The sequence below is a fragment of the Phaethon aethereus genome (genome assembly GCF_964289735.1).
Source record: "Phaethon aethereus genome assembly, chromosome: 2".
Lineage (NCBI taxonomy): Eukaryota > Metazoa > Chordata > Aves > Phaethontiformes > Phaethontidae > Phaethon > Phaethon aethereus.
In genome coordinates this window covers 3,492,636-3,564,724 of record NC_138582.1, presented here as the reverse complement: position 1 = coordinate 3,564,724, position 72,089 = coordinate 3,492,636, and positions in this window count along the sequence as shown.

Below are 72,089 nucleotides of genomic sequence, written 5' to 3'. Positions count from 1 at the left end.
GCAGAATAATTATTTTTTGCCTAGAAAATTTTCAGGCTTTTCCAAGAAGACATTGAAAACTTACAAAAAACAAATTAACATATGTCAGTGGAAATCTGTATTTTATTGAAATTTTAATTTTCTGTCAAAATTCAGATATAAGATACTTAACTAGCTCTCTTGAGGACATAGGTCAGTCTTGGCATTGGTGTGGGTTGTGCACAGTTTTGCTGAGCAGCAATGAGATCTTGTGTTGTAGTTACACTGCAGAGGCCAGAGATGACTTCTTCACACTTGTAACACTGTGCTTTTAAATGCAGAATCAAACTTCCACATGTTGAAGCAAAGAAAATCTGAGAAAAATTAATTCCTACTTCTCTCCTCCAGCTCAGAGAACCAGGGGAGAATTTTCCTCATCTTCAGCATCCATTTAGGTATTAAAAGTAAATAAGAAATAAATAAGATGGCCTAGAGGCTAACTTGAACAAAGGTGGGGTTTTTTTACAATGGTTATTATTAACCAAACAAGTCTGCAATTGGAGGAGATACTATCTATGAATAATTAAAGGTCTCCTTTTGTATTGACTTTCTAGATGCCTTGTGATTAAATGGAGGTTGTTCATGAAATAATAATAAAAAAATGCTGACACTGTAAATCAGCCAGAACCAATCTTCTCCTTTCCCAGGCATTACCGTAAGAAAATTAATTCTCTGCGCCCGGGAACAAGCCCTCTATCTCAAAGTAAATTGATAAACTGTGTTTCAGCTCCTGTGTAATTAGGAATAATGGTTCCCAGTCTTTTGAGTGAACGTCAGAAGTAGGACTGATGAGTTACCATTGTCTGTTGGTGAGAGATGTGCCTTGTATTATCACTGGCTTGTACTTCTTTGCCATATGAACTCTCATAAAGTAAAACAGCATCTTTTTGTCTGGCCTTTTTTGAGATAACTTGATCTTCATCAACCTCCGCAATTCTCTTGGCTGTGACACAAGGGAGAGTGCTGTGCTGGTTACATCACAGAAGAGGCCTTCTGTCTTGGATGTCAAGACGTGGTTAGAAGGCTTGACCCCAGAGGAATAGCAAGGTGTTGCCACCTCCTTCCCACTGTATGCCATGCAGTCCCCATGCGAAGATGTGTTGGATGGGCAAATTGAAGTATCTGCTGACCTGTAACCTTGCCCTTACATTCATGAGGCAGGAGAAGGAATATTGCATGATGCTGCCAATGCATAAATCCCAGCTGACCTTAAATGGAAAAGTGTGTGCTGTGTTCAGTGTTCGTGGTCTCAGAAATTTATGCTGATTTCTGGGACTTATATGCATGAATATTGAGGCAGACGCTGAGGGATCAAGTTTACCTGTATCTCCTCTTCAGCATTATCCCCACCACAATGTTTGCAGCCCATATGATGTGGGATGCTGACCAAAGGAACTTGGTTGATTCTTCAGGTGAAGTTTCACGTGGCACATGCTTGCTTCATCCGTTTCATCTGAAAATTTAGGAAAAAAATCAAATTTTGCCCAACATAATTCTTTTTTTACAAACCCAGGCAGCTTTCCCTCTCTACGTCTGTTCTTCAGAAGTCTATTAAAAAGAGGACTTCCATTAGTCTAGAAATGAAAGCTTAACATCTGAGGAACATACGGTAACAAAATCTATGGGAAATCCATGAATTCTAAATAAGATTGAGATTGTAAATCTTCTCTAAACCACTCAGCTAGTAAATTCCAACATGAGCACAGGGAGTTTGGACTGGGTCTTTATGTTTCAGTTTCTTTGTAATATGGTAAAGTACATTTCTGGGACTTCTTAAAACCACAAAGGCCTTGTATGTATTAATGGAGTTGCTGTAAAACTTCAGGGCATATTTCCTACTACCTTTTGCCATTGTTTTTCAAATCAATTTTGGTTTGCAGATTCCTGAATATTTTCCGCTGGAGTTCATATCCCTTCAAGTATGTCTTAAATATAGATTGTCGCATGGTAAAATAGAAACTGGAACTAAAAATAACCTGTGCTTTTTTAATGTTATGCCCAGTAGTCATCTTTACACATAGACTCCTAGATACAGACTCTCAGAAGCCATCAGCCAAAGTCTGCAAAAAATTCTTGCAAGCCACTACTAATTAACTGAGCAATTTTTCATTGAAAACAACTGGATATTCATTATTTTATTCTTGTTTTTATATATGACTCAAAAAATCATATTATTACAAACCTACTAAAGACTGTTTATTCTTCTAGTAGCATCCAAAAAAAGTTAAAAAAATGACCTTTCAAATCAATTTGTATGTGGACCAAGACAATACGAGATCCCTGTATTTTATGAGACTCACCAAGCTACAGACTATGCTGCAGACGTGATTGCCCCCACTACACTCAGCATTGGTGCAACCTCATCTCAGTTACTGGGTGTAGTTTTGGGCTCCACAATATAAGAAGGATAGGCAACAAAGATGGTAAAAGGACTAGATGGCATGACTTAGGAGGACTGGCTGAGGATACTAGGTTTCTTCATCATAGAGAAGACTGAGAGATGAACTCATTGCTGTCTACAACTTTCTCATGAGGGGCAGCAGAGAGGGAGATGCTGATTTCTTCAGTGATTGGAGGTGAGGGAATGGCTAAAAGCTGCGTCAGGGGAAGTTCAGAGTGGATATTGGGAAAAAGGTCTTCACTGAGAGCTTGGTGAAGCACTGGAACAAGCTTCACAGAAAGTGGTCATGACCTCAAGCCTTCAGTGTTCAAGAAGCATTTGGGCAATGCTCTTGGATGTAGGTTTAACTTTTAGGTTGCCCTGTGTGGTGTCAGGAGTTGGATTGAATGATCCTCATGGGTCCCTTCCAATTCAGGATGTTCTATGAAAACCTGTGTGAGATCTTCATTCTAAGTGGCTATATATGATTCTGTTGTGAAACTGCAATTCTAATGTGTTCTTTGAAACCTTTGGCATTTTGTTGCTCAAGTTATCAGCTGGAATGAGCTCTCCTGCAAATCAGGATACTAGTAGGCCTGCACAACAGTATCTTACCAAAGCCATCTATTCACTCATGAAAATGCTATAGGATTACAGCTTTAATTCTGCCCAATATTGGCATCAAAATAAATAAAGCCAGAAGCAGATCGGAGCTGAGTGATAACTGAGAACAGGTTTTTAAATACATCTGTGCTGTAATTTGTCTCACTTTCCATTTAAAGTTGAATCAACCCTGTCTCTGACTTTACCATCTCCATCTGGGGATTTACATGATAGACATGATGAGATGGTTGCATAGACCCAGGGCTCTAACAGCTTGAACAAAGAATGTGACAGGAATTAGACCTGGATTTTATACACAACATACCTCAAAAACAACAGCTGAGGCCAATAATCTAACAAGACTATAAGGTATCTGGGAGCCAAACACTTCCAAAAAAGGGCACTAAAATTTAGGATGTGACTTTCACTTACACTCCAAGCAGCAAAGATACTCAGTTGTGGGATGAAACAGAATTCCTGAGATTTATTGTTTCGAGTTTAAGAGGTTTGCCATGGGAATACCGTAGGCTGTGATAAACACAAGCCCATTAGGTTTCTCCTGGTGTCTAGGAGAGGTTGACTGATATTGTACAGCATAATGGAAAGCTGGCTAATCAATACTGTGCTATTTTTCAATTTAACTATATTAATCGTACACACTGTTTTCATTTGTGTCTGAAAGATAAATAAACAGGTGTGAATGATTCCTGTTAAATAACAACATTATGAAAGAACATTATTTAGGTACGTCTCACTTCCTTGCTATTGTTCTAGAAAGTCAGTATTATGTAGAGGCCTCTTCTGCTCATTATCCATGAAAATGAAGACTTGCTAGCCATGATGTCCATTATGCTCTGATAACATGGTAATATTTCTATGTATCTATGATGACTGAGTGATTGGGACAGGTAGCAGGGTGAAAAACTAGGCCATACCTCAGTGGGGAGACATCAGATCTTGGCTGTAGGCACAGAGGAGCAACGCAGCCCTTCCAACCCATGGAAAATGATCCCAGCAACTTAAAAGTGACCATCTCCTTGCCTCCAGAAGGTAGCATGATAGAGTGGTTAGAGCACCACCTGATGATAGACTCCTTCCAACCCTTTCTTAGTGCTTGTTTAGAAGTGTGCAGCAAGTCATTATTTGCTAACACTTCCCTCTTACTGCCCTCAATCCATCATATACACCATCCTGGCCTGTATATGTGTGGCCAGCAGGAGTAGGGAAGTGATCGTGCCCCTGTACTCGGCACTGGTGAGGCTGCACCTCGAATCCTGTGTTCAGTTTTGGGCCCCTCACTACAAGAAGGACATTGAGATGCTGGAGCGTGTCCAGAGAAGGGCAACGAAGCTGGTGAGGGGTCTGGAGCACAGGTCTTACGAGGAGCTGCTGAGGGAACTGGGGTTGCTCAGCCTGGAGAAGAGGAGGCTGAGGGGAGACCTTATCGCTCTCTACAACTACCTGAAAGGGGGCTGTGGCGAGGTAGGTGTTGGTCTCCTGTCCCAAGTAACCAGTGATAGGATGAGAGGAAACGGCCACAAGTTGCACCAGGGGAGGTTTAGATTGGATATTAGGAAAAATTTCTTTATGGAGAGGGTGGTCAAGCATTGGAAGAGGCTGCCCTGGGAGGTGGTGGAGTCACCATCTCTGGAAGTGTTCAATGTGTGGATGTGGCACTTCAGGACATGGTTTAGGGAACATGGTGGCGCTGGATTAATGGTTGGACTTCATGATCTTGAAGGTCCTTTCCAACCTTAGTGATTCTGTGATTCTGTGATACACAAGTCAGAGACAAAAAAAAGTTCTGCAAATCATACTCATGCCTCACGTTATGGTCAGAGAAAATTCCTAAAAATAAGTTTTTGACCTGTGAGATTTGACTGGTCAAATCTCATGTTTTCAGTGAGGGATATGTGCACCTGAACCCCACATCAACCACCAATATAACATGAGCTTTTGCACCACTGTAATCTCTCTGACAATTGCTCCATCACAAGACAGCTCCAGTTTACTAGCACCTCCTGATGCACCAGCTGGGTTCCAGTCATTATCCTCCGTGTGGCACTGCCTCACTATCAAAAATATACAACAGATTCATTATACTATGGCCTTTAGGATGTGAACTTATGAGGTGTCTTGAAAGTGTCATCCTAAGCTGCTTCATATTTCCATTTTGCTGCCTTGGGGGTATAATGTGAGTCTCCAAAGACATTTATGCAAGGAGGACTCATAATGTCTGAGGAAATAAGACTGATAATAAATAATTGTAATAATAGTAAATTACAAACTAATAACAAAGAGCCATAATAATAAATAATGCCTAGTAAGGTAGGTGTTTATCTAATGTGCCTTGCCATTATTCTGTTGACTTCAGTGGAGGTGCACCACTTTACACTGCTAGAAATGTCACGCACAGGTTCTATAAAAGGCAGTAGAAGTGCAAGGTAACATTATAATTGGACAATAGCAAAGGCAAAAATGCAAGATAGGGAGCACTTTTTGCAAAGGGAACTCTACTGCCTTTAAAAGCAGTGGTGAGAATCCCTGACCTAGCATTACATTAAAGGCTCCCTGCTTCACACACTTACTCACCCATATGTTTTCTTGCACTAGAAAAATTAAAACCAAGTCAGTTTGTGGATCCATTGACTTCATGTAAATACACGGAGGGAAGAGGAAATGTAGTAGAAAATGTCGTGCTGGACAGAAATAAGAAATGGTCATGGTCTCAACATACCAATGACCGGAATAGAGAAGGCAAATGAAAAACAGAAGAAAAGTCATACCAGTACATGAGGAGACCTGAGGCATAGGGTAAATAAATTGCCTTGCTTCCAACAGGTAGAGCATGATGTTGAACTGCAGTTCAGTGTTTTATGTACAAGATTGCCTGTGGGACTTTGCAGCCTTCTGCCCAAGCCTTGGCCATAGCTATGTAATTGTAGCAGGGGACAGAGAAAACTACAGACTGCACTGGAGGCATCAACGATCCCAACCAACTCTCTGGGAGTAGGTCTTCCGAGAGGCTTTTCAGAAAGAGCTTTCAGCCTTCCTCCAGGCACTGAACAACTTTTATGGAAAGGAAAAGCCTGAAAGTTTTACATACATTAGCATAATTCACATTTATTTGGCCAACTATCCCTTCTCTGACATTAACACAAAGAGTCACACCATAAGCAGCTCTCCACCTTTGATAAAGTTATAATCTATGCAACACCTTGCTGTAGGACCAAACATTGCTGTAGCACCCCAGGATGTTTTGGGTGGGTTGGGAAGGTTCAATATATTGCTATCCCTTCCAGGTACTCTAAGTCCTATTACGTAAAATCTCTTGTGACTGACAGAATTCAGACTGGCAAAAGGACTAATTAGTCTGAGGTAGCTTGGGAGCTTTTCTGCTGAATTCAGAAAGCCTTGGGATCAATCATCTGGGTTTTGTGCTGCCAGGAAGAAGAGACATTTGCCCTGGGCTGCTGTGACAGACTATTTCAGTGTTGTGTCTGAATCACAGCATTAAATTTCCTCTCCTGATCAATGACATACAGGTTCATTAGACAGTCATTTCTTATTGTTCTTTGCTGTTCTTCAAATATTTTGGCAGGCTCTTCTGAGGAGACGGGCATCCAAAATACATATTTTAAAACCAAGCTCCGTGAAATCCTCAAATATTAATGGTTTGCTCCCACCTAAAAAATTAAGCTCTCATTTCCTGAGGCCTCTTGAACTATATAGCCAAAACTGTCACTCCTCCCACTCCTTCTCAGATGGCAGTTTCAAGCCACATTAATTAATTGATTTCCTGAGCATCCCAGGATAGAAACAGGCCATAGATGATTATTATCCCTAAATTAAAAATGCATAAACTAAAGAATATCAACATCAAGTGAACTGCTTAGCAAGATCAAGATTAAGCAAATGTTAGACCACCATGTCTTCACATGAAAGAGGTAAAATCAATGGTTGCAAGCAAATCTGACCAAATAACTGAACACTTCAGACCCTATGTAGGATGAGATGCGACCCACATCACCTATATCATGGTTAGCATTTATGTGAAGAAGATATGACAAATAATTTGGAAAACCTTTTTGATTGTGTGCTGGTTTTGGCTAGGATAGAGTTAATTTTCTTCATAGTAGCTAGTATGGGGCTGTGTTTTGGATTTTTGCTGAAAACTGTTGATAATACAGGGATGTTTTCACTATTGCTGAGCAGTGCTTACACAACATCAAGGCCTTTTCTGCTTCTCACACCACCCCACCAGCGAGTAGGCTGGGGGTGCACAAGAAGTTAGGAGGGGACACAGCCAGGACAGCTGAACCTATCTGAGCAAATGTATATTCCATACATATGACGTCATGCTCAGCAATAAAACTGGGGGAAGAAGAAGGAAGTGGGGGGAACACATTCAGAGTTGTGGTATTTTGTCTTCCCAAGAAACCATTATGCGTGATGGAGCCCGGCTTCCCTGGAGATGGCTGAACCCCTGCCTGCCCACGGGGAGTGGGGAATGGATTCCTTGTTTTGCTTTGCTTGTGCGTGTGGTTTTTGCTTTCCCTGTTAAACTGCCTTTATTTCGACCCACGAGTTTTCTCACTTTTACGCTTCTGATTGTCTCCCATAAACTACCAAGGGGGAGTGAGCGAGTGGCTGTGTGGTGTTTAGTTGCTGGCTGGGGTTAAACCACGACAAATTGTTTATTCTTAGAAGGAGAATATGAGGACCCAATTGTCCTGGCACTGTACAAAATCAATCTCTAAAGAAACTGTGATCAAAACTGAGAAGCTGAGATCATTTTATCTCAAGATGAAAATGTGTAAAGCCAGGAGCAGATCCCAGGAATCTTTAATCTTCCCCTGAGCTCAAAGGAATGCCTGTAACACACAACCTCTCATTTTAAAATTAAGATCTTAGTAATCTATAGCAGTAATTAAATTGTTATTTCTGCACTGATGTCATCTTCAGGAGCAGCACTACCTTGGGAGTTCCAGAGTCAAGGATAAGAGCAATTTTCTGAAAGTGATGTTTGCCTTAAACACAATGGCTGAATCTAAATGCTGTAACCTGTGATTTTATATTATGGCACGTCCAGAGGGCCTTTTCTCCAGATCATCCATGTCAAGACATAGGTCAGCTCACCTCTTATCCATGTATGGGGATTTCTAGACCACCTAAATGAAGGTCTAGGTGACATGGGACTTGGTGTGCCTGTTTCTCAACCACACAGAATTGGGCTGCAGCCAAAACACAGACGCAGGAGCTTGGAAGCACTACTAAGCCAGTTCTGATGTTTAGTAGGGAGCTGGGCATTGCTTTTGAGCAGTTATATTTAGAGGCTGAAGTGCTCTGAGATACTGAACCAGCTTCTTACTAGTCAGTCTTTTCTTCCTCCTTTCCTTTTTCCTTTTTCCTTTTTCTGAAAGGTACAGGCAAGTGAGAGGAATTCTTTTTACAGACAGCCATCAATGAGTCAAAGACCAACAGAGCATGAACATGTAGAAAGCAAGACATCAAAATACAGTAAGATCAAAGAATTGAAAAGTGTCAGGCATGTAACCTTTATTGTGAGCGTTAATCCAGCAAACCCTCCTTTTCCAACAATGCTATTGTGTCCTTAAGATGTGTAGGCTTAGCAGTTACATTGCTGTATTTGCTAGTCTTGTCACAAAGTCCATTTTAATGGTTGACTGAGAAAAAGGAAAGAGATTTTCCCAGTTTTGGCCTCCAGACACATTTGGAAATTCCATAAAGTGAGGTGTTTCATAGAGTCACCTTGCAGAGCTGTTGTTGCAGCTCCTCTTAATCTAATGCCATGGTACCCATTGCTGAGGTGTCTGATCCCTCATAATCAAGGATTATTTTATCTTTATAAGTCATATGACATCATATAATTTACATTTTATAGAAAAGGAGTAATTGGCCAGAGATAAATCATAGCTAAATCACTGAGACACAAATGGAAATCCGGAATGCTTTATTACACACTTTGCAAAGGCAACCTCCATTTCCCCTAAAAGACAAGTTGAAACAAAAAAGTTACTTAAAGTTACTCCACGGGTGTATTGCTCAATACCTAAGTAATTACATCATCTCTGCTACTGCAATGGTAAAAGTAAGTATCCCAGGCTGGCGAAAACTGATGACACTCTGGGAAAATGAGGGCCTGAGCAACTAACAGTCATTGCTGGATTCGAGAAAGACAATGCAATTACAGTTTGGTTGCATAAGTATAAAGTTTAGGTGCTTTAGTGATGGATCAGCTTAACACATTCCAAAGAGAAGAAAAAGGGTTTTCTCCCCAAAGCATCCAGTTTTCAAAACGAGACAAGATACAAAGCATGTGTATGTAGCACTGGACTTATCCAGAATCTGGACTGCAGGAAAAGGGGAAGATGGGAAGACTACAGCTGCAGAAGTCCGTCAGATGTGTTAAGAGCTCATGTCCTTTTGCAGCTCTTCTATTCGTCTCTCATCAGAAAAGTTTGCCTCTGGGTGGTTGTTAAAATCCAAAGGAACTGGCAGATAGTGTTTTGCATGAAGGTGACAGGTTTTAAGTCATCAAATGACTAACTCTCACTTAACTTTTGTGATAAGATCATAACAAATGAGAATTTGTGGTAATTTTGGAAAGGAAGAGTAAGCTATGTTTCTGGCTATTTAGCAGAAAATCCTCCAAATGCAAAAGTTAGCACAGAGAAAAAGTATAGTCTGGTTTCAAAAGTTAGGCGTCAAACGTAGGAGGTGCCGTTACCATCATAACTAAGAAAAGCTTTAAGGTACAACAATAAATAGTAACTGCATTGTAAATAGGCACTATATCAGCAGATGAGTAGGTATAGTATAGGTATATGTAATATCTGTTTTCCGGATGATACTATTGCATCTCTGCTAAATCTGTCAAGCTCGAGGTGAAATCCAACCATGGTTTATGAATATTGTATATCTCCTGGTCACTGTCTGAAGGCCAAGCCAGCAGATAAAGGTTTGTGAGTATTCCTGAGAAGTTGTCTTTGGTCATTATCAGTACAAGCAAGATTGATATGGATGCAGTTTCACAAAGTAAATCTAACTACTAGCTGATGACCATTCACCATCTTTGAGGTGAACATAAGCTGTTTTAAAGGTAGACATGTGCTCCAGTACAAAGTCATTGTCTAGACTGTATCCTCTACAATCAAAAGGAATAAGCATCTGCTAAAGACTTTACACCATGGTGCTTATCTTGGACAACTATCTTAGGATCGATGAATCACCCTTTCCCCTTTGACGTACAGGATTTGGTGCTTGGTTTCAGACTTGGCTCTCTGCTTTTGGATGTCTAGCATTAACTGAATTAAATCAATTATATATATGAGTGGGTGTTCAGTTCTAGCCTTTGTCACATATTCTGTGACAATTCCCAATAATCCCGCGTATGTTTCCAGGCCCTTTGCTTTAGGACAGGGATATTTTGTCTTTTCTATTTAGCTTCCAAGCTCTCTGAAACAATGTCTATTTCTCTTTTGGTCATTTAAGAAGAGCTTTTCTTGATAACGTCAGTGTGCTTCCCCTTGGAAATCTGTGTCTTATCACGGACAGTAGGCAGGTGCATTAACCTTCAATGATTAGTAAGTGTCCTTAAAACACTGCAAACAGATGGAAGACAGTTTTCTCTCCAGCCTCCCACTTCCAGGTATGACCCTAAAAACATTCTTGGCATCTTTTCCCTTTGTTGTTGCCAGGGCCATGGAAAAATCTGAAGTGGAGGAAAAATACAGTATTCATAGGCTAAAATAAATTAATGCGAAAAGTGTTTGCTTCAGGTTTCTTAATGTTTGTTCTCCCAGTGTAAAGATTTATGATTTAAATAAAATAAATGTTAAAAAAAGCAAAAACCCTGAAGTTGCACTTTTATAGATTTACATATTGTTTTTTGGGGGGAAGATTCACATCAGGCAACAAAGACTGAATAAATCATCAGGGACAGACAGAAGAATGCTTTAAAAGAAATGATTTGCAACAGATATACTGTAAAACATTACCCACGGCAAATGTTGGATCAGCATTATATATAGACCTGCCACTTACGAATTTTATGGGCTTCTTGGGAGGTTGCTTACGAATAGTAGTATGGTCTCTCCAGCACAGGACTACGAATCAGGAGATGTGGATTCTATTTTCAGCTAAGTCAATGCCCTTACAATGTCAGTTAAATAAATTACTTGATTTCTCTGTTTGCCCTTGCAAAAATAAAGGTGAGCTATTCATGCACATGAATTTTGAATCTTATTTAGAATATACTTTGCAATCTTCAGGTGGAAGTTGCTACACAAACGCAAAATACAGTTTGCATTAAGGGTATTGGATTAATTCTAAGGCAGAGGAATTTGTAAATACTTTACGATTGTGTATATTATATGGCAACATTCAGCCCATTTTTGCTAGGCACAAAGTTGCAGCTATTTGTGGTGGAACAGTCTATCAGAACTGTATAAACCATCCCATGGACTGGTTTGTAAGCAGATTATATAGGTAACATATATTGCTTAGTTTTACCTTCAGTTCTTAAGGAAACCAGTAGCAAGAAACTTACTCCAGACCGACATTTTTCTTCTCCTTGCTATTTGTTTTTATTTTGAATGGACACTTTAAGGAAAAAAAAATCTGAGGGCCTTGCAGCCCTTGACTGCCCATAATTTCTAATCCACCTAGACTGGAGTGATGGAGGAACCTATAACATACATATACTGAAGCTCTTGGGGAGTTCCCTCAGGAAGCCTAAGTAAATTGGGCATTGGTTTTATGAGGTTGGTTTTATTTTGGTAGCAGACATCTCTGAGAGGTCTGTAGTAGCACTAAAAGAGATTGGAATCTCTTTTCACCTTGCGAACACACTATTTTTTGAAACCTTTCACCACTTAGGTATGTGAGTTAGGTCAGATATTTCTCTTAGCTTGAAAATTGAGTTTAGCCCAGAAATTTGCTTCCGCCTCTGGTCAAGAACAATTATTGGATGATTTTCTTAATGGCAGGGGTTTTAAACAGGTAATTTTTTTTACAAATGTGAGGCTGTTTTGCTCTTTAATTAACCTTTAACTTTATTGTCTATAATTCCTAATCAAAATTATAGAATGAAAGAATGTCCTAGCCAATGTTTATCTGTTTTGTGCATTTAATAGTTTATACATTTTACATGTTATGTTTTCCTAAATCTAGTGAATCATGGGTGTAAAATAGAAACATAACTGTCTTCTGCTGCTCACAGATGAGCAACTTTCTCCCAGGAACGTCTGTTAGCTCTGTCTCACTACCCTGTAAACACTGACATATATTGAGATACCACGGAAACTTACCTTTCAGTGCTGAAAGCTGCTATGTCTGTTTATCTTGAAGAAGGTAGATCACACACTTCGGGGACAATTGGTGACTGCCTCCATCAGTAGTCTGAGGCTGTGTGGCCATAGTGACAAATAAATGGGTAGAAATGGGTGGTCCAAATGCACCATCTCACAATTTGAGATGACCAAAATCAACTCTCCCACCAATCTTAAGCAATCTGCAGAACTGGGTAGATGGTCATTAGCAGGGTGGGGGACAAGCTAATGTCCCCATTGTTGTCAAATGATTTGGAGGTCAAGGACAAGCTCAGTACTTCTGGGCTTTTCTTAATCCGAAATGCCTCAGTATTTCTTTAAACCTAAATGACAAAGTACAAATGAGATATACAGGCCTTGAGATGGTTCCAACACAACAATATTGTCAGGAGAGGCTTCTGTAGGAGAAGTCTGAGCATCTCCTTATTGTCAACTGTATATCTGAGTGCTGTCATCATAATGAACAAGTCTCCTGTAATTCCATATGTCCAAGTACTAAAGCATGGCCTTGCCCTTGTGTCCTTATGTAGGTCAAAGCTTTGCTGTCATTGACAAGATCTCTTTAAATCAAAGATGAATGGTCTCTTTGAGATCAGTGTTATTACAATGAATTTCAGGAGAAATTATAATAATGGAACACTTAAAAGCAAAGAGCTAGCACTTGAGCTAGCTAGCTAGCTGTTAATTATAAATGCCAATCTCTATCAGGAATTCTTTTTTATGTAAAGCTGATCTATTCTGAGTACTGTTTTAGTGTTAATTAGAGAGAAGCAAAGATGAAGTGTTATCCAATGATAAGCATTCATTACAAGGTCTGCTGACTCCTTGTGCTTATTCCCGGAGGTACGCTAGTAGAGCCCCTGGTATTAGCAAATGCATTTCAGATATGGACATTTTGAGTTTGTCCCAAGTAGCTGTAAGGATGACACTTGTAGAAGCTACTTGTTCCAACAGGAGTGTCTGTAAGGGTTTAGCTGCAGGACAAAAAAAATATATTTCTGAAATAATAAGATCCATATTTTAAGAAAATATAGAAAAAAATAGACATTTATTGAAAAGCCTGAGAAGGGAAACAACTAAAGACACTGCCCAAGGTTTTAATACATTTTGACAGTGAGCCAGGAAGCAGGCAGATAATTTGAATATATTCAAATGAACCCTACTTGAACAGTCTCTATTGACAGAGAAGTTGGCATTGAAGGTCGCAGATGTCAGCAGCCATTCTGCTGCCGGGTTTCCAGTTTGTGAAGTCCTTGATGGCTCTTCCTCCATACGCTCATCAAGACAACCCAACCAACGCTATAGAGGCTACGGGACAACCTACAGCAGATACCCACAGTTCTTCCTAGACCACTCCTGGGATGATTGTTTTACTGTCCTGCAGGCCTGAAGGAAGGGTGATGTGCTACATAGCTTCTTACTGATGCCTTTACAACCTGGTGGAAGATTGCATTGTTTTGATCAACTCCTGTACTCATTCCAAACATAGGTCAGATAGATTGATTCAGATGGAATAAGGCGGCCAAATTTTCAAAACCATTTTCCTCTTCTGAACAGACACAAAGCAGTCTGTAACCTTTATTTTGCTGCAAATAGACATTAATAAAAAGCATCAGAACCATCAGGATGAATCATAATGATCACTTATTTGGAGCAGGACCCTTTTTCGAACCATGGCCATTTTCACATAGTTTATATTAAGGTGTAAAAAGATATCTAAAAGTGGCCTAATTATATCTTGTCTACAATAAAGCCTTTTTAAGTTCCTATGACTTGTAAACGTAACCATTTCCAGAAACGTTTTTCTCTTCCATACAAATGTAACTACAAGAAAGTGAGCATTTATTTTAAAAGTGTTGTCTACATCCAGAGTCTTGATGATTGGGTTATAACCGTTCCTTGTTCCTGAATTTTCCTAAATATCCCTTTAATTTTCTCATGCATGAGAATGAGCCTCATTTCTTTGCTCACTGCTGCCCTTATGCCTCCTTTTCTGCCAGTAGTGAACTAAATGTTTGGAGAATGTAATTGTAAAAATCATTCTTTAATGTAAAAGGCTCTAGAGACAAATGTCAGATTTTATTTCCTCTACAGCCAATAATGGTACTTGATAGAACCATTTATAATTTCTTAAGAGGGAGAAATAATTCTCTTTAACTGATTTATTCATATAAAGCCATTTACTCTTTCACTGTATGTAGTGGTTCAAACTGAGTTATGTTTCCTAATTGGCTATTGATATGTGGGGGGCAATTCTAACGATGCCCACCAACATCCTCTTTTATAACCAGTGATCATCAGAATGGGCCTAAGACCTTGCATAAACCAGCTGGAGACCTGCTATCTACTCTCATCCCCCAACATCTTAAAATAAAGTCATTCTGTACGAAAGAGCTATAAAATATACAGGGGAGTTAAAGGCAGTACTCCCTCCTATCCTACTGGGATATGTTCTGCTTTGGAGGACTGAGGGCTTTCAAACCCCACTGGGTGTTGACCTCTTGACTGCTGGTTCGCCCTTACTAATGAAACCACTGCCTTGAGTGTCCTGACTGAGAAGACCTTTGCTAGGTAAAATAACCTATAATAGCTACATGTCTGAAAGGAGTGAAGAAGTACACTTTGACTTCTTTGCTTTATAAATAGGCACAAAGCATGTCAGCGGGGCTTTAAAAATAGCTTTCCTCTAAGAGAAGGGAAGATGAATGCTGAAGATGAAATCTCGACCCTGCTAAACTCAGTGGAAGTTTTCCTACTGATTTCAGTTGGGCCAAGGCTTCATCCAAAGCACTGATCTGTTTTGATGAGCTTACAATAGTTGCACAAAGATGGAGAGGGCCTTTGAAATTATATTCAGTGCTCCAAGGGGGCTGGGGAAGCACTACGTCTAGAGATCAGGGAAAATGTCACAACAGTGTCAATTGTTTCAGAATTTCAGTGTCAACTGCAGAACTGTTAAGGGAAGAACTCAAAACACATATGGTAATTCCTGCTTTAGCTTGTTTATTCTAAATAGTATTGTTTATTCTAAATAATAACAAACACTTTGTGCAGGATGGTATATATGTGACCCACCTAGTGGATGAGGGAAAGGCTGTGGATGTTGTCTACCTGGACTTTAGTAAAGCCTTTGACAGCGTCTCCCACAGCATTCTCCTGGAGAAACTGGCGGCTCGTGGCTTAGACAGGTTTACTCTTCTCTGGGTGAGGAACTGGCTGGATGGCCGAGCCCAGAGAGTTGCGGTGAATGGCGTTAAATCCGGCTGGTGGCCGGTCACAAGCGGTGTTCCCCAGGGCTCGGTTCTGGGACCAGTCTGGTTCAATATCTTTATAGATGATCTGGATGAGGGAATTGAGTGCTCCCTCAGTTTGCAGATGGCACCAAGCTGGGTGGGAGTGTTGATCTGCTGGAGGGTAGGAGGGCTCTGCAGAGGGATCTGGACAGGCTGGATGGATGGGCTGAGGTCAACTGTATGAGGTTTAATAAGGCCAAGTGCCGGGTCCTGCACTTGGGTCACACCAACCCCATGCAACGCTACAGGCTTGGGGAGGAGTGGCTGGAAAGCTGTGCAGCGGAAAGGGACCTGGGGGTGCTGGTTGACAACTGGCTGAACATGAGCCAGCAGTGTGCCCAGGTGGCCAAGAAGGCCAACAGCGTCCTGGCCTGTATCAGCAATGGTGTGGCCAGCAGGAGTAGGGAAGTGATTGTGTTCCTGTACTCGGCACTGGTGAGGCTGTGTACTCGGCACTGGTGAGGCTGAACCTCAAATCCTGTGTTCAGTTTTGGCCCCCTCACTACAAGAAGGACATTGAGGTGCTGGAGCGTGTCCAGAGAAGGGCAATGAAGCTGGTGAGGGGTCTGGAGCACACGTCTTATGAGGAGCGGCTGAGGGAACTGGGGTTGTTCAGTCTGGAGAAGAGGAGGCTGAGGGGAGACCTCATCGCTCTCTACAACTACCTGAAAGGGAGTTGTGGCGACGAGGGTGTTGGTCTCTTCTCCCAGGTAACCAGTGATAGGACGAGAGGAAATGGCCTCAAGTTACACCAGAGGAGGTTTAGATTGGATATTATGAAAAATTTCTTCACCGAGAGGGTGGTCAGGCATTGGAACAGGCTGCCCAGGGAGGTGGTGGAGTCACCATCTTTGGAAGTGTTCAAAAAATGCGTGGATGTGGCGCTTCAGGACATGGTTTAGGGGACACGGTGGCATTGGGTTAATGGTTGGACTTGGTGATCTTGAAGGTCCTTTCCAACCTTAATGATTCTGTGTGATTCTGTGTGATTCTGTGTGATATGTTTACACCCCAATAATTTTCTGCTGCTCTTGTTTTTTGGGTGCAGTCAGAGTTTTTCTGGTGTGTTTTACCAAGAAGTAGATCGATAAAGCTAGTAGAGATTTTTCTTCATCCCAAACTGGTTATAAAACACACCACCATCCACAAAATTTGTAAATATTGTGGACTTCTCAGAATAGTGCACTCCATGGTAAGAGAGTGTCATTGCCTCCTGAAAAGGATGATCAGAGTAAATGTCAAAACATTTTTGTTAAAGTAAGGCAGATACTCCTGCCGATGGTTAGCAGTTTAACTTGAATGGGTGTATGCTGATTTACCCTGGCTGATGACATTGCTATTGTAATATATCCTTGTTTTTACAAATGTTAAAATGCTTTTATTGCTTGCTTTACTGCTTTGCTTCATGTGTATAACTGCCACGAATGTAATACACAATTCTTCTCACCTGAGAAGTTATTCCCATACATCCCTGTACTTTATACATACTCATTTCTTCAAATGGCTCTTTTCCCTGTGTGGGAAAATATTGCCCTTCTCTGACTTTCTGTATAGCCCACTGATTCTTTCTCCTTAAAATAAGTGATCCTCAGCCAGGGTTTGCACCACTTCAATAGTTAACTTTAATGGAAATTCTGCAACAAATTCCCAGAAGGATCTTTGAAAATTCATCCTTTGGCATTATAATTGCTTTCTACTCTTCATTCTCCCCCTAGTTCTTTTGTTTAAAGTTCTTCATGGAGTCCACCACTGTGTGTGCTCCTAGCAAATGCACACAGCTCCTCACTTGCACTTTGTTTCGTCAGATACTATTCTTACATTTCCTCCAAAAAGCTGTAAATCTGGAAAGGAAATACTTTTTCCATTGGTTGTCACCATTTTTGATGCTTTGAAATAAGATGAAATTTTTTTGAAAAAGCAGGAATCAAGTGAGAGGAAAGGAAAAAGGAAATTGAATTGGCAGAGAGAATTTAATTAAAAATTAAAGTTTTATTAATATAAGAATATCCCTGTGCACACAAATCTATATTCCTATACTTATGTTCTCTGCCAAACCTTCTTGATTTAATAACCCACGGTTCACATTACAACTCTTATGTGCTCTGCCTACATTCTTGAGGAAAGGATTATGCATCTTATTAATGATGCTGTCTCAGACAGTGCTGGATACTGGCACATTTTACATGCTTGGCTTCCACTTGCAAGGTTGCAATTATTTTTAGCAGCTAATTACATATCCTGTACTCATTGCAGTGGAGGCTTACAGCTGTAGTTCCCACAATATCACCGAACCTTTGATAAGCAAATTTCATCCTGGTCATTAGTACACTTCTGAGCAAGTTTTCAGGCTGTGGTTTGACTGCAGAGGTTCTTCCCCCTGAAATCCAACTAGCCCCCAAATGTATGATGGGCACCACAAAATTATATCATTATTTCTTCCTTTACTGTATCCTAACTACAGTCATTTTTACCTGTAGAAATAGTAGAAGTGAAGATGGGGAAACTGTACCAGACACATTCTCTCAGGAATACTAGAGATTAAGGCCATCCCTGTGACCCTGGCAACATGTTTCCTGTATACGACTTCAGCCAATTCACTTGATCCAGTTTGTGCCTTGCCTCTCTTTTACAGATAAGGAATTTGCATTTCCCTGGTGCAGAGAATTGTTAGGAAGTTTGGGGGTTTTTTTTAGCATCAATAAGAATTCCGATACTACAGGCTCCAGTATGAGGAAAGGCTGAGAGAGTTGGGGTTGTCCATCCTCGGGAAGAGAAGGCTCTGGGGAGATGTTCTAGCAGCCTTCCAGTACTTAAAGGGGGCCTATAGGAAAGATGGTGAGAGATTCTTTATCAGGGAGCATAATGATAGGACAAGGGGTAATGGTTTTTAACTGAAAGAGGGTATATTTAGATTAGACATTAGGAAGAAATTCTTTACGGTAAGCATGGTGGAACAGGTTGCCCAGAGGCATTGCGGATGCCCCCTTCTTGGAAGTGTTCGAGGCCAGGTTGGATGAGGCTTTCAGCAACCTGATCTGATGAAAGGTTTCCCTACCCATGGCAGGGGGGTTGGAACTAGTTGGTCTTTAATGTCCCTTCCCACACAAACCATTCTATGATTCTATGATCTGTGATCTATGATGTCTCAGCACTCAAGTGGAAGAGTGCTTCAATGTTTCAGCTTTTATTTTCACGTTGCTTATCTGGGCAGTAGTAGGAATGCTGTAAGGGTTAAAGAGAGCCTATACAGGAAAAGATCCAGACCCACACTGTCTTTCCAGTTACCTGGAAAACATGACTAGACTGAATCTACCTTTTCGGGGTTGAACTTAGGAACTGCTTGCAAATATCTGTAGACTGCAAACATGGAGGGTAGCAGTAGGACAATGCAGAATGTGATAATATGAGATTAATCTTATTGTAAATGGGAGGTAGATATCAGGAAAAGATGTATATGTAACACACTGAAGTCTGTAAATGTTCTTTTTACCTATGGTGATGGAAGTTCTATAATTTACCTTGAGAAGGAAAGTGCTATAAATACTTTTTTAATAACCCCACAGAAATCACCTATTTAGTGTTGCTTTTCAAGACTATTTCCTATTAGCAACTGGAAGTTGAGTGAAACTCGAAGTGAGCTCTGTGGCTCAGAGGAATCCCTATCTGTTTACAAAAAAGATAAAATGATAAGTAATATACCTACAGACATTGAAACACTTGAGTTAGTTCTGATAACTTCCCCAGATAAAAAATTGTATTATGTAAAGGTTTAGATAGTTCAAAAAAGAGAATTATTTCATAAGTAGTTTCTAGAGAATAGGGAAATATTAAAGAAATACTTAAGACTGCTAAACTCTGCACAGCCAACCATTTCTTAGATTAACTCAGAAGAAACTTTTCTGAGTTCCTGGTAAGAACATAAATATCAGCAAAGAAATAAGCACAATACTCTGAAATTCATGAATAGGCTATATCTTCTCATTGTGAAATACGTGGTCAAGTCAAGTTTCGAAAAGGGCATTTTTTTTTAGTTCTGAAGGTAAACAGAATTGGAAAGCAATTACACCGTGCCTTTTGTTTGAAGAAAACATCCCAACACCAAAGATATCTTTGCAAATTAAATTTGAGAGTAAGCAATGGAAAAAACCAGAAGTTATCATAGTAAGCAAACATAGTTTTCAAATCTTTTGGGTCTCATGAATTTCATGACAGGGTACTCAGGCTGAAGGCTGAAGAAACTGCAAATTTCTTAGTGGATATTTTTGAGAACTTATGAAATGCAAATGAGTTCCTAGGTAACTGGCAGAAGAAAATCTGAATACTTCTCTTTAAAAGTCAGAGAGAGTAAAAGAGAAATCCCAAGGAACTCTAGACCAGTCAGCTTAACTTCAGTTCCTGGAACAATACAGGAACAAATAATCAATCAAACTATCTGTAAGCACTTAGAAGACAACAAAAGGACGAGCTGCAGCCAAAATAGCTTGTCAAGAAAAAATTTTGCCAAGCCCTCTAAAATTGTACTATGATAGTGTAAAAGCCTTGCAGATATAGAAAAGCAATAAGCATCATCTGTATTAGATTTAGAAAGGCATTTGACACTCTTTCTCATGGTAACCTTTTGGGGGAATATGATCTAAACAGAACTACCGTGATGTAGGTGCATAACTGGTTGAAATACCAGGTTTGTAGTGTAATTATCAATAAATCGCTCTCATAGCAATCCCCCAGTGAGGTGTCAGGGACTTACCAGTCTTCCGAGTATAGTGAGTTAGAATATAAAGTAGAAGATATGCATACCTGTTTTGTAGATGTCACTATGCTGGGTGGGGCTACCAGGAGGACGTAGTGAAAGGCATGATTAGCACAACTTGACAAAATTATCTTGATAAACTGGAACAACAGTCTCAAACAAAATTAAATTGCAATTCAGTAAGGGCAAATGCATATTTTTATCCCTAAGTGTCATAACCATTTTTTAGGCATAAAAAATGATATAAAAATATAAAAATTTTTATTATTATATATTATATATAATATATATAATATATATAATTATATATTTTCTTATTTATATCATTTTATAAAAAATGCCAGATGAGAAATGGTACACTAGACAGTCATTCTGTAGCAGAGGATCTAGATTATTATCGCTTCACAAACTGAATACAAGTTTCAAGTCACACAGTTGAAAAAAAAAAGACAAACTATGCAGAAATATTTCAAGAAGCATGATGTGGTTTGTTAGACACGTGAAACAATCCTTCAGTTTTGGCCTCAACTGGCAGAAAGAAGTAGGTTTCTTGTAGGGGAGACATTGTCTGATACTAAGCCATTTAGATGCTATGCATAGACATCTCCATGTTCACTTAGTTTCTGTTTCTATTCTATTCAAAAGACAGCTAGACCACGCAGCTGAGTGAGCATGGAGAGCATGTCATGTCAGCCTGAAGTAGGTCCTTACTCTCTGATCAGCTGAAGAACGGTCTGGGTTCCCTCAGCCATCTAAGTCACATCTACAATGACTGTAATAGAAGCCATGGGTATTGTACATCTGCCAGTAGTGCTTCCAGTCTTCAGAATGGCCAAGAGCTGCATCCATATTAGCTGTGGATAGGACAAGGTGGCTCAAACAGTGGCAAGAGAGGTTTAGATTAGACATTGGAGTTACAGTTCAGTGACACTTTTAAGGCATTTGTCACCCCTTATACCATTTGAGATTTCTTACAGTGTTTTGCCTGACCTCCCCACCTTTTACAGCATGGTGTGAGTGAGTCTTCTGTGGCTTCTGTGTCATATCTGTCAGCCTATGTGGATATCTTGGATACCTCAGGGTATCTGAAATGGTGGTAGATACCTGTACTTCAGTAACTGAGTTGACATCCCCAGACAGTTAAGTTTTAGCAAGCCCTTAGGGAAAATTAGTGTCTCATGGGTAAGGTGAAGACGCATAGAGAAGATCTCACAGAGGTCATATAGGGATTTCATGGCTGGATGTTCCTATAGTACTGGTTACGTACACATTTGGTCATTAAAAGATGCAGCGGGACTTACGCTGCCTTGTGGCAGAAAGAAGGGGTAGTTGACACTTGAGGTTTCTTCCAGCCTTGTTCTCTGTGTTGTTGTGTACAGTACTGAAGATATATGTTGCTTGCTCTGTTGTTTTGGAAATCAGCTACAGAGCGTCTGATTGCTCACTTACCAGCTCAGATGTAGTGTAAGCTGCCTGACTGCAAAATCTGTGCATTGCCATTCATACTTGTTCTTTTTTATTTTCTCCTCAGTAGTGTCTCAATGTGCTAGAGTCTATTTGGGTTGTCTGAGTATGTGTGAACTCTTTAAAAAAAGGCAATGAATTGTTAAGAGAAAGTACGTACACTTTGCCTGTCATCTGCATACTTGCCTGCCTATCTGCCCATTACTTGCCAACTCTGTGGCTCCCATTCTGACTGTCTATATGCCTGTATATAGCGCGCTCATCTTCTCGGTCCACCTAACTTAATCTACTTATCATTCCTTACAGTGATCACCCTTTGTTCCTCCCATCTATCAAAGTTGTTTATAAAATCTTCACCATTGTGGCATCCCCCTTTCAGAAAAGATACATTTTCAATGCCCAAGGCTAAGCAAGATGTGGACACTTGCTCTGTTTCCCTGTTACGGTATCTTTTTCACCCCTCTGCTGCCTTCTACACTCTTTTGACATACTTTGATCATGAGGGATGCTATGAAAACCCAAAGTATCTTCTATATTTGTTTATAGTCTCATCTTTCGCAACGGCTGACATGATCTATAATTGACTCCAGTCACATGGAAACATGACAGCTACTCCTATAAACAATGAGAAACCTTTGGTTTGTACAATAGTTGCAACTAATAGATGCCTAATGAGGCAGTTTCTTTGCTGTGATTGAAGAGTTCTGTAGATTTCTGGGTTCAAAAAAATGTTATAACAACTTTTTGCTAGAGCTCTAATTATAAATCAGGTTGAAAACATGCCAAAAATACAATCTTTTAAAACCTTCTTTCTCATTTAAATTCGTATCTGACATTTTTAAGACACTGGTACTGCATTAAAAAAGGAAACCTAAACAAATAAAAAACCAAACTATAAAATGAGATAAATACTTTACAGATAAAGTACCAGTGCTGTAATTAGATTAGTCAAATGACTACTGACTCATCAAAAGTTTTTCTGATGCTCATATCAAAGAAATGTATGTGACATACTAGAAAGCATTCATTTTATTTTATCTTAATTTAATTTAATTTAATTTAGTGTTACACACATTTTGTAGCCCTGAAACATTTTATAAATGCACAGGGTTTCTGCCATTTAATTTTTAAATTGAATTTGAGACACGCTGAAAGATTTGAAATTATTCATTTTCAGAAAAAAATCTTACACCAAAGTGAAGTGATTCGGTTGGAAAACCCCCTTTTCATACAGCAAAGAAAAAAATCAATAAATGTAATTTTTTTTTTAAGTTAAAAGTTTAAAGTTAATTTCAGACTAGAAATGTTTTTCCCTCAGATTTTGAAATTTACTGGAAAATAAATTTTAAAAAATTGTATACAGTTCAAAGCTATGTGGTAGTAATTTTCTCATTATCACTTCATATAGGAAGCAACTACAGAAATATTATCTTCCCATTTTTATTGAAAGAACAAACCAAAGCATGATTTCACCTTGTAATGTTTCCTGTGATTGCAGTATCTTCTTTTTCTGTATCTACGCCTGTGAGTACTGAAGAAGTAAACCCATAATCCCTCTATATTAAGACCTTATGCCAATAATAATAAAGACCACAACCTACTCTCATGGGTGATCTTATTTTACCATTCAGTTCAATATGCAATGTGGAGCAAAAGAAGTCACTTCTAATGCTGGTTTTGGAGCTTTTTGTTTTGTTTTGTTTTGTTTTTCTCCAATGAACTACTCCCCCTTCCTTTTTTTCTTTTTTGCTGAAGCTTTGTAGCAGTGGTGGCCATCAGTTACATTATTCTCATCTGTCCTGGTTTCAGGCAGAGTTAATTTTCTTCACAGAAGCCAGTGTGAGGCTGTGGTTTGGATCTGGGATGAGAAACTGTTGATAATGTGCTGATGTTTTGAGTTGTTGCTGAGCAGTCAAGGACAGTCCAGCTTCTCGTGCTGGGCTGCCAGCGAGCAGGCTGGGGGTGCACGGGGAGCTGGGAGGGGACACAGCCAGGACAGCTGACCCAGGCTGGCCAAAGGGGTATTCCATACCATGCGACATCATGCTCATATATAAAGCTGGGACAAAGAAGAAGGAAGTAGGGGGACATTCGGAGTGATGGCGTCTGTCTTCCCAAGAAACCATTACACGTGATGGAGCCCGGCTTCCCTGGAGATGGCTGAACCCCTGCCTGCCCATGGGGAGTGGGGAATGGATTCCTTGTTTTACTCTGCTTGTGTGTGCGGCTTTTACTTTACCTGTTAAACTGTCTTTATCTCAACCCATGAATTTCCTCACTTTTACTCTTCCAATTCTCTCCCCCATCCCACTGTGGGGGAGTGAGTGAGCAGCTGCGTGGGGCTTAGTTGCTGGCTGGGGCTAAACCACAACATTGTCTCAGAAGAGTAAAGTGATGGCTGGATGCTAGATCCATGACTGCCATATCTCATATCTGTTTCAATGCAGTGACTGTTGATGTTGATTTACACCAGCCATGTTGGAGTTACAATAATTCAATATCTTCTCTTCCAGTTGTCATTTTCATTGATTTTCCTCCTTACACTGAGCTCCTGGACATAAGCAGCTGGACTGAGCTACAGCTCTTTATTCATCAGTGTGATGTGGAGTACAAATGGATCATAGTTGTGTGTATGAGAAGCCGTACACACAACTGCAGGAACAGAGTTGGGGATGAAGGGGTTTATCTATTAGATCTTTCCTGAGATGCAACAAGCTCCTTCACTATCAGGCTCAACTACCAAGTATCTTCATCAGATGTCCTGAATACTAACCCATTTATTAAAATTCCTCCTCATACGACCACTGCATTCAGCAGCTCCATCCACAGACACCAGGGCTCCTCCTAAGATGTGTGGATAGGTTGGTGGAGGTTTTGATGCTGCAATCTGCTTGATGTTTCTGCACCCAAGCAATGTTCATCCCTTTCCTCTAAGGTATGCCACATGAGCTGGTTCATATATCTGATCATACTTGTACATACAGCAAAAGGTTCAGGGCAGGTCTCTGAGCAAAATTTGACTTAGTGGGTGAGCAGTGACAAACAGGTATAGGAGCTAAATTTGGAAGGAAAAGGTCCTGGTAGTTATAGATTAATCATTGTCAGTTTTTCTGCTGTCATCTGCCTCTTGACTGTACCCCAGATGATCATAGAATCATAGAAGAGTTTGGATCGGAAGGTGTATCAGATAAGAATGAAATACATAAATGAAACCTTGGCTGAATCTTCAGGTAATTGCATCAGACAAGGTGAGGGCTGTTAGAGGCATGTTACAATAAAGTCCCTGGATTCCTGATTTCATAGGTCAAAACATCAGTGCTTTAAAAAGTTTTGTCTGCTTTTCCACAGGGTGGACTAAGGCAGTGCTGTTGGTGCATTGGCTAATAACATGGAAGATGTAAAAGTTCATTTCTCAACAATTAGTCTTTTCTTAATACTCTAAATGTAAAAAAATATTTTAAAAAAAATTACCTGAGCTATGAGTAGGGAGGGGTGTATCTCTCTAGAGTTGAGGTGCTGTGCTATTGGCTAAGTCTAGTTCTCTTGTTACACCACCATATTTCACCAGTCAGGTAGAACAGACAATTTTAGCTCAAAAAGCCCTCTCTGGTGTCTTTGCTTCCCTTGCATTAAATGCATTGCCCGTGAAAGATTCATGCATATTGAAATCCAAGCAGTTTCTTTTTTTTTTTAAGTAGATACAGAGATGGTAGCAGAGTAAGTGTTGTCCTTCCTTCCCCACAGTGTCCTCCAGTCTGCCAACCCAAGCCACTTTTTTCACTAGGGAGAGAAGTCATGACCACAGTTATAATAACCCTACCAGAAAACAAGCCAAGATCCACGTCACACAAGTAGTAATAGCTACACAAAGAAAGAGCAGATCAAACCTGCCCCTTTAAAGATCCAATAGATTTGGTCTGACCTCCTCTGTCCCCTTAATGTGGCAATCCAGATCACCTGGAAGCAGATCAGGTCCCGCTGAAACTGCAAGTCTAATGTGCCTGAATGAATGGGCAAAAGAGAAATCCAGAAAATATTAATCAACTGTGCGAAAATTCTGCATCTCCTGTGCCTCCTTCACCACTTGGCCCTAGAAGTTTAACTGCTGGAGACATAAAATTAATTACTGCTTAGGAATTTCAGTGTAATACTCCAATCTTAATGTTTGAACAAAAAGCCTTTAGTGTTTTGAATGCATATTTAAAACAGCAAAGCATAAATTTTTAAAGTAATAACCACAGCAGATGACAAATGTGCCTTGTTGTTGTAATAACTTTAGATCTCTAAATTAAGGATTGTGGTTTGAAGTAATAATAATATTTCACATATAGAGGGGCCTTTCATTTACTTGGAAATAAAGTCCTCTTTCATGGCACAGACATATACACATAGGTGTAATTGCAACTACAGAGTTTGATTCAGTGGTCATTCAAGTAAATTGAGGTTATTGGTGCTTCTGCAATACTGACAATTTAGTGTCCCCAGCCAGCAAGTTGTGCTAGGAGCTGCATGAATGAATGAATACAAGAAATAATCTGCAAGCAAGCTGGAGAAGGAAAGGGAAGGAAGAAAACTGTCCTCTAACATACAGATAAGCAGAGGCATCGAGGTGTTTGATGATAATCTGGAGTCACAGAAGTAAATAGGAATCATTCCTCACATTTCATGTCTACTTACTGATAAGACGTGGAAAAATTGATATTAATTTTCAAACCAGAATATATGAGAGGTATGTCCAAAGTGTTCTTGCTTTTCATGCTGGAATACCTGGCAGAGTAAAAATTATCAGAGTCCTGCCTGATATCTTCTTTCCTGTGCAGTCAATGTCAGACTAAGCTATGTTTTGGGGCTTCATCAGTTTTTGCTGTCTCATTCAGCAGTTTTACACAGAGTCACCTGGACCTTAGAGTAAAGGAATTAACTTTCCCTCATTGTCACAGTCCTTTACTATATAATTTATATGGGAGTTTTTCCATGTCAATAATTGCCCAATGGTTGGCCATTCCAAACTAAATATTCAGCTGTTGATAAAAATAAACTTCCTCTTTACACAGCTTATTTTAGAGTAACTTTAAGAAAAATTAAATGTCAAGCAGACTCTGTAGGTTATTCTTCTTTAATACAACTTATACTTAACTTTTAGTCATCTATAAACTCACTTATCTTCCCTGTTCTTCTGTAGTATCAAGCCAGCATTGGTGGGGAGATATTGGATCCTCATGTAAAAAAATACCATGAACTGTGGAAATCTTATTGAATGAGCATGATGCAAGATGTCCAGCATATTAAAGCTATATAAAGCCTTTCTTTGTATTCCATTGATTTACCGATGCATGACTTAGATAATTTAAAAAGGAACATTTACATGGTGGATTTTCACCAGGAACACTTTACACACTAGGCCATGGTATGACAAGCTAAGCAGCGATAAAGTTGTAAAGCAATTTTGCATCATTTTCAGAGGGACACTGCTGCTGAAGGTCTGGTTGTAATACACTGCAGGTAAAAGTATTTTGATGTAGAGAACACAAATGCCCAAGCAGATCCTACAGCCTGACAGTTGCTCAAGTAATCATGCTAAAGACATGCCAAAACCACAACTGGCTGAGTGCAACTGCATAAACAAATTTTGCCCTCCTAGTTCCATATAGGCTACCGTAGAGTCTGAGGCGAAGAAGGACACAGAAGTCTTCAAACAGAAGCAGTATGCCCTGGATGGGCTGAATAAAAAAGTAATAAAAGATGAAATGCCACAGTTCACATGTTGAACAACTCTTATTTTCTGTAATAGAAGGTAGTTATTTTTCTTAAGACTCTTCAGTTACCTGTGCACGCCCAAATTTGAGCCAAACATGCAAGCAATAGTGTCAGGTTTGTATCCTCAAAAGAAAGTCTTACAGCCATGATGAATTCAACTCACCTAACTCCAGATATCTACAGTGGGGTGCCTGCATCAGAGCCTGTTCTCCAGGCTCTTGTTATAGTCAATGAAGAGCTGGCCAACAGAATTTATATTGAACCAAATGTAAGTACCTATTTAAGGAGATGAATCACATCCTGACGTCATTGACTACACAAACAAGATTTCTGTTATCTGTGACAGGGAACCAGGCTGATTTTCTTGGATGTGCATTGTAGATATTACCTACTGAAAATCTTAGTTTAGTATATTTTACAGTCATACTGATTTCTTATTAAAGCTCACTCTTCCACTCTACACACTTACAAGACCCATCCAGGTTTCAGATACTAGCTTGCAGCTACTCCATGCACAAGACATTAATGGGTAATTATCATTCAGTAGACACAGTAAAGTTTGGTCTGTAAAATATATGTCAGAGAATTTAGAGTAGTTGCATCCATTTGTGCCTGTAGCAAGCAAAATATCTATGTCCAACATTATTACTCAACATATGTATGTTGTGGCCAGTGCAGACATCAGTCCTACAAGATTGCCTTGTAAAGCAGCTGTGTTAAAAAGACCCTGTTTCTGATCACTCGTTAAGTCAGTTTTGCCTCCCCTTCAGTCAACAGAATCACAAGAGTGTAAAATGTATAGGGGGACAGAAGTTGCAAGAATATACTTTTTTCATGTTTTGTAAGTTGAAGGTCCCTTTTGCTCTTGTGGAAAAATGAGTATAAATAGACTGATGAGTAAGGGAGTGAATAAAAGGGAACTGATTTTATTTTGTCCTGAAATTTATCAAGTCCAGTTAAAACTAAATGTAATTGTAATTACATTAAATACTTCGGGGGTATTGCATAACTTCAGCACAAGTGGCAAATCAACTCCCCCTGCACTTGCTCCATAATGCAAATTTAAACCATTTACAATAGTACTTTTGCCAGGCAACACCTCATGGTGATTTAGGTATTACTTATAAACACGAAATCTATTTTTGTCATCTTCACCTCCATTTGAAATTAACTTACATATTAATTTGCCAACTGAATGCCCACAACCATTAACATGTAGCTTGTACATATGATATTATAACGTGCTTCTGAGGAATGTAACATATTAAACAGGAGTAGTAGAGGCTACTTGTTCCATTTCAGCCCATGAACCCTTCTCCAAAAGTTGTCCCTCCCAGCTTGCCTCTTCTCCAAAAAAGGAAATATTAAAACGCTTTTTTATGTTCACTTGGCCCATTTTTATTCAGTGGTTTTCTGACGAACACATTGAACCCCCCCATTGGCTTTTCTTTGAACTAAAGAAGTAGATATATTCTTCTTTTTCTCTCATAGTAATTGATGATAAGCACATATAACTTCACTCGCTCTAGTAAAATGAATGTGAGGATTTACTGGGTGTAAGAATTGTATTGCGCAATGAGGTATGAGTGAGTACAGTACCTTCATTACAGAGCAGGTGGGATAGTAAGTCCTGGGAAAGACAGTGCTGTAGTTGAAAAGAAGAAAAAAAGAGAAAAAAAAAAATTGAAAGAACATTAAATGGCATCTAAGCTAGAAATGATAGTTGGATCACATCCCAGCATCTCTATGAATGTTTTTGCATGAGTTTTCAAAGTCTACAGTAGGCTTCAGTTGTTAGGAGCCATGAAAAACAGGAAAAAATTGAAAAAATACCCAGTGAATGAAGCATTATTCTGCCTGAAGCAATGAATTTGCTCTCTATAATTACCTGAAAGGGTGAGATGAGTGTTGGTCTCTTCTCCCAAGTAACCAGCAATCAAATGAGAGGAAATGGCTTCAAGTTGTGCCAGGGGAGGTTTAGACTGGATATTAGGAAACTTTTCTTTACTGAGAGAGTGGTCAAACATTGGAACAGGCTGCCCAGGGAGGTTGGTGGAGTCACCATCACTGGAAGTGTTCAAAAAACGTGTAGATGTGGCACTTCAGGACGTGTTTTAGTGGGCATGGTGGTGTTGGATTGATGGTTGGACTTGATGGTCTTACAGGTCTTTTCCAACCTTAATGATTCTGTGATCCTGCAAATTGGGGAAGGAAAGTGATGGGTTGCTGTGGATAGTGAGAAAACAATTGAAGTTGTGATGAAAGCATGAAATACAAAAGATTCAAGCCTCACCATTGGTCATCGACTAAGTAAACAATGTCTGCGTATCAGGACAACATTACATAAGGATGTAAGAAAAGACAGAGTTGGTCAGAACAAGCATCCACCTTTCCTGGTGTCCTGTCTTCAACAATACCAGCTTCCTAGAGAAAGAAGTTAAAACAAGGTATTTACCAAATGAACTTTCTGTGTACCATTTCACTGGAGCATCTTGAGCAATTTAGCTCACTCAGTGCAGGATTCAATTCAAAATTTAGATGCTGAAGTGTAAGTACCCTATGTGAGCAGGTCCTCCATATCAGGAAAGATATGCTCACTACAATAAACAAAGACTAGAAAGAATGCAGCTGGAACAGCCAGTCACTGTCCAGTTTGGGATGAGCTGTTTCGCTTCCTAGGCTCCTGTGAATACATGCACCAGCTCTCTTCTGACTATCGCAGGAGCTTTGACACTTCATGCACACGTAGACACCTATAAGCAAAGGTCTAAATTCAGGTGTCTTCACCTACAACTCACCCCCACCATTAGCAGCTAATGCCTGTGGACCCTGTCTAGCTATATGCCTATTAATGATAAATAGGGTTCGTGTCCTTCTGGTGAGAAAGTTTAACTTTGGTGATGCTCATGCCTCTCTGAATCACCACTGTTTACTTGAGTTCAGAGGTCTAGCTTCACCAGCAGAACAATAGCTGTAGTCTGAAAATAACCTTCTGTACACGTTTTTGGTGACGTGGAAGTAAGCAGAAAGCAGTTTCTTATTACTTTTTAAGAAGGACCTGGTACTGGGGGGAACAGTCCATAGGATTGGGCATCTTTTTAGGGGTGTTGGATCATCGTTTGTTATCAGACATCACCCTTTTTGCATACTTCTCCCAGAAAACTTCCAGACCCCCCAGCCAGGAGGGTAAGTTACTGCTTGAAAGCAAGACGCCTTTCAGTCTGTGATGCACAAGTAATGCCAACGACTCCGGGCCGTGTGAATGTTTGCTGTCTAGTCTAAACTAATTGCTGAGTTCTCTCGCTACACAGCGGAAAGGGAGAAGTGCCTGCAGCATGAGATTAATCTCTGCGTTAGAGACCTATTTTAGGATGGGATATAGGAAACAGGAGCTCACATGTACTTTGCTTTTAACAACTCAGCCTGTCTGTTTATCCTAGGACTGTCATTACGGTCTCTGCTTTATTACATTAACTCAGCAAAAGCAGCACACACATGTGTTGAGTGCTTCAGTGAATAGACTTAAGCACATGATTAACTTTAAGAGTGTGCTTAAGCACTTCGCTAAATCAGGGCTTCTATGTTTTCCCCTCTCAATACATCTGGTCGATTTGCATATATTTTCCATATAAAGAAGTTTATATTCAGAGAAAAATTAAACTATTTCCATGCTTGCACATTCAGTGGTACTGCTGCTGAAGCTAGCTTAAGCAATTCCCTTTCAGTCCCTTTCACCTGTCCCACAAATTTTCAGGTGGTTGTTCCAACAACTGCAAGCATTGTGCTGGAACAGCTCTATGGGCAGCCATTTGGTGAACTGAATTAAGGCAATGTTTAAACTGAAGAATAAGTATAGTTTTGGTGAGTTGTTTTATTCTGGATTAGTTTCTGATATGTTATGTGACCTGGCTGTACAAACTGTCGATAAAACAGATCTAGGAACAGGTGATCAGATCGGGAAGGTGCTTCAACTGGCATCAGCCAAAGAAATGCACATTAAACTCTTGCTTTGCGACGTTTTGTGCTTGGGGAAGTGATCGTGTCTCTGGTACTTGGCACTGGTGAGGCCGCACCTCGAATCCTGTGTTCAGTGTTGGGCCCCTCACTACAAGAAAGATGCTGAGGTGCTGGAGTGTGTCCAGAGAAGGGCAACGAAGCTGGTGAGGGGTCTGGAGAACAAGTCTGATGAGGAGCGGCTGAGGGAACTGGGGTTGTTCAGTCTGGAGAAGAGGAGGCTGAGGGGAGCCCTCATCGCTCTCTACAACTACCTGAAAGGGGGTTGTGGTGAGGTGGGTGTTGGTCTCTTCTCCCAAGTAACCAGCGACAGAACGAGAGAAAGTGCCCTCAAGTTGCACCAGGGGAGGTTTAGATTGGATATTAGGAAAAACTTCTTCACTGAGAGAGTGGTCAGGCATTGGCACAGGCTGCCCAGGGAGGTGGTGGAGTCACCATCTCTGGAAGTGTTCAAAAAACGTGTGGATGTGGCGCTTCAGGACATGGTTTAGTGGGCATGGTGGTGTTGGATTGATGGTTGGACACGATGATCTTGAAGGTCTTTTCCAACTTTAGTGATTCTGTGATTCTGTGATATGATGGATTCAGAAGACATTGTACTACATGTTCCTTGAAGGACAGGATTTTTTGTATTAAAAAAATATTGTATTTAGATGTTTCAAAGGAAATGGCAAAAATCAGTATGTTCATTTTCAGCCATGCCTTTAAACTAAAACGCAAGCAAAGTATAATGCAGAACATCTTGTATTTATTTTAATTGTTTGAAATTACATATAATGAGAATAGAGTCCCGTTTAAAACCAAATTAAATCTAATTCTAAAAAGGTGAATTTATTTCTCCTGGTTTAGGTGAACCAGTTTTCCCATAATGACAATTTTGTTGTGTCATCAAAGACAGAAGAGCAAAAAGCAAGCATTCTCGAAAGTTAATTTCTATATCAGGTCATATGTGACATAGCTGAGAAAATTAATGACTGCAGAAAAAAAAGGAGCGTTTGGTAGCGGTACAACTCGTCCTCTGCAGTAACCTAGGTCAGCTGGATCAACAAAATATTATTGGATTGGGACAGTTCATGAGACCTTGGTAGGTCTAAAGACCTGACACTCTCTGATGTCTCTGTAGGAGTAAAAGGACAATATGCAGCTCTGACTAGTCTCAGTTCCTTGAACCATAGTATTACCCACCCATAGACTGCCTTTAAAAGAGAATCTAGCCAAAAAAAGCCTCTTTTTATAAAAACATTTATCCTTGTGGAATTTCTTTGCTGTCAAAAAGAGAATTGATAAGATTAGATAAGATTAGATGAGAAGCTGATGAGAAAAATATTGTTTAGTTCTATTGTTCAGTTCTAGCAATTATTTTATGGTCTAATTGCCTGTTATTGATTAATGTTTTACTTTTCTACCAGTTAAAAGCCATGAACCTTCATCAGTGACACATGAGCTTACTCTACAGCTTCATGTAGATGACACTTGGAACCCAACATATTTGTATAGAGCCATCACACTGTAAATATTGTAATTCTGAAAATTATTTGTAAGGACTGTATTAGACCTAATTCCCTCAGGAATCTGTGTTTTTGACTAGGAACTGTGTTTCTTCATTCACCATCCTAGATATTTAGCTGACTTCCTGATTTCCTTATTTTCTGATGTCAGGAAGGACATTTAGAGAAAAAAATTATAAAACCTGAGTATCTTTTTGGGAACTTGAATTTCAGTTTCAACCATCTAAGGATAGCATTCTGTCTCAGAAATTCTGGGTGACTCTATCTCCCAAAAAAAGGTGTCAAAACTTTTAGTAACTGGTTAAGATAACAGGGCTTTGCATGTGATTAACAGATTATAACAAGTAAAACCTGGGAATATTCCCATCTATTTATAGTTGCTCTCAGCTGAATGGAATGGAGATATCTTTAGCTGTTATTTTTAATTAATGATCTTATCGATCAGTTCTGTGTATTATAATACAGTCCAAAGAGTCTGTGTACTTTCAGTTCTTTTGTACCAAACACCATACAAAGACTAACACAAAATTCCTACACTCATAGCTCAGTGTCTAAGGAGAAATTGTGCCTGAAAAAGGAGGCAGATTGATTAAACAATATATTCTTTCTGTGTGGTTTCCAAGAAATATGATAAGCAGATAATGGACAAAGTAGTTTAAGCCTTAATTACTGTCTATAAACTCATTTTAGACAGAGCCTACCAAAGAAAATTTGGAAAGGTTTTCCTGTTTTTTTTCTTTGATAAACACTTTCATAGATCATGGTGCAGAAAAAGTGGAATTGATTTGAACAGAAATAGTTTGGCTTCTTTATCTGATAATATGGTCCAGTGGATTGGTTGTTGTCATAATATTAACATTTATGAACCATTACCTACAATAAGCCAAGGTTTAGGAATAAACAACTGCCTTGGTTTAAGGGTACTTATGTACCATTGTACTTATGGGCAACCATTGTCCACACTTGAAAACTTGGGGAAAATAAATTACAAACAAAGCTGGATAATATCCCTATTATTGTATCTTATGATATGATTAAGCTCATAGTACTATTGATTAAAACTCCCTGGATTTTTCATTTTTGTTTACACAGCATGCAGAATTTATCCCTTTTGCTGATTTAATTACCTCTTGTATTTACTCTGACATTATTATGAGATCATAGAAGAATGAAGAATAGTGTCAATTACTTTCAAAGCCAATCGAGTTATTCTAGGTGGATAATGGAAAAGGTGATTGAAAGATGTATTGTTCAGGAAAACAATTAGCACAGGTACCTTAACCCCTAAATGGGTTATCTTTTGTAAATCCTTGAGTCATACTAAACAAACTGAGTTAACACATCATTATTTAGTTCAGCTCAATTAGAGTCCGAAGTAACTGCTAAGAATATGCTTTATATGAAACAACATGCAATGCACGCTGATATTAATTTCCAACGCTCCATCTCACCATGAGCAGTGAAAGAATCAGAAGGGCACTAATATCCTGTGGAAAGGGAGGCAAAATGCATAATGCTGACCCTGTGTGAATCAGTTAAATGAAAATTGATAAATTTTCATTCCTCTTATAAAGCAGTGTTCCTTTGAGTTTCTCTGAAACGTCCAGGTTACCACCATAAACTTTACGACCGTAAAGTCACGCAAAACACTACAGTATAAGCTACTATGGGCAGCAATGGTGCTTTTTCAGTGGTAGCAACCCCTAACTTTAGATTTGCTCATATTTGAGATTCCTTTCTGAAACAGCAATCCTTTTAATCTTGCTGTTCTTCACAAGCAATCTAGATGGCCAATATTCATGGGTACCTTTCCACTGAGTTAGAACAGATGAGGTTCTGCTGTTTTATCTCTCCATCACCATTTGCCAGAGGGAGGTCAACTGAGTGTTTTAATTTGAGAGTTACTTTGGGACTGGGTGGAGAGGCAGCTGTTCAATTTATCTCTAACCCTGCAGCAGGGACTTTCATTCAGCTTCTCTCCAACACCTCTTATATCTGGTAGGAATGATGAAGATTATTATTATGGGGGTGGCCACCCTGCTGGACAGCTGAAGAGTCATGTGTTGCTATATGTGTTACTATATGTGTTACTATAGTCTCAACCTGCATCTTTCTGTTCCTGTTTTCTGGGGACCTGCTGTCCATGAGCTCTCATTGGACTATGTTTTCTATACCTGAGTGATGGAAGAGGACTTGCAGTGAGTAAAGTAATCTCAACACCTTTCTCCAGTTTCCTCGTCCTATCCCTTTTCTTTCACTTCTTAATCGTGGCAAACATGGTAGCCCAACAGCCCAAACATTTAAAAAATCACAGAATCACAGAATCACAGAATCACTAGGTTGGAAAGGACCTTCAAGATCATCAAGTCCAACCATTAATCCAGCACCACCATGTCCCCTAAACCATGTCCTGAAGCGCCACATCCACACGTTTTTTGAACACTTCCAGGGATGGCGACTCCACCACCTCCCTGGGCAGCCTGTTCCAATGCCTGACCACCCTCTCAGTGAAGAAATTTTTCCTAATATCCAATCTAAACCTCCCCTGGCGCAACTTGAGGCCATAAAATAAAGGTGTTATGCTTGTAACAGTAAAAATGTCAAGGACAGCTGGGATTCCTGTTGTCTAACTGAGCTGAGAAACAGCTATCTCTCTCTCTCGACTACCCTTAAAAATGATAGCAAAAACTGGACTTCTCTAGGAAGTGATGCATCCCCTAATTTAGACTCTTGTTTTAGGTCTGGAGATGATGTCCTCTAGAGGTGCATTTCTCTCTCACCATTAACAAGGCAGGAAGGCAAAATAATTAACACAATATAGCTACCTGAGTTTAGACTGTTAAAGCTATGTAAAAATTTCATGACCAACCATGCACTCATTCACTAGTGTCTTGAAAGTCTAAACATCAAATAAGTCTAAGAGGAAACTGGCAGGTTTTCTGTCATTTTCTGCTCTATCAAAGGTTAACCTGTTAAAAAAATATAACAGAACCATAAAGGCAGTTGGATTTTTAAAATCGTTTAACTACATTTTAGGTCAAAGTTTTGTTTTGGTGACTTTTTCTTTCTAAATGTGCTGGTGAAATAGAAAACAAACATTAATAATGACTGTGAAAATGGCTGCGCAGGGATGTATATTCTTACCTTTATGTCATTAATATATTGGCTAGTCATCTCAGACAAAATAACAGTACAAAAAACATTTCAACTTTTTTATGTAAGTAAACATCCCCTCCCTAAAGACCGTACTTGGCTTTTAATTTGGTGCAAAACACCAGGCTGTCCATCTTCCTCCTGCTTGTAAAAATATTGTCAGTTTGAAGAAATCTTATTTCAGAAAGTATTAGACTGCTAAGCATACTTAAGCCTGCTGGTCAAGTTACACACCACTGCTAAGAGCTGCTATTTAGCTATGACTATTACTTTCATTTCTACAGATGACTCAGGAGAGATGCGTGCAACCTCCGGGTCTGGCCTCAGCCTGTTGTGCAGCCACAAGAATCCCGTGTTGACAGATTATCTTTCTCAGGGATTGTGTACGGCGGGTTCATAACACATGTGGGTGGAAGTTCAAAAGAGTGACATGACTGAAGACAGGAGGCAGGAAACACCACTCTGTGCTCACAGAAGTCAAAGCTCATTCCATCTTTAGAGACTTGGTACGCACAGTGTCTGGTGGAGATCTACACACAGAGGAAACCAATACAAAGAGCACACAGCACCTCAGACTGTGGTACACGGAGGAGCTGGGTAGTGGGACTCCAAGACCCCCAGAAGGGGGATAGTCAGGTCATCATGGCTAATCATAAATGTTCAAGCAGCCCTGCAGTTTTGTACTAATTTTGGAAACTAACACCTCTACACGGCACTATTCAGTTCAGTGTGCACATACTATTTAAACATCTTTACACCCTACCTCATAATTAGCTTGTAATTTTTTGGAGACTTGCTCTTCGTTTTTGGAAGCTTCATCTCTTGAGACCTAGATTCAGTATTTCCTCCACAGAAGAAAAATTATACTCCATCACCTTACGCAATGACTGTTTCCCAGCTGTTATAGGAAAACAAGTATTGTAAAATGTTCATCACCACATACTTGGAAACTCACAAATATATCTGATTAGTACAGGAAACATCTCCTAGCACAAGTGTTGCCTCCACTCATGCTCTTCCACAGAACCTTATCTAGAAGATGAGATGCTAAAGGAGATACCAGGTAGGTAAATACTAATGCCAAGATTTGAGTCCCACAGAATATTTTAGAAGTGGTAAATCTCCAGCTTAAATATTAGGACATAAGGACATATTATCGATTCATAATTACCACGTGCACGTTACTGTAGCTGTGTTGTCAGTTAACTGAACACCTGATGCACAGAAGCTGAAGCTATGAGGAGGTACTTTGGTGAACATACTCTGCACAAAGCACAGAATTTCACACAGCCAAAAAACAAGAACAGGAGAAATAATTATTCCCTGCAGCATAATTGAACACAGATCAGTGCAAGACCTCGTTGCCAAATTAGAAGTGGAAATACTGAGAGAACTTCAGCTGAAGCGAGGTAAACACCTCTATAGACTAATGCAAACTCAATTTTTATTCTTTCTGCATTTTAGCCACAAAATGAAGCCAGGACTTAGTTACATTAAAAGAGATTGCTATATATTTTATGCCATGCATTAAGAATATTTTGCACTGGAGATTTTAAACGGCATATTAAAAAGTACTCAAATAACTCATATCAATTGGCTATGGTATAATTGAGCTCTATAAAGATTATTGAAATACTTTTGCAACTATAAGAAGTAGTATAAATAATGTGAAATAAATCTTTCTACTTCCCACTCTAGAAGAAACAAACTTTTTAGCATTTGCCTCTGTATTTTTTCCATCCAAAAACATCAGTGCAGAAACAAATTGTTGCCTTAATCTGTCTGCAGACCACAAGAGAGATTTCTGTAAAAGGAAAGTAACATTTTTCCACATTTGCACCTTCAAAATTCCCCTCTTCTTACTCATTCCTTAATAGCATTTGTTCCTTTGCATTTTCTTTTCAGAGGGATGTCGATATATGAGTAGTACTGCACTCAGTGACTACATAAGAAAGCTTTGAGGGTTTGTTTTTTTTTTTTAATTATGTTTGTTTGTTTGTCTATTTTTGTGGTGGTGGCTTTGAAGATATCTAAAAAGAACGTGATCCAGATTTAGACCTTGTCGTGGTTTAGCCAGACTTGAGGGGTATTTGGTATGTCAATCTATATACCAGAAAAAAGTCTTCCTGGTGAGGCTGACCAAGGCCGTGCTAGTTGTGACCATGGGATTGGGAAGAGATAGTTCACCCTCTGAGAGACAGACTCATCCTTTCACTTTGATGATGGCAAGGGCACTCAGTGACTTGACATATTGTGGTGCCAATATATTTCCATATATGACCCAGGTATCACCCCTGTAAAGCAATTATATCAGACACACACACACACAATAACAGAGGTTCTTTACACCCACAAATAAAATGTCATAGTGGCCCTGAGAATTCAATATACCACCTAATATGCTCCTGCAATCCAATATATTTCATTTACAAGCCAATATATTACCCAATTTATAACCAATCTGTCATGCACGTGAATCAATACAAATCATGAAAACACACATACATAACACACTTCACATAATTGAATTTTATGCTCCCTAGCTTCTCATTACCCTGCCACAAACTGCTTGAAATAAATACCTCGTATTACTTTCAAGGTGCAAACACCATCAGGGACACCAGGCCAGTGCTACACAACTTTCAAGCACATATATAAACCAGGATCAACTTTCAGAAAGATCATGAAACCTGGAAAACCGAACTGCAGTTTGCAAAGTGTATAAGGGATTTCTCCATCTATCCTGGCATATCATTAATTTTCCATGGAGAAAATGAACAAACATAGATCATTTAGACTGAAACAGTCTCCAGTCCTTAAGGTCTAGAACACAGGGACTTGCATGATTGCACTTGATGTCACCATGAGCCACACCTGACTGTATCACATCCATATGAATGTGATAAGTACATTTTAGCACATGTTATATGTAGATCAATAATATTATTCGTATCAGGTTATCTGTGTAGAACTTGGTTAGGAAGGAAGCAGATGTTCCTAAACCAAACTGTCTCTACCAGAGGCTGCGAGTACATCTGTCAAAGAAGTCTGGCATTTTGATCAGATGGAAAGAATTCAGAGCAACTCCCCGGTATAAAGTTTAACGTTTCTGCAATTGCTAACTGAGGCTATATATCAAAGTGGGATTTTAGGCATGCATATGGATTTATTGAGAGTAGAAAGTATTCAGTTGTCATTAACAGTAATTCCCTTTTGCATGAAATTGCTTAATTAGGGTTGGCCTTTGACTAGAATTGTAACCATTGAAAAAGCAGTCGTAAAGTAACAACTCCTTTTTGTTTCAACAAATAGAAGCTTTAGCTCATGGAAGATAAACACAAAAATGTAGAAACCAGGGCTCAAAAGGCATGAAGTTCAGCCAGCAGCCGCAAGGTGAGATGAACCTTCCATGAGTCTTTTCTGAAAACTGCTACTGCAACTGAGTTCAGTATTGGCAATTCAACATACTCCCGGGGTTAAGCATGCCAGTGCTTTACTCTCCAAAATCTGATACCTCTTTTTGCTGCAAGTTAAAAATGAGGGATACATTTTACTGTACACTTTTTTCCACCTTCTTTCATACACATAGGACAGGCTTGGGATAACTGAAAGAAACTCCTGTCCTCTTTGAGGATACATTGTGCACTCAGACATACCAGCTAAGAAGGATGTCTCGTCTCATCTCATTTCATCTCATTTCATCTCAGAAGCGTAATGTGTGTGCTAGCAATTGAGAATTGTTATCCTCTGTTGTATTTCTGGAAGAACCTAGCTACTATATAAATTTCCTAGCATCTTGTATATTCATTCTTTTATCAATCTTACTGAAGTTCTTGTCTTAATTACAGTGTTTGCAGTCAGTTCTGGTGTATTTATTTATTGCATTAAAAAATGCAGAGTGTGCTTAAAAATCAGAGATATCAAAACTCCTTCTGACAGGTTTACATGGAACATCTTTCAAAAAACGATTATGCCGCATTTATGTGTATGTGGTTAGAAGCTGGTGAACAACACTGGATTGACAAGTGTGGAAATTGAATTTCTCTATCTAAAACAGATACACAGCAAGCAGCAACAGTGTAAGCTGCTTTTACAATCCTCAGCATACGTGCTACTCATGTGATGGTAGCTGGGACTGTAACATGATGTTTTTGAACTCAGCACTCATTTTGTCGCCAGTCCTTGCACTTCTTCGGGGTCATCTTTGGGTACATCCCGTCTCTGGTTTTGCAGCTTCTCCTACTCCATAGCAGGAGATAGATAAGAAAAAAGATCAGACCTATTCACCCCAATTTAATTTACTGTCTTTACCTTTTCCTTGCAAGTGTTCTGTTGGCAGGTGTTATATTCTAATCCCAGCTGGCAACTAAGCACCACCAGCCACCCACTCACTCCCCCACAGTGGGATGGACAAGAGGCATCAGAAAAAAAAGTAAAACTCATGTTTTGAGATTAAGACAGTTTAATAGGACAGAAAAGGAAGGGAATAATAATAAAAATAATAACAAGAATAATACCATTGATAATAATAGTAATAATGATAAAAGAATATATAAAATAAGTGATGCACAATACAATTGCTCACCACCCGTTGATGCTCAGCCAGTTCCTACGCAGTGGCATCCCCGGCCAACTCCCCCCAGTTTATATATTGAGCATGATGTCCTATGGTATGGAATATCCCTTTGGCCAGTTTGGGTCAACCATCCTGGTTGTGGCCCTTCACAGCTTCTTGCTGGCAGGGCATGAGAAGCTGAAAAGTCCTTCACTAGTGTAAGTACTACTCAGCAACAACTAAAACATCGGTGTGTTATCAATATTATTCTCATACTAAATCCAAAACACAGCACTATACCAGCTACTAGGAAGAAAATTAACTCTTTCCCAGACAAAACCAGGACAGTGGACTCAAGGAATAAAATTTTGCTTCATTCCTGTGAATGTCATTGCCCCAGCCTGTCGCTTTGACTATCATTTGTCAAGTTTATTCTGGCTCCCTGTTCTCTGTATTCTCTGAGAGTAAGAGCCAGTAGCTTGTTATCTGCTCCTTTCAAAAGCTTCCAGAGGTTATTCCCAACTTTTTTGCTACCTTCAGATGCAATCTCAGCCTCTTAGCCCATTTGGATAGTTCAGGTACTCACCAGAGCTGTCTGATGTCATTGAGGAAGGATCCATGAAAGCCTGTCTAAAGCAGCTTCCTTATTTACCTTCAGATCTTACTTTTCTTTGATCTGCCATGATGACCATTCAGGAAGAAAACAAAATTTATGTTGTTGGTGTGCCACAGCCTGGTATCATCTCATCATTTTCTGGTGTCATCAGCACATTCCTTATTTTTTGTCTATAATGAGGAGTCTTCCTTGGTGTTATAACTTAAACAAAAGCAGGGACCAACTCTGTCATTGTCTATCCTTATCCCTACTTGTGTTTCCCTAATAGTCCAGTAATACTAATAGCAATTACACAGTAAGGTGAAGACATAAAGAGACCTCTACATATATTTGCTGTAGAGGTCTCCAGTCCAACCTCCTGCATGTAACAGTAATGTGTCCAGCAGTAGATCAGATGAGCTATTATTTTGCCTCACCAAATCCTAAATTCCCCATGGGTGAGATACCTCTATCTCTCTGCATGATCTGTTTTAGTACTGCACTACCCTCCTAGTGAAGGGCTTTGTCTTTTTTTCCTAATGTACAGCCTGAATCTATCGAGCCTAAATTTGTGGCCATTGCCTCTTCTTTCAGCAGTCAGACTCTGCTGAGAAGGATTTAGTACCTTTGCCTTTATAACTCACTTAAGAAGATGAAGACTGCAACCAAATCCCATCCTAGCTTCCTTCTCACCTGGCTAAAATAGCCCTTGACATATCCATATTCAGTGTTCCTGATTACCTTCTCCTGTGCATGTTTGTAAATGGCTTGCAGGAGGATTTATCCACAATTCTCCATCTCCACCATTCTGTTCCTGAACTGTTGGAGATGTCTTCAGTTCCCTGGGTCATCCATCATCACTTTCATCAAGATGTGAATAATATCAATCCTTTTCCAAACATGAGGGACCTTTCTCAATCAGTGACTGACCTTGCAATTGTATCAGCCAGCTTGTCCAGCTGTTCTGAGAACACCCCATTCCGTGCAATGGATGACATACTAAAGGAATTAAATATTTTGTAAACTAAATCTAGACTCATTTCCTGGTTTATAATTATTTCTTTCTTTGTAAACTATACAATCATGAGCTGCTAGTTGTGTTTATTATTAATCACTCCACTTCTTCATATTGTACATATCTTGAACACATAAGCTTTGACACTGTAAAACTCTGAAGCAAGTTTACAGCATAAGAAAACACATTTATAGATTACATGGATTATATGGACAACGTTAAATGGAATAAAGAAAAGTCGTTGGGTACCTCATCCTTCTCCTCATCCGTTGTTAGCAGTCTGTCAGTCTTGCTCAACACTGTACCCACCCCCCCACAATGAGCAAGGCTGGCAGACTGGTAACGGTGGATGAGGAGAAGGATGAGGTACCCAACGACTTTTTTGCCTCAGTCTTCACTGACAGCCTCTCTTCCCACACCTCTCGAGGGTATGGAATGCAAGATAAGGACTGGAGGAGCAAAGTTCCTCCCACTGTAAGAGAAGATCAGCTCTGAGACCACCTGAGGAACCTGAAAATGCACAAGTCTATGTGACCTGATGAGATGCGTCCCAGAGTCCTGAGGGAATTGGCTGGTGTAGCTACCAAGCCACTCTCCATAATATTGGAAAAGTCCTGGCAGTCAGGTGAAGTCCCTGGAGACTGGAAAAAAGGAAACATTGCACCCGTCCTTAAAAAGAGTAGCAATGACAACCCTGGGAACTACTGACCTGCCAGCCTCACCTCTGTGCCTGGGAAGATCATGGAACAGATCCTCCTAGAAGCTCTGCTAAGGCACATGGAGGACAGGGAGATTATTCAAGACAGCCAGCATGGCTTCACTTCATCAAGGGCAAGTCCCACCTGACCTAGTGGCCTTCTGTGGTGGAATGACCACATCAGTGGACGTGGGAAGAGCTATCGATCTCATCTATCTGGAATTCTGTAAGGCCTTTGACATGGTCCCCCACAATGTCCTTCTCTCTGAGTTGGAGGGAGATGGATTAGATAAGTGGCCTGTTGGGTGGATGAAGAATTGGTTGGATGGTCATACCCAGAGGGTAGTGGTCAACAGCTCAATGTCCAGAGGATATCGGTCATGAGTGGTGTCCCTCAGGGGTCCGTACTGCGACCAGTACTCTTTAATAACTTCATCAATGACATAGTGGGATCAAGTGCACCCTCAGCAAGTTTGCAGACGACACCAAGCTGAGTGGTCTGGTTGACATGCCTGAGGGACAGGATCCATCCAGAGACACCTGAACAAGCTTGAGGAATGGGCCTGTGTGAACCTCAGGAGGTTCAACAAGGCCAAGGGCAGGGTACCTGGGTCAGGGCAACGCCCAGTACCAGTACAGGCTGGGGGATGAAGGGATGGAGAGCAGCCCTGCTGAGAAGGACTTGGGGGGAATTGGGGGATGAAAAGCTGGATGTGAGCCAGTAATGTGCGCTCGTAGCCCAGAAGGCCAACCATCTCCTGGGCTGCACCCAAAGCAGCGTGGCCAGCAGGGCGAGGGAAGGGATTCTGCTTTTCTGGACAAAACTCATCTTAATGAACTAGAATATGAAGAGCTGCTGAATCAGTTCCTGAATCTGATACTTGCATGGTCCTGGTTCTATATATCTAAATAAATTAGTATTTAGGGAATTTCATTTTTTCAGTGAGAGCTATATGTAACCTGACATAATTCAGAGAATGACCTATTGCTGAGATACCAGACCAAGGTCATCAAAACCGAAATCTTTGAGTAACCCACCAGGATGTTTAACTTGCTAACAACACCCAGTTAATAAGAAACACTGCAGAGTCTCATTGCCATGGGAGGTATGTGATACCGAGATTCTGCTTTCGACTGAGACAGATAACGGTATGTGCCTCTATGGAGGTGTCCACATGTGCCCTATGGATCCAAGCTCCTATTACAGACAACAGAGCTCCAGAGTATCGTTAAATGAGCCTAGGGTACATTTCCACTAAGCCTGCAGTAGACATTTACAAGCAAGTAATTTGAAACACTAAGCAGGTCCTGACTGTTCCCTTCCAATCTGTTTCCCAAGCCTTCACTTCTACTTTAGTAATACTTCTCTTTACTGCTATACTCACTGCATAAGGTAGATTTAAATAAATAAATAAACAAACATACAAACAAATGAATAAATATCTCTTGTAGCAATACAAGACCCCTTTTGAGACTGGAGAAGGAGAGGCAAGTGTTGTCCCTCTTAGTATGACTGACTTTTGCTGTTATTACTGGAGGTACAGGAACGTCAAGAGTCTTAGTGAAGGCTAGGGCTTAATTCTGGTGGTTGTTCGATTTACACGCAGAAAAGGGAGCCAGTAAATTAAGAGACCATTTAGGTCACCAGTCTTTAAATATGGAAGTCAAGAATAACTCAGAATTTCTAGTCCCACCTTATTTAAACATCATTTTAGATTAAAATCCCCCAAATAAAGTTGGGGGGGGATTATTTTAAAGGAAGCTCCCCATAATTTCAATAAATAGATAGAAGACCTCCATCTATAGACTCAGTCTTTTTAAGCTTGTACCTTGCCAGTGAGAGTAAAGGGACCTACTGATGATTTACGTTTGCTTAGGGTTGAGCTCACCTTGACCTACTTGTTAAAGAAGAGCCTGCTGGTGCAAGACTGGCTCTTGAGAAATAAATGGCAATGCATACCTTTACCATAATAACCCAGCACTACGTGTTGTATATTCACTTAGGAAATGGGAGGCCTAAATTTTAGGATCCCTTTGGTTTCAGGTGTTTAAAAACATCCATCTAACACCCTAAGGGATGTTTTGCCCTGCAGACCAAAGAATATTCTTGTCCAAAGCTTTTCCCAACATTTAAGCCAGATTATGTGGCTGAGCTAGTTATGTGAGGTCAGGAACAGGCAAAATAAGTAAACTGTGAACGTGATCAGTTCTAAAAAAAGATAGGAAGCATATCTAGAAATGTTCCAAAGTGTGTCCTGGTGCCAAAACATCAGACTGTTTTTGTTTTTTACACAGTAGTGGACTGTGTTAACATGCAAATGCTTTCATTTTTTTTTTACTATCTACACAAGGAGTCAAGGTGCCTAGCAGTAGCTATAGCCAAAGTTCACAGTCTAATCTCTGATGTGATTTACAGCTTAAAAACTGACAATAAAGGTTCTGCAATCTTTCTAAAATTGATTGTGCATCTTGGGAGAGAAAGCAGCACCTCATTTGTCCTTGTTCATTTCAATAAACTCAGAATTAGTCACACAATTTAGCCTCAAATTTCAACGTGTTCACTCATCATGATTATGGCAGTAGTGGTTTTAGGGTATATTGGAACATATCTGATCACATTACTCTAAAGTTTTCATTATAACCCCATGAAACAGCTACATATTCATTTTGCTTAACTTAACCCCTTTGCTCGCTGCAGCAAGCAGAGGAGAGCAGAGGGAGTTTTAATGCGGTAACATTGACTAAGTGAATCAGAACAAGACAAAGAGTATCTTAGGATTCAGGAGGTTTTTTTCATGTGCTAGGAGGGCTTGCAATGGGGCTGTGTTGGATGAAAACCTTCTTAGGCAGATCCAGAGGTAAATGGTAGTTTTACAGATTGGGAAGTTAATCAAGTCAGGTGTTTGACTGAGAGCGATGCAGAATTGCACCGTTAAGATTGTTCTGGTCAGGAGACATAAATGAAACATCAGGATTTTTTTTTTTTTTTCTTCCATGTAAAGAAAGATTTCCTGCAGTCTTTGCAAATATAGCATCACTGAATTTTGTCTCCTGCCCAAACACAGGTATTTCCAGTTTAGCCTGCTTAAATTCTCCTTGAAATGTCAAATGAGTATTGTATTCTTCAGTCTTGGGCTATTGAGAAATATTGCAGTACACCAACAAAGAGCCAAGAGAATCCACATGATAAGGTCACAGGTGAAAACTCTCATAACTGGGTTGTAGATCTGGTGCTGTAATCTTTGAGCTTCCTGCCTTTAATATAGTAGACTCATGATTAGCTCGGTTATCTGGACAGTTGGCACAATTCCCTCCATAGCCCAAGGAAAATCTGAGTTGCAGAAAAAAAACCAAACCAGCCCCAAAGTGGAAAATAACTGGTTAGTTTAGAATAGAGCAGCCATAACTCGGACACCTACAAAAGGAAAATTTGGTGTCCTGATCCTTGTGCTAAATACTCTACTTTTGTAAAAGTTTTGTTTCATTTAAAGCATATAAGTGGTTATTAAAAATACTTCATTCATGTAGGTCTTAAACATTTTTATATGTTTTATGTTACTTTCTTTTGTGAACATTTATTGCTTGGCAATGTGGAATGACACACTGTGTTTAAATACAGTGACTAGAAGAGCCACCATAATGCGGTCATTATTCTTCGTTTATGGTATGTATTGGTAAATGTTCCCATTTTTTCCAAACTATTGTCTTTCATTTGCCAATACATGTCACGAAATAGTAGTGTCAGGCAGCGCTGAACTTACTATGGAGAATCAAGTATAGTGCCTTCTTTTGATGCCAAAAATAGTCAGCTTAAGAAGCAAAGAGTGGCATCAAATGGAAATGAAAATACAAATGCAAAGCTTCTCAGAAAATCTTTCACCATATTCATATAGCTCAGCTTTGAAAAAACTGTGGATGAGGTCAGAAACCTGACATCCTGCATTCTCCATCTTTTATATTTCTTGTAGAAAACAAGGCAAGAGATTTCTAAATATCTTCTGACTGAAAGTTCAGCCCAGCTCATGGTCATCAAGGTTGTTCATGCTACCATGTGAACAAATCACCAGACAAACATCTCTGTGTCCAGAGTAGCAATTTGGGAATTAGATATGCTAACCTCTTTTTGTCAGAGACACCCCTGGTCAAACACTTAACTTCTCTACCTTTCAATCTTCCCATCTCCAAAATAATGTTAATTTTGCAAGGTTTGTAGGAAGTGTAATGAATAAATGCAAATTGCTTTTAAAAATCTCAAATCAAAACTCAGCAAATTATTCTTATTATTAATATTACTAATAAGCCTGAGAAAATAAGCTCATCTTTCACCTTGCCTGGAACCATAAAATGCAAAATAAGACAGAACATTTTCAGGAGTGGTATTTAGCTAGATGAGGCCGAGAGCAGCACAAATTATTTTACTCAGCAGTAATTTAAGCAAAGTCAGGGTGCACTAAAAGAGCAAATAAATGTGGTAACAAGGTGACAATCTCTAAGAACCACTGTACTCTATTGAGACTGATATGTAACATGGACAAGATAAGGGGGAATATGAACAAAAATGTGACCGACTGTGCCAGAGTTTCAATGTTTTCGAGTTTTCAGCCCTGTAAAGATTTAGCAGTCAGCATTGTGGGTCATCTTAGAGAAGCAAGAAGCATGGGTTCTCCTACGTTACTCCTGAAAGCATCATATAACTTAATTTTCTTTTCTTAGTCACTTTTCTCTTGGACAATGATAAAAGCCACTGGCTAATCAATGTGAGTTTGGTGGTTGTTTTCTGATTTCTAATAAAAAAATACCCTTATCACAGATTCCAAACCAAGAAATTAGCAATTATTTCTAATTTGATCTTCCCATGCTCTAAGCGGTGTCTCTGTCTGCAAACTGCAATAGTGATGCACTCCTGTTTTTAATCTCTTGGCACAATGATAAAGATTAATCCCAAGAACTGTGCATTTCTGGGTCCTTAGAATTCTGAACCCATAAGTCCAGTGCAATGCTTATTAGAGCAAAGAATTTGACTCAGAAAGTTAGGACGTAAAACCTAGTATTCCCAATATTGAACTTATTAATTGACACAACTCTTATTTAATTAAAAAAGAAAAAACGTGATCTTTTGGACATAGTTCTTTTAGGGAGTTGGGGATGACTATGTTTCAGTTAGTATTTTCTCTTGAGTTTTGGTGGAGAGAGAGGTGTATCTCTGGAGAATAACCCCAATTCTAGAGTGAACAGACTAATTCTGTTGCTGTACCTTCTTCTTTCCAAAAACTCAAAAGGGAGCATAGGATGATTAGGTTCCCATTTGAGGTTTCTCCATTATGTGCCTAAAGATAGATTGACCTTTACAGACAAATTTACTGTGCTAATACAACAGAAGACATCTGGTCTTTGAAGCACACGTCATTTTGAAAATAACATTGCTTCTTGCTGTATGTAGACTTAAAAAACAGCTATTAATAACCATGTTTTGTTGTTTGGTTTTTTTCCCTGAACTCTTTCAAATGTCATCAGTACTGAGAAATGTTTCTCTCTAGTCATGTCAAAATGTGGAATCGAGCCTGATCATATAACGATCAATTTCTCATATAAAACTTTTTCAGTCATCTTCATCATGTGCCCTTCATGGGACTCAGCATTAATTAGGAACATAAGGCTGGAGAAATTGCCAGTGTCATCAAATCCAGACCCAATTATTGCAGAGAACTACCTCGTATGACCCTGTTGACAACTCTTCACATTCTGTCTCAAGGCAGTCAGATTTTCTTCTGCCATGACTCTGATCAGAGGCTATCCTAGAATTTTGCTGCTACAGAGTTTAGAAATTTTCTCTGCCTTTCCAGCTTACATTTATTCTTAGGCTGATGTTCGTAGGTCTGCACTGTTATAACTAGAGGACTGCGCACCCCTCCACTGTGAATTAGATGGGGTAGTCAGATGAGGATCAGAACAGCAGGAGTTGAATTAATATGGACTCTGTTACTCTAAATGTCACACAGCAAGGTCCCTCCTGACATACAATTCTGATATGAATCTTTTCTTCTGGATTTACTATTCCCTTACTTGTCCTTCTTTGCAGAAGCAGATCCCTGATCCTTTGAAGATCCTGGGGAATATGTGGCCAGATGTTTCTAACTCCCTTTCCACAGTAAATTTCAAGTGCTCCATGAACAGCAGCAAACACCACGTTCAGTGTGTCAGCCTCTGGGACACACTGAATACTGTGTCAGAAAACTTTAAAGAAAACATGGTCCAGACTTTCATAAAGATGACCACTTTTGGTGACCTTTCCATGTAGTGAGAGAGGGGGAGTTAAAAGAAAAGCATCTTCTTTCAAGTCAAGCTGTGTCTTCTCCAGGAGTAGCTGCTGTCTGCTATTACCTGCCTCTGGAGCTGCAGGTAGTAATAGAGAAGAGTAGGGATACATGAGGCCAAGCAGGTGAGATAAAAAAAGAACTAAATATAGAAGGAAAATAATGTATTTGTACTTCCCACAAACATGGCAAGGGGTTTCCTTTGTCTCCATTCCTTTCTATGCTATTTAAATGGTTAAATAGGTATCACATGCCTTAATTAAGAGGGCTTCCTCAGTTCAGGTAACACGAGCTTGAGCTGTCCATAGTGATAGTCCTTTGTTTAATACCCTTGTGTTGGCCTGTTGTGTATGGTGGTTTATCACAGCAAGGTGTATCTGGGGATGTGGGATGGGTCTGAATACCAGGAGCTATAGAAAACAAATAAACCAAAATGTCATATTAAAGTGGTTGAGTTTTGAATTTGGTTCATTCTTTTTAGAAACAGAAAACAGACATCTATTCAGTCTTGCTTGTCTCAGTGCTCATGCAGTGGTTGAGAATATAATTGCAAAGAAACAATTTGCTCAAGATAAGGACAAATTACACTGGAATAGAAGTTTTTAGTATATAGGCATCTTGAGGGATTTGTTTCAGTTCTACCTGTTTTATTGTGGGAGGAGAAAATTCAAATAATATTTTTAGGGCTGCACTGTCAAGCACAAAGGGCAACATTTCTCAATCATCATGATATCACATTTTATTATGTGAAAAATTCCCAGTTTGTTCTGGAGATGTATCAGGATCACGTAAGGAGGAGGCTGTGTCTCTGGGATTCACTGCAGTCTTTGAGGGTTGCAAAGTTTATCAGGAAAGGAACCACGAGAAATGCGAGAGTAGCTTCCTCTCCAAGAATAATTAATTGATTTTTCTTTTCTGGACAGATTCTGTTTCACTTGTGGTCATGGCAAGTTGTTTCTTCTGTGATACCTATTCCTTATATGTTCTTCTTTTTATTCCTTATGTGTTCTTCGTTTTATGGGTGCTGAACTTTGAGACCTTGAGTTGTGCCTGAAAGCCATGGCAGAATGACGTAAAAAAGCTCCGAGTCCCATTGAGTTCTGCTCTAACTCTGATCCATTCTTCTCTACTGAAGGCTATATGGTCAGGTGGACTCAAACAAATTAACCAATTATCTCATAGGTGTGGAACTGAAAATCTGACAAATCCAGACCTCCTTACCAAATTTCTAAGTGTGTACTGGTGGATCAAGACCACCATGATGAAAACTCTGTTTGTCTGCTTCAGATTGCAGTTTTTACTCTCAACCTCAGCAGACGCAGCATGGAACTAACACTTATTTCTCTCATTCTTTTTAACCAGAAACTTCATCTGGAAGAAGGGTAAAAAAATGACATTATTATAAAAACTTTAGGCTTGGAGAAACTGTACTTGAAAAAACGAATAGTCAGATAATTTTGGAGAAGCTCTGCATGTGAAAATGTAAATAGATTACAAAAATACTACAGAGGATCTGACATTATTAACACTAAAAATATTATAAGAATCTAATCCTGCAAGATGCTGAGTCTATGGGAACATGCAGCATTTGGCAGCTCTCAGGAAGCTCTCAATAACTCTTAGATTCAGGCTTAAAGTGCTCTGATCCTGAGTTGCCCATTAAAGATGCACTAAAAGATTCCACTAAGGGAAGTCCCAATTATGTGGTTTTATATAGAAAAAGGGAAAGTTAATGAATGGAAATGTAACAGCTCTGACACTGCTGAAGCACTGAGCTGTCATCCTTATAACTTTCCCAAGGAGATAAATATACTCTTTCCAGCTTCTCAGAAGTTATTATTGCATCCGATTTACAGGCAGTATAAAGGTAGAGAGGGGGAAAATCTGCAGTAACTTTTTGAGGTTTTTCATAATGAAAATTTTAAAAGCTTTTTTAAAATAAATAGTAGGGAAAATACCATGTTTTTATTAAAGAAGAAAACATGGACTATAAACTGGTTTGTATCTAACAAAATAGTCATGTTAGCTAACATGTCAGCATATCATGTTAGAAAATTCCTGAATTCAAAATCAGTCTTAATTTCAACTCAAATTTTGAGCTTCATAGATGTCCTGTAAAACACTCTAAAACCAGACAGTTTTTAGCCCTTCCGTTTGGAAGAGGGACCAAGATCTACTGAATGGGGATAAGATTACAGGCTGAATTTTAGCTAAGTTGTGTCGAGGTTTAACCCGACCTGGCATCTAAGCACCACACAGCCACTTGTTCACTCCCCCCAGGTGGCATGGTGGAGAGAATCAGAAGGGTAAAAGTGAGGAAACTCATGGGTTGAGATAAAGACAGTTTAATAGGTAAAACAAAAGCCTCACACACAAGCAAAGCAAAGCAAAACAAGGAATTCATTCACTGCTTCCCATGGGCAGGCGGGTGTTCAGCCATCTCCAGGGAAGCAGGGCTCCATCATGTGTAACGGTTACTTGGGAAGACAAAAAGCCATAACTTCCTTCTTCTTCGCCCCAGCTTTATATGCTGAGCATGATGTCATATGGTATAGAATATCCCTTTGGTCAGCTGGGGTCAGCTGGGTCAGCTGTGTCCCCTCCCAACTTCTTGTGCACACCCAGCCTTCTCACTAGTGGGGTGGGTTGAGAAGCAGAAAAGGCCCTGACTGTGTGTAAGCACTGCTCAGCAATAATGAAAACATCCCTGTATGTTTCCAACACTGTTTTCAGCACAAATCCAAAACATAATCTCACACATAGCTTCTATGAAGAACATTAACTCTACCCCAGCCAAAGCCAGCACAGTTGTTACTGGAGCACATGCAATCCATACCCTGCTTTAGTTATCCATATTACAGTGAAAAGATTCACCTTCTGGAGGCTCCAGGCTTTTTCAGTTGTCTCTTGAAGAATTCCTTAGGGTTGGAAACCCAACTTCTTTGCTACTAGAAAGTATGAGATTAATGTTACTTATCCTGTCTGTTGTTTCTACCATCTGTCTCTCTGCTTGTTTCCCTCTCTTTTTCTATTCCTGGTAGCAGATACATAAGGGCTCCCCTCTTTCCTTCTACAGCTTTTTGCTGCTATGATGACAGCAGCTGGAACTCTCCACTGATATCAGAGCCCTGTTGTGCTACAGGTTGCAGCTGTGCTTTCTAAAAGGCAATTTCAGCCCTAAGGACTGTCTTGTGCAAGTGCAGTAAGGAAGGATGGATGTAAGAGTGACCATGGAAGGGCAGGTGAATTTGACACAATCCTCAGCCCATCTGCATTGACAATCAAGCCCAAGTTTTTGCTGTCGAACCCTGCATGCAGCCCAGTAAACCTTCACATCTCTGTGCAGTTCCTGTTTTCAGTGTCATTGTAAAAGAGTGTCAGCAGTGATACAACTGAATGCAAAACCATAGTGAGAGACAAAAGGCAATTCATTAAGTCCCAGGCAGATAAAATATGTACCCATCAATGTTGTGTTTAAACATATGTGTCTGCAGTGTAGGTTAGTCCCACCCCAAGTGTGCGTCAGCCTGGGCTCCCTGACACGCATGGAGAGGGAGTCCAGATAGACAGGGAGTGAAATTCATCTCATTTTAAAAGAAGATGCTCATGTTTCTTGGGATAAGTCACATCCTTATTTCCATTGACCCTACTGACTATAGAGTCCATAGCCTGTTAACTATAATGAGAATGTAAACGTTCAGCTCATATGGAGATGACTGAACTGTGCACCTCCAAGACAGAGCAGAAGAATCCATTTTTAGTTCTGTTATGTGGGACCAAGCTGTACTCTGCAGAAGACTTTAGCATTTTCATCCATATGAGCTTCAGTGACTTTATAGTATATGTTCAGCTGTGGTTTTTTTTATTTTATGGAGAAACTCAGTGATTTCTCATTTAGAAATTTCCCCAAGTTCTCAGGTCACTTGATAGCTGACAGTTTTATGCCTTTTTTTGCAGTTTTTACTTTCTCGGGGGGAGTGGCAGGTGGGGAGTGGGGAGAAGAAGGAGAGAAGGTATATAAAAAAAGGAGGTGGTTTTGTCCCATATTTTGCAGAGACCCCAAATCAGAAAATGAAAATGTTCGGGGCTTTTACCATCCATAGCTCCTGAAATACAACTCCTCTCTGGAGCATGAGATGTTTGCAATACATTGTTTCTGCAGACCCAGCAGCAGAGATGGAGCAAAACTTTGGGAAAGGAAACTTATGCACAGTTACCCATTGCCTTCATATTTCCAGTGATCATGCTTTAGGCATTCAGGCTTGGCACGTAAAAGGGGAAACAATTACCAATACCTAAAGAAGTCAAGTGTTCAGCATCCTAGTGTTTGGTGAGTAGCAAAGCTAGCATGCTTGGCAAGGAAATCTGTTTATGGATCAGATCGTGATCTTGAAACGCATAAGGTATCTCTCACACTGTCATTGTTTGAAGTGTCCATCTTTGACAAAAAGATCAGAAAGAAAATCTCGATGAAAGAGGATAAACCAGAGTGGTTTTCAGTAGGAAAGAAAGAACATGTCTGCTTGTTGTTGTACATGGTGGAGCCCTTACAGATAAAACAGCACAGATCAAAAGTGGGGAAAAATCCCAGAAATTGTAACTAAGCTACACCACAAGGCAATCTGCTTTAGAATTCCCGTATTTTTTTGTGTCATCAATTCATACGCTTTGTTAAAAGGTATCTGGTGATGATGTTAATATGCAACATGCCTTCAATCCTAACAGACAGAGTACGTTAACTGAATGTAATTTCAGGTTTGTGTTTTTCCTTCCAAGTTTAAAACTTCCTACCTGTCCTGAGATGCCTTTCCTTGCTTCTACCCCCGGAAAGTATCAGCAATTACATACAACTCAGAAACCATCCAGCAACGGTAGATGTATTAAAAAACTGACTGTTTCCACCAAGGCTTTTTACAACAAACGTTAATGCAAACAGAAACTGGCTATTCTCTAGAGAACCTGTTAGTTTTTATAACAGACGGGATAATGTGGTGACCTTGGACATAGGAGTGAAATGAGCAGATAGCAGTTTGCTTTTGTTGGCAAAGGCTACATGATTCCTACAAATGGGCTAACAAGAGCAGGTAACCTTGTACCACATTCCTGTGTCCCTTTGACTATTTTTTTATAAGACCATGAAGATGTTTTCCCATCAAATATCTTTTAATGTGTGAAATCAAAGTATGTTCTTAGTTATATTCAAAAAATATTTTTACAGTATGATGTCCATGAATACAAAATATGGCTGTTTAAAGTTAAATGAAATGCCCAGTAAAAAGGCACAGTTTAAAATAATAAATAAAACCACAGATAAAAAATAGATTTCTAGATAAAATAGAGAGAAAAGTTGTTTTTTCCCTGGAAAAAATCTTGACATCCATCCTTGGTCTTATTTTTCCTTTGCTTGAGAGAGGTTAAGAACACCTAAAGTCTTGTCTTCCTTAAGGAACTTAAATAGTGCTTATTAATTTCATAACCTAGCATTTCTCTTGTTTTAGTGTATGAAAATAAAATATTTCCTAAAACAGCATTTAATATTCCATGTGACTGTTTAAAAAGCTGAAATTGTTGCAAAAGTAATTATTTACCTTTATCTCTGCCAAATATTAACACTTCACAATAATTGTTTCCCATTATTTGGCTGTTTAATGACCTTGCTACAATCAATACGTTCATTCTCTACTGTCTGCACTGAGGCAAAGGAATGGCCTTAGTCTTAAAGAAAGGGAAATTAAGGTAAAGCAAATATAAGTGTCTTTCATTACATTAAATAATTGCTTCCACTTTCTGTGATTCTCACTCTCTTTTTAAACTGCAAATCTAACCTTCAGATGGGAGCTGGATTTGACTGTTTAGTTGAATCACTTCATCTGCAGTTAATATACTTTTAATGGGCACAAATCTAATGCATATATTTAAGAAACATTAGAATAGATTATCACCACATTCAGCACATCTAAAATTCAGTAAATATCATAAGAAAACAGGGTATTTCAGGTTTTATAAGTATTACTTCACATTTCATGAGGAAATATCCTTACACACACTTCATCCAAACAATGTGCATGAGCATATTACTGAATATACTATAAATAAGGAACAGTGTTTTATTTTTCTTTCAAGTGAAATAAATTAAATAATTAATTAAATAAATAAATAAATATAATTGTTTGCTCTGTGAATAAAAAGATCCATCCTCAGGGATACAGTGTGGTTTTCACATAATTACGGCATTAGCCTGAAGGCAAAATGCTCAAATGTGGACAATTTCGTCTCACATGAGTTGTTTTACAGCGTAAACACAGTTTCGGAAAGGTCCAGCCAACCGTGTGGTCTGACTTAATTACTGAAACAGCTAGGCAGTCCCAGATACTCAATTAAGGAGCTATTTTCCCCGGCCCAAAGAGAGCTTCTGTCCAAAACCGATGGACTCTGCAGAGGCACTTCTTGAGCAGCAGTGGATGTATATACCTGTCAGGGAAGAGAAGGCACCATGGGTGTACAGCCTAATAAGTAATAGCTCTTAGCGGAGTGGAACTAAGACATTAACTGTTAACTCCAATGGTGTGTTATGCCGCGGAGACCCAGATGCTAAATCATATGCGAAGACATATGTTTACTCTGATGAATTAGGTCTGCTCCCTAGAAGAAATAAACTCCGTTTCCTAACATTATATTAAAGATGTTAATGCATCTTGCACAACAGTGAGAAGCAATCTGCTTTGGGAAGAATCTCGCTGCATACTTGTTCCCCCATGTTCCTATTTGGTTCTTTGTTATTGTGATGATTTATTGTTTGTTACTAAAGCCCTTTCCATTAAAATCCAGCCTCCACTGTGGGTAAGTGCTTTCTAACTGATTGATTTGGGGATTTCCTTAAATTAAAGTAAAAATAGAGAATACATGAAAGCCAAAATTAACATTTCCATACTTGACTGTCTAATGGTTGACATGTGGAGCTGCAATTCTTTAGATGGGTCTCCAAGAGTGGAACTGTATTAAAATAAGTCCATATAGACAAAACATGTTATTGAATAAAATATTCCCGGGCAGAATCTCCCAGCAAAAGTACAGCTGGCTGCCAAGGGAAATGACTAGGATTAGACAATTTCTCTTCACAGCCCATAGTGGGATTCACCCGTTATTAGTTCTGACAAACCCTTTTTCTCCCCAGCTCTGGGGAAATTCAAAATTAGAGGCTGTTGCTTTATTTGGTGCATTCAGGGAACTGTACCCTTCACATCCACATTAAGTGTTCATACATAATGTCGAGCCAAAAAATGAGAAAGCAAATGAACTCGTCCTTGAGGGAGTGCTGCAGATCCTACTTTTTCCATTCATTGATGATAGCCACAGATAGCCACACAGCCTGTGTTGGTGGATACTTAAGAGGGCTGTACCGACCCACAAGTACAAGTTACAGGTACTCTTTAGGTTGTATGACTGTAGATTCCTTCACCCACTAGAAATTTTATTGATTTTGCATTTGATTAGACAGGAATAGAACTGGGAATCCAGTCTGATTCAAAGCCATCTGTCAAAATTTCCATGGCTAACTAAACTGGTTGTCTAACAGTATGTTCGCACTGTGAGTCTCTTGTTTGGGGTCTTACCATTGCCACATTTCATGCCTGTACCAGGACAGTTTGTGAGGAAACATCAAGCTACGCCTTGTTCTGATTTTCATGTAAAGCAAGCAAAAAAATGTAGACCATAGGAAAGCCACAGCATACAGTAAAATATTTTGCAACCAGCAAAATGATAGGGCCAGGATTGTGCCCACATGGTGTATGTCTTACAGCCCAGCAATAGCACTGGCTGCTACAATGGTTGGTTAGCAGTGGGAGGAGGAATACAAGAAACACAGAAGAGAGGGCAAGCTTTGCCAAAGGTTTCTGTGTGAGTTTGGGGCGTTCACTGAATCTTGTCACCCAGAGAAAATAACATGGACTCAGGTCTCATCTTCTCCTGTCCTTGTCTGGCAAATCCTTCAGGTTAGCAATTTTTTTTAGTTTTACTGTGTGTTTGCACTGGCCCAGTACTGTGGGCTGGAGAGTATGGCCGTACGCAGTATCTGGCATGGCACTGAAGTCAGTTCCGCTACTGTGTATATCCCCTTCACAACCTTGATGAACTTTTGTTGTGGGACACTAGATACTTTTAAAAAGATTTATCTCATCTGCCTCAAGTGATGTACAAATGAGTCTGAGCAATTTATCAAAGTTTCCTCTTTATGTGATGGAGAGAGAGAGATAACTACAGATGTTTCTGTAGAAGAGGTGGGACGAAGGCAGGTTAATAGAATTTCATTAATAATGGTATGGCTGTTTTGGGAAAGAAGGGGAGTATTTGTGGTGAAAAAGTCTTGTACACTCTTTTTCCCTGAGCTGTGCATGGATTTCTTGACCCGTGCTCACATACAACAGTTGGTTGTACACACACATTTATTTAGCCAGTGACTAGATTAAATAGTTTCTTCTTAGAGGGGGAAGGGAAATACCTAGTAGATAAATGTGCCCTTTAAGATTTGATGGTTTTAGCTTAATAATCATCTTATGTTTTGAATAATTTGGAGATCCAGGGACAGGACTAAGCATATAAATACAGTAAGAATTGGCACCTGTTGCATTCTTTTGTCCTTCGATTTCAGAAGACTGCTGAGGTGCAACCATATGGACATCCTCTCAAAAGCTTTCAGCAATCCGGAGATGTGGAGAGAGGTGTGGTAATGGACAATATCACGGAGGTGTCTCAAACCATTCCATTGAAAATTAATTATTTCCACCTGCTGGGTAGAAAGACATGGGTTTGAGTGCTCACATGGCCTTGGGCACAGATATCCTTCAATGAACTCTCCCAACTGACACCACCAATTTTAACTGTTTAACAGGTTGAACTGAAGTGGGGTTCTGTTGAAACAAAATAGCCTTCCCATCTGTGTCTCTTGGACAAAGCCATTGGCTTGCTGAAATCTCCCTCAGGCTCCCAGGAAGAAGACATTGCCGAGGAATATTTTTTATATTGTGAAGTTCCCCTCATGCAACATTAAACTGATGAAAGCATAGCTGGGAATCCCTATACATACGTGTTTCCATTACACACACAGCTTTCAGTACTGATTCCTGTTTCTCTATCTCATGGTTAAAATCTTGCTGATAAATCTGTCAGTCTTGGTCTTGTCAGTTCTGGAGCCATATTTAGCGCAACAGAAGGAAGGAGGGGAAGGAAATGCCTTTTCTCACTTACTGTAGGATACTGTGAAACCCAAGGTTGGTTTTGATAGGTGTCAGAGGACTGCAGAGCCATAGAACAAACTCTGCAAGGATCTGGAATGTCATTTGGTCAGTCCCTTACAAGGTCAACCAGACACATGTGTTTCTGACAGACATTTATCAATGCTTGCTACTCTTGAAATCACCGAGGGGTGATAGGGGCTGCCTTTACACTCCTGAGGCTAGACCGTATCTTCCAAAGCCTCATTATCCCACCCATCATGAAGTTTCTCTAATGTAAAATCAGGTGTAAAAGTTCCTTCCTGGAAAGTGTGTGCATTGCTTTCTACCTATGGTGAAAACTGAGCACTTCATTCTCTTTCTCTCCATGGTATCTTTGCAAATTTGAAGACTGTTTTATTATGTTTGGCTAATTACACAGCCCAGATTATTACTGAATTTTTACTTCTAGAAAGACCTTTGATTTTTACCCTGCTAAGAACACACAGAGCTAGTCTGTGATACTCTATAATCCCATTGTGGGCACATTCATCCTTCCTGACATAGCCTCTTCTGCTTTCGTATAACCGTTTGTCACTCCTTAGTTTGCCATAGCAGACACGGTGCGGGGATACACAGTGCGGGGTCTGTGAATGCTTTTCAAATTACGTGATAATGCTTGGCTTGTCCCTCTTATGGTTTGCTTTAAGATTTGAGCTTCAAACACATCCCTGCCCACCCATCCCTCAGCAGAAATTACAGATTCTCTTACATGGTTCTTGTTTGGACTCAGATGGGAACCTTGACTTCATCCAACTGAGACAGGAGCTTGAAGACAGCATCTGGGTCTGCTCAGTAAGAAACATTGAAAGTAATTCAAGATTTAATAACTTTTTTACGCTGCTGTATCACTTAGGTCGAAGATACAGAGAATATCTCCATTTTGGTGCAGTCTGTGCCAAAGGTAGGGACAAGTATTTGCAGCGACTCTGCCTTGAGGGTTGTTGAAGCCACTGCCTTCTTGTCCAAAGAAAGTGGAGAGGATGGGAGGTGGGTACTTGGATACATTCTGCTTGGTAGTTTTGGGAATAGAGTGAAATATCAAACTGTCTACAGGCCTGATGGTTTTTTGACATTCTTTTTTAAATAATCAAGCTGTCTACAGGCCTGATTGGTTTTTGACATTCTTTTTTCAATAATCTTTGATGGAGGTATCTTTCTACTTAGTCCCTTTGAAGCTCAATTTTTTATCATTAGAATACTTGAAACTCTCAGTCTCCCCAAGCTTGGATTCGAATCTATTCTAAGAAAAAAACTATCTGGCTTTGGGATTTTTTTTTTTTTTAATGTAGGGCAAAAGAGTCCATGCAGCAAAAGATTAATATTATCTCTTCATTTTCTCTCTTTAGAGATAATGCTGGAACCTAGGAATACCAGTGCACTTAGTGATCCACTTTTATATGGTGATATGTATCAGACCATTCAGACCTTTTCCTGTAAGAAAACTACATACTCACAATTTTCTTGGTAGAAATAAACCTAAATAAATCATGCAATGGAAGATTTTCAAATATTTTAAGGATACATGTGTTTTGTTTGTTGTGTTTGTTTTGTTTTTGTTGGTTGGTTAGTTGTTTTGGTATGGGTTTTTTTGCACTGGTTTGAAATGCCATTCAGAATTAAACTCGACTGGAGGTTAAGAAAAGGATACCCAGGTGTCCTTTATGATGAATAAAGTAACGAAAGGTAATAAATAAAACATAGCATCACTAACCACTGGAGACATCTGGGGCTTTTATCTGCACTGTAATGAAGTACTTAACCAGTTAACATATGTGATACTTGAAAAAGTGACCTTTGCTAAGTAACAGGATTTTTGTTCTCCCTTCTCTAGGAAAAAAAAAAAAGTTAAAATGTTGTATAAAATCCTAAAATGTTTGACTTTTATTAAAGCTTCTTTGGTTGTTTCTTACAATCTAATGCAATAGTGATGAAACACATGAGTGACAGCCCCAGAGACTGATGGATCTGTTTACCTACGTAGCTGTGAAAGCACCTCCATTGCACAGGAAAAACCAACATGCTTTAGCTGTGTCCCACAGAGCCCTTGTCTCAGGAAAAGAGACTAGCTCAGTCTACATTGTTTGTAGTTTTCTGTGTCCCTGAAGAAAGCACCAGCCCTAGTGCCAGCAGGGTATTTTGATGAATGACAACTCATATTCAGACTAAAACCACCAAATGCATTTTATTTAGTGGAGCCAGCAGATACATAATTAATTTTGAATACTACTAAAGCAAGACAAATGAGAATAGATGACTTAGACATGGAAAGTTATATAACTCATCAATAGTCCCTTGGTACCATCTACAGCCATCATCTACCAGTTGCCCTCACTACAAACTTACTTTAGCAGAATAAGAACATTGCAGTATGTTGAAGAATGGGGGCAATAAAAAGTGGTAGCAGAATACCAGGAAGCAGTAACAATTTAAAGAAATACCTTCAAGTTGCCAGCAGGTGCTGTGTGTTATGGCTTATCAATGGTTCAGCCTGTGTTCCATATACTGTTGGTGGTGATCCAGGAAGTCAGTGAAGTTGCCCATTATTGTACAGACATCCGCAGAGAATTAAAAAAACCCCCACAAAATCTCAGTTTATTAAAGATGGGATGTGGTGGTTCACAATGAGTTTTGAAGATTGAAATGCATCCCTTTGCCCAAAAACCATATATTCAAAATACCAATGAATGCTGTGACCAAAACCACTAGACCTTTTAACTTCACACCCATTCAGGTTACCTTGGTGTGGTTTACCTGCTGGACCTCCTGAAGTGAAATACTGAACTGCAGCACTGAGGAATCCCAATGGGGTCTTTCATTTTGGAGCTTCCTCTGTTGCTTTTGCATCTGTTGCTGCATTCTGCTACGTCCTTGGTGACAGTTTCCACCTTACCCTGTTCCTTCTGTGCCATCCATTCGTGCTTCATGAAAAGTGCAGCTCTTGAGGATCTACAGCTTCATTTTCTTTCTTTATTTTCTTATCAGCAGTGAAATAGTTCAAAATGTCAACAATACATCAACATTTTGATGTACATACATCAACAGTCAGTCAACATCTCCTTGAATTGAATGGGACAGTTTACATTTGTTGTGGTTTAGCCCCAGCTGGCATCTAAGAACCACACAGGCACTCGCTCACTCCCCCACAGTGGGATGGGGGAGAGAATCAGAAGGGTAAAAGCGTGGAAGCTCATAGTTTGAGATAGAGGCAGTTTAATAAGTAAAGCAAAAGCCGCGCACGCAAGCAGAGTGAAACAAGGAATCCATTCCCCATCCCCGTGGGCAGGCAGGGGTTCAGCCATCTCCAGGGAAGCCGGGCTGCATCACACGTAACGGTGACTTGGGAAGACAGACACCATCACTCCGAATGTTCCCCTACATCCTTCTTCTTTGTCCCAAATTTATATACTGAGTATGACATCATACGGTATGGAATATCCCTTTGGCCAGCCTGGGTCAGCTGTCCTGGCTGTGTCCCCTCCCAGCTCACCGTGCACCCCCAGCCTCCTCGCTGGCAGCCCAGCACGAGAAGCCGGACAGTCCTTGACTGCTCAGCAATAACTCAAAACATCAGCACGTTATCAACATTTTCTCATCCCAAATTCAAAACATAGCCTCACGCTGGCTTCTGTGAAGAAAATTAACTCTATCCTGGCTGAAACCAGACAATGTTCTTATAAGGCAGTTTTCCATGACTCTGTAGACTCAGCTGTTTTCTTCTTGTTTTGGGGATCTTGGACTAGATGATGAAGGTGACAAGCCCAGAGTGACAAGTCTTCCCTGCAATACTTCTTCTGATTCAAACAATAATGCAACACCATAGAAGTCTCCAGGTTTTAAAAAACAATCTTAGTCTTCATCTTTTTTTCTCCCTAAAGGGTGACTCTTTTTCCTCATAAACCTCTAGTTCTCTTAAGGGACACGTGACACTGACCTCAGGCAGCAATGATTATTCTTTATCTGAATATATATGCCTCTAACCAGCAATAGAAATATGACAAATGAGTATCAGTTGAAACTGTAACCCCCAGCCTCCCCTGTGATATACCAACTTTCTTAATGAGAGAAACAATAACCATTCTAGTCCGGAGAGGGTTGAAGATAAATGACTGTCTAGTGTTGATACTCTGATCTATAGGACAAATATGGTTTTTCTATTGGGAGTGTTTATATAAAGCCAGCTGAAAACCGTAGGCTGTGTTCTTTCCAGGCAAATCCACTTGATTTCACTAGTAGAGAAAAGCAGAAATATGTTTTTAAATAACTACTTTCCCCAGGCTCAGAAAGGACTTTTTTTTCCCCTTCCTTCTCTTTTTTCTTTCTTTTTTTTTTTTTATTATTTTCTTTAAATAAAGGACCACCTAATGGGTGGAACAATACCTGGAAAGTCATGTTACAAAATCCACAGCTTTCTCTTAAACTGTCCTTTTGACAGCCACATACAAAGGCTCAGGAGGCCAAAGATGTTCTTTAAGGTCAACAAAATATATTAGCAGGGAAAAAAAAAGACAGATGTAAAGAGACAGATTATAATGGATCTCATGGATAGTATCACAGTAATATTTCCCAGTATTTCCGGTAATATTGCCATTTTTTCCTTCAGCTTTCAGACTGTATTGTCATACTGCGTGATGTAATATCATTATATCATATAAAGACTGTACATCATACTTAGTTTAATTAACCCAGACCACTCATTTCTGCCTGATGGCAAGTTTCTTGGTGGCTAGGCTAGTGTCAAAAAAAAGTGGGTTCTTATCTTGAACAGTTATCATGACATTACTGATACAGTTCTGTCATGGTTTAACCTCTTCTGCGAGAGCTGCTGGCTCCTGATGTGTCTCTGCTCTGCCCTGGTATTTCCCTGCCTCAGGATTTATCCTTGTTGTGGTTTCACCCCAGCCGGCAACTAAGCCCCACGCAGCCGCCCGCTCACTCCCCCGCGGTGGGACGGGGGAGAGAATCGGAAGAGTAAAAGTGAGAAAACCCATGGTTTGAGATAAAGGCAGTTTAATAGGCAAAGCAAAAGCCACGCATGCAAGCAGAGTGAAACAAGGAATCCATTCCCCACTCCCCATGGGCAGGCAGGGGTTCAGCCATCTCCAGGGAAGCAGGGCTCCATCACACGTAATGGCTTCTTGGGAAGACAGACGCCATAACTCCGAACGTCCCTGCACCCCTTCCTTCTTCTTCGTCCCAGCTTTATATACTGAGCATGATGTCATATGGTATGGAATATCCCTTTGGCCAGCCTGGGTCAGCTGTCCTGGCTGTGTCCCCTCCCAGCTCCCTGTGCACACCCAGCCTCCTCGCTGGCAGCCCAGCAGGAGAAGCTGGACTGTCCTTGACTGCTCAGCAACAACCCAAAACATCAGCATGTTATCAACATTATTGTCATCCCAAATCCAGAACACAACCTCACACTGGCTTCTGTGAAGAAAAATAACTCTATCCCAGCTGAAACCAGGACAATCTTGTAGAATTCTGCTTCCAACATCTGAACTTCATAAAGTCTTTCTTTCCAGATTTTCTCTCTATGAAGCTCAGATGTCAAGGTTTGTTAAGCATCAAAATTGACAGGGACTTCTGTAGTTGTGCTTAGTTTTATGATAGGTCCCATAGCAGGGACTTTATAAGTGTCCATTAAAATCAAAAGGTAAAAAAATTACTAAAAGAGAAGTGTTCTTTACAAAACTTTATTTTATAAAACTACTGTATCACAGCATTGGTTACATATAATGCCAAAACAGTGAGGTTAAGCCAGTAATGGAGTTTGTAGGGCAAATTAAGTCTTCATTATACACAAGCAATAGCTATGTGGCTAAGGAAGAAACATAAAAGGACTTTCAACAACACTGCTGAGACTATTGTGGCTAAATTACCTCTCTTTCTCCTGATCTCATGACCCACTCCAGGGGTTTGCCTTACCTGCAATCATCCCTTCAGACCTGCTGACATGGCCCAGACAGTTCCTCTGATTTATATGTCTTTATATTATACTTATTGGCTGTGATAGAAACCAGTAAGGGACCATTTTCCCACACCCAACCTCCTGCCTCCATGTAACTTATAATTGGGTTGTCGTTGGGGAACATTAACTCTCCGAAGGTGTATGGAAATGTTTTCTCTGACTGGTGATCTGGGATATTTTATTGTCATGCTCACCATCTTGCTTTTCTATTCTTAGCTCCAGTTGTTGATTTTAGTGCCTGACATATCTCAAGAGGTTTTACAGAGACAGAAGTAATTTTCTGAAGAAGAATGTGAAAGTTTCCATGTGGTACAAAGTATGAAAAAAGAGCATGGTCAAGTGAATAACAAATGCAGGTATGAATCAAAGACTGTTAAAACCAAGAGGAACATTATTATTAACTGCAGGGTCTTTGGGTCCTGGGAGTCAGACTGTATCTTACAATGCCACTGCTTAGTGTAGGGGGCAAAAATGTAAAAATATCACAGTTGTTTGTGGAGAACTATGTTTAATAATATGTGGGAGGGTCTGCTGAGAGCAGGAGAGCAGTGTATTTCTCAGTTCTCTAACATGTTTTGGCTGTCTAGTTTTAAAGGAGTTTTCTGGGAGATTGAATATAATCCCTAAATCCTTTAGTATCAATATGGTCTGAGTCCAAACCAAACAATTCATAAATCAGCAGCAAGGCTTCAGTCCTGGTAAGTCAGGAATTCATGAGATTGGAAACCAGTGCCAAGGACTGCCTCTCTTGGCCGCATGTAAGGAGAAGGCTCTGCTCCCAAAATGAGCATCTGTGTTCTTGGTTGGACAGATCAAATCACCAATTATACTATCATGAGCTTGGGGGAAATCCATGGGAGAGTGTGAAGAGGCAAAAAGTTTCAGTGCTGTGGACAGAGTGGCAGGAGGGAGAAAAAGTGACAGTTGAATAATACCCTTTTGCAGAGAGATGACTTTTCAAAACTTTACAAACCTCTTCCCAACTCCAGACCTCACCAGATCATCTTCGAGGCTCTTATCTCCTCCCTCTGTTCCCCCTCTGCAGTTTTATCTATGTTTCTTGGAGGCCTGGCATCATCTTCACGTCCTTTCCCTGGTATTCCACCAGCTCATACATGCATACAGTGCCCTTAAGAGCTGGAAATGAGAATGAGGATCCCAGGAAGTGTCAGGCAGGTATTGTGTCTTTTGGGGCCACCTCACAGCTATATTTTTTGCCACAGCTGGCAAAACAATGCACTTTCTGATTCAATTACAAACTTTCATTTCCCCACACCAGTAGATTTGAGGAAAATGAAAGAAAACACCCACACACACTGCTCAGCAGTGAAGCACACAAAATCAAACTAGTTTATAGCCAATGATTCACCAGTTGTGGAGAATAACAACATACTACGGTGATGAGCAGCGCAGTTTGGCTTTTTGCTGCTTGGGTGCTGTTCTTCAGTCTTTGGAAACTGCCCTTGTCCTTTAGAACAGGGCAAACTCCAAACCTTGATGAATTATGTAGTTAGGCTAAAAGCAGAATAGTTTACTTCAAATAAGAATTTGACAAATGTGAAGTGATTCAAATAAGAATTTGACAAATGTGAAGAACGGTTGTTCTTATGCAAGAGAAATCTTGAAGAAGATGTTTAGCCTGGGCACACTGCATAGATGTTGTTGATCATGGAAAAGTGGTGGTTGACTGGCAGGAGAATATGATACATCCCATTCATGTTTTAAAGCAGACAATTTGGCAATATTTGTTGACATTTCTTAGTAAGATCAAGGATCAGAAACAGACTTCTATTCATATGGGGCCAAAAGTGGCCCTGTTCATACCTGGGATTCAGCTGGCTTGGAAGAACCAGACACATTAATGGAAGAATTAACAACACATTCCGCTTCTTTCTATCTGGCTCCAAACATAAGAAAACTAAAGCTGTTTTGTCCTTACTATGTATTCATATTGTCTGAATTCTCTTCAGCCAATGTTCAAATTTCTCCACGTAGATGTATCTGCCATCTTAGAGTTATCCCAGTAAGTCCTTTCATACCATCCAGTACCAGAGATCTGCGATCATACCCCATGGATATAATTTTTCTGGTATCGTCTACAGCAAAGTTCTTCATAACAAAGGTTTCTGATTTTGAGTAATATATAAACCCATTATGAATCCTCGAATTGCCTTAAGGAATGGAGAGTGACTTTTTTTCAGCCTTTGAATTGTGTTTGCACTTTCTCCTTTGGGGTCCATAAATATTCCAAGAACCCAGAAGCATTTACAAAGGTTGCCTTCTTCTGCCTTTCCTGACCTCCTCTGTGGAATACTTTATTTGATCTTATGTCAAATGAAGATGCAGGCTGAGAAGGTTAGTAACACTTAAAAGCATAGGAAAGATCAACATGGGATTTGGAAAAGTGGGAAGAAACAGCCCTGATGAAAATTTATAGCCCACCAGAGAGAGGTTTTTTATTAGAGCTTTGTGAAGGGAAACACAGCCTAGACTCACCCCACCTGATGCTCTAAATCTTGAACACAGCAACCCATGGGAAACATAAGCATCTCTAGAGGGTAGTTACAGCCTATCCCAAGGCCTCTCTCCACTGATGGTAAAAGGAGCTGAAAGTGGCTGTGCTCTTTCTTTAGATGCTTAAAGTAAGATGAGGCAGATCTGGGCTCAGCAGTGAATCCAACTTACTTGTAAAGAAAACGAGCTCTAAAACCATCTTGTAGATTGAAGAATTGCTGAGTCTGTGCTCTGAATGCGCAGGACTGGAGGATGCTGGCACAGGCTTTTCAGCACTTGGCATTGCTGTTGAGCATGTCAGAAACACCCCAGTGGAGACATAAAGAAAGGAAAAAAAGGCAAAGGACGATGCAATCACAGAGTTGTCTGATGTTTTCCTACCTGCTGCTGTCAGATGTGTCGGTCATCGCCGCATGGTTCTATGTCTTGCTAACTGCCTGTTTGCCATGCATTGCAAAAGCTGTTCCGGTATGTCGACATACTCCATGGGGGTCCTTTTTTTTTTTTTTTTTGTTTATCTAGTGTGACAGCAGGCTGGCTACTGGGAAGTTAGTACCACAGCTGGACAGATGATTGCAGTAATCACTCCTGGGATCCTTTTCTCAGCAAAGACCTTTCATGATCTCACGTTCATGCGTTATCTTCAGCCAGCATCAGCCAGACCAGACAGAGTCCCTGTGCTCTGCAGCTTGTGTCTCCGTGTGCTCCCTTCCTCCTCCAGGGTTAATGTCCTGCAGTGATGTTAGTACACACAGCATGAAAGCAGCCTATGCAGTGAGACAACTGCATTCACTCTCTGTAGAGTCTGTAAGCCATGCTCTCAAGCATGCCACCCCCCTAATCCCCGAGACACACAGTCCCCACGCAGACGCTCTGGGGGTAACACGCAATGACCTTATGTATTCACTGTCCCAACAGGTTTCCTTAAGGTTCTTCTTGGGTAAAATTTTTCTTTACATTCTCATGCTTCCATCTTTCTCGTCAAAGAAATTTCTCATGCCTTCTCTCTGACAGCTCTGTACGTTATCTTGCCCATATTGTTATGCTCAATACACATTTTTTGTTCCTCTGGTTGTAGTGTCTCATATAATGCCCAAGTTTATCCAGTGGATGTCTGTTACAGAGTCTTTCATTCATGTCTACAAGGTCTGTGAAGAAAGCAGGGATATGGAGTCATTCCCTTTGCCTGTCATGAACTTTTTGGCTTTTTCCCCTGGAAAAAAAAGAGGCCCAGCACAGGCATTATTCCATAGAGTCTACTGTACTGGTGTTATTCCTGGGCGGGGAGAGGTTATCACAGAATCACAGAATCACTAAGGTTGGAAAGCACCTTCAAGATCATCAAGTCTAACCATTAATCCAGCGCCACCATGATCCCTAAACCATGTCCTGAAGTGCCACATTCACACGTTTTTTGAACACTTCCAGAGATGGTGACTCCACCACCTCCCTGGGCAGCCTGTTCCAATGCTTGATCACCATCTCAGTGAAGACATTTTTCCTAATATCCAATCTAAACCTCCCCTGGCATAACTTGAGACCATTTCCTCTCATCCTATCACTGGTTACTTGGGAGAAGAGACCAACACCCTCATCGCCACAACCCCCTTTCAGGTAGTTGTAGAGAGTGATGAAGTCTCCTCTCAGCCTCTTCTCCAGACTAAACACCCCCAGTTCCCTCAGCCGCTCCCCATAAGACTTGTGCTCCAGACCCCTCACCAGCTTCGTTGCCCTTCTCTGGACACGCTCCAGCACCTCAATGTCCTTCTTGTAGTGAGGGGCCCAACACTGAACGCAGGATTCAAGCTGCGGCCTCACCAGTGCCGAGAACAGGGGCACAATCACTGCCCTACTCCTGCTGGCCACACTATTGCTGATACAGGCCAGGATGCTGTTGGCCTTCTTGGCCACCTGGGCACACTGCCGGCTCATGTTCAGCCGGCTGTCAACCAGCCCCCAGGTCCCTTTCCGCCGGGCTGCTCTCCAGCCACTCCTCCCCAAGCCTGTAGCGTTGCATGGGGTTGTTGTGACCCAAGTGCAGGACCCAGCACTTGGCCTTATTAAACCTCATACAGTTGGCCTCTGCCCATCGATCCAGCCTGTCCAGATCCCTCTGCAGAGCCCTCCTACCCTCCAGCAGATCAACACTCCTACCCAGCTTGGTGTCATCTGCAAACTTACTGAGGGAGCACTCGATTCCCTCATCCAGATCGTCAATAAAGATATTGAACAAGACCGGCCCCAGAACCGAGACCTGAGGAACGCCGCTTGTGATTGGCCACCAGCCGGATTTAACACCATTCACCACAACTCTCTGGGCTCGGCCATCCAGCCAGTTCCTCACCCAGCGAAGAGTAAACCTGTCTAAGCCACGAGCCGCCAGTTTCTCCAGGAGAATGCTGTGGGAGACGCTGTCAAAGGCTTTACTAAAGTCCAGGCAGACAACATCCACAGCCTTTCTTCATCCACTAGGCAGGTCACCTGGTCATAGAAGGAGATCAGGTTGGTCAAGCAGGACCTGCCTTTCATGAACCCATGCTGGCTGGGCCTGATCCCTTGGTTGTCCTGCAGATGCCCTGTGAGCACTCTCAAGACCAACCGCTCCATGATCTTCCCTGGTACAGAGGTCAGGTTGACAGGCCTGTAGTTCCCAGGATCCTCCTTCCGGCCTTTCTTGTAGACGGGCGTCACATTGGCAAGTCTCCAGTTGTCTGGGACCTCCCCTGTTAACGAGGACTGCTGATAAATGATGGAGAGTGGCTTGGCAAGCTCCTCCGCCAGCTCCCTCAGTACTGTTGGGTGGATCCCATGAGGCCCCATAGATTTGTGGGTGTCCAGGTGGTTTAGCATGTCCTTGACTGCTTCCTCCTGGATTATGCGCAGGTTATTCTGCTCTCCATCCCCATCTTCCAGTTCAGGGAGCTGAATACCCTGTGGATACCTGGACTGGCTATTAAAGACTGAGGCAAAGAAAGCATTAAGTACCTCAACCTTGTCCTTGTCCTTGGAGACAATGTTCCCCGCCATATCCAGTAGGGGATGGAGATTCTCCTTGCCTCTCTTTTTGTTGTTAATATATTTGTAGAAGCATTTTTTATTATCCTTGGCAACTGTGGCCAGACTGAGCTCTAGCTGGGCTTTTGCCTTTCTAATTTTGCCCCTGCTTGACCTAACGAGATCCTTGTACTCTTCGTGAGTTGCCTGCCCTTTCTTCCAGAAGTGATAAACTCTTCTCTTTTCCCTGAGTCCCAGCAAAATCTCCCTGTTCAGCCAGGCCGGTCGCCTTCCCCGCCAGCTCTTCTTACGGCACATGGGGACCGTCTGCTCCTGCAGCTTTAAGATTTCCTTCTTGAAGACTGTCCAGCCTTCCTGGACCTCTTTGTCCTTCAGGACTGTCTCCCAAGGGACTCTCTCAACCAGTGACCTGAACAGGCCAAAGTCTGCCCTCCGGAAGTCCATGGTAGCAGTTTTGCTGACCCCTCTCCTTACTTTGCTCACAACTGAGAATTCTATCATGTCGTGGTCGCTAAGCCCAAGACGGCCTCCGACCACCACATCTCTCAACAGTCCTTCTCTGTTTGTAAACAGCAGGTCCAGCAAGGCACCTCCCCTGGTGGGCTCACTCACCAGCTGTGTCAGGAAGTTATCCTCCACACACTCCAGGAACCTCCCAGATTTTTTCTTCTCTGCCGTCTTATACTTCCAGCAGATGTCCGGTAGGTTGAAGTCCCCCACAAGAACAACGGCCAGCGAATGCGAGACCTCCGCCAGTCACTTATAGAATGTGTCATCTGTCTCCTCGTCCTGGTTGGGTGGTCTATAACAGACTCCCAGCAGGATATCTGCCTCATTGGCCTTCCCCCTCATCCTTACCCATAAGCACTCGACTTGGTCTTCACAATCATTGATTTCTATGCAATCAAAGCACTCCCTAAAATACAGAGCCACCCCACCACCTCTCCTTCCTTGCCTATCCCTTTGGAAGAGCTTATAGCCATCCATTGCAGCACTCCAGTCATGAGAATCATCCCACCATGTTTCTGTGATGGCGACTAAGTCATGGCTGTCCTGCTGCACAATGGCTTCCAGCTCCTCCTGTTTGCTGCTTGCGTTGGTGTAGATGCACTTGAGCTGGGCTATCGATTTCAACTCTGGCACGCCACCCCTAAGCTCAGCTCTAGTGAGCCTGGTTTTATCCTCTCCCCCCTTCAAATCTAGTTTAAAGCCCTCTTGATGAGGCCTGTCAGTTCATAAGCAAGAATCCTTTTGCCCCTTGGAGCCAGTTGCACTCCATCTGCTGCTGTTGTTAGGTTGTCAAACAGAAGAAAGCAACCAGGCAGAAGTTGCAATAAGAAAATTGAAAATTTAAGCAAAATATTTTGAAAAGAGATTTTAGATGAGGGATTGAGGAATTTCCTCAGGGACTTGGTGAGGTTTCCTTACTGGAGGTGCTTGGGAAGATAATTCTTTTTAATATGTAGACAAGTTAAGTGAGAGGAACTCCATTCCTGTGTTGGCATTAAGGCGGTGGCCGCACTCTCCCAAACCCCTGAGCTCCATCAAGCTATTTTAACCATAGAAACATAGAAACATTGGGTTGGAAGGGACCTTTAAAGGTCATCTAGTCCAACCCCCCTGCAGTGAGCAGGGACATCTTCAACTAGATCAGGTTGCTCACAGCCCTGTACAACCTGACCTTGAATGTTTCCAGGGATGGAGCATCTACCATGTCTCTGGGCAACCTGTGCAAGGGTTTAACCACCCTCATGGTCAATAATTTCTTCTTTATATCTAGTCTAAATCTATCCTCTTTTAATTTAAAACTGTGACCCCTTGTCCTACCACTACAGTCCCCGCTAAAAA